The 72089-nt window shown below is 39.1% G+C and overlaps 2 protein-coding genes and 2 long non-coding RNA genes across 4 annotated transcripts in view; 3 read left to right on the top strand and 1 right to left on the bottom strand.

The window, feature by feature from the left end:
* Positions 1-21017: 21017 nt before the first annotated feature.
* Positions 21018-24175, bottom strand: LOC118480915. The gene is made up of 4 exons (XM_035975906.1): positions 23459-24175; positions 22560-23405; positions 21629-22462; positions 21018-21041 (listed from the first exon to the last, which is right to left on the bottom strand). The coding sequence occupies exons 1-4, from the start codon at positions 24173-24175 to the stop codon at positions 21018-21020; spliced, it is 2421 nt and encodes an 806-aa protein (XP_035831799.1).
* A 5444-nt stretch (positions 24176-29619) lies between these two features.
* Positions 29620-32308, top strand: LOC110872140 (S-adenosylmethionine decarboxylase proenzyme). Its single transcript, XM_022120917.2, has 5 exons — positions 29620-29777; positions 29859-29916; positions 30611-30762; positions 30864-30880; positions 31014-32308. The coding sequence occupies exons 3-5, from the start codon at positions 30628-30630 to the stop codon at positions 32098-32100; spliced, it is 1239 nt and encodes a 412-aa protein (XP_021976609.1). The 5' UTR covers positions 29620-29777; positions 29859-29916; positions 30611-30627; the 3' UTR covers positions 32101-32308.
* A 2877-nt stretch (positions 32309-35185) lies between these two features.
* LOC110872141 lies at positions 35186-36357 on the top strand. The gene is made up of 3 exons (XR_002554202.2): positions 35186-35419; positions 35520-35604; positions 36265-36357. It is a non-coding gene; the product is annotated as an uncharacterized LOC110872141 (long non-coding RNA).
* A 30770-nt stretch (positions 36358-67127) lies between these two features.
* The window catches only part of LOC110926978, a 9436-nt gene continuing 4474 nt past the window's right edge, over positions 67128-72089 (top strand). The window contains exon 1 of the long non-coding RNA XR_004864710.1: positions 67128-67263. This is a non-coding gene — a long non-coding RNA (uncharacterized LOC110926978). The remainder of the gene's footprint in view (positions 67264-72089) is intronic.

Genomic DNA, 72089 nt, shown 5'->3' on the forward strand with positions numbered 1-72089 from the left:
AGGATGTACCACAGATGTCTGATCCTCCGGATATAAAGTTAATCACTTGTGCGTTTGCCGGAGGTGCTGGAGCCTTTTCAGGGATCCTTTCAGGATCCTGGGTCCTTTGCTTTTTTCTCCCCAACAATTCTTTTAGATGCCCCTTGCTTAGCAGGTATCCAATTTCTTTTCTTAAGGCTATGCAATCTTCAGTTAGATGCCCGAAATCCTCATGGTATGCACACCATTTGGACTTGTCTTTAGTCCCGGATGGTTTATCATTCTTCCTGGGCCACCTAGCTTTTTCACCTAAATTCTGCATTGCAAGGATTAGTTCATGATTATCGACGGAAAAACAATATTCTGAGATTGGAGGATATTCTTCGTCATCCTCTTCTTGGTCAACAGCATGCACATTCTTGCTCTCGTTTCTATGGTAGGATTTGAACTTGTTGCTTTTGAAGGAGGATCCTTGCTTATCTTGTTTTGAGGACCCTACTTGCCTTTCCTGGATCCTCTTGTCATCCTCTAGCCGGATAAACCTGAGTGCTCGAGTTCTTACTTCATCTAAATTCCTGCATGGTGTCATAACAAGATCATCATAGAATAATGAATCCTTAAGCAGTCCCATTTTGAAGGCTTCAACAGCCGTAGCCATATCCAAGTTGGGAATGTCCAAGGATTCTTTACTAAATTTAGTTATATAATCCCTTAATGATTCATTATGATTTTGAGTTATCCTGTATAAATCGCTAGTTAATTTTTCAAATTTTCTACTACAAGAGAATTGGTTATTGAATAAATTAACTAAATTAGCAAATGAAGTAATAGAGTAGGGGGGAAGACTTAGCAGCCACTTAAGAGCTGATCCAGTTAGAGTGGATCCAAATCCTTTACATAGGCATGCTTCTTTCAACTTTTCTGGGATAGGATTGATTTCCATCCTTTCCCTGTATTGTGCTATATGCTCCTCTGGATCCGTTGTGCCATCATACAGCTTCATGGTAGGGATATGGAACCTTTTGGGTACCTCTGCATCACAAATTGGTGGTGCAAAGCGAGATACCTTGTGGCTTCCATCTGCAATCTCTGGGATAGGCTTGACTACCCCTGGAACACTTGAGATCATGTCCTTTAGTTTCTGTAATTCCCTGGCCATAGCGTGATTGGTACCTGTATCCTGCATGAATCCAAGGTTAGTGGTAGGATAATTATTTAAAGTGTTACCTCCCATTGGGTTCAAGTTAGAGAATCCATATTGCTGGGGTTCTGGAACAATGGAGGGGCCAGTGGAAGCAATGGTCTGCATTGGAATGAAGTCCCCTTGATGGACATCTAGGCTTCCTGTTTGCAAGCTTTTTAGGGATCCTAGCATCTGTAAGGATCCTGGTGTCTGGGACGATCCTGGAACGAAGGAGGATCCTTGAACCTGGGATGATCCTGGAACAAAGGAGGATCCTTGGCCCTGGAATGATCCTGGAACAAAGTAGGATCTTGAAACTGCTGTGCCCCCGGATAGGCTCCCGGATTCATGAAGGATCCCATGTATTGAGGATAGGATCCTATTGGCTGAAAATGTGAATCTGATGTCTGAGTCATTGCTGCCGAGTTGAGACGTGATCCTCTTGACTCCCCTATGATTTGCACGTCCGGGATCCCTGATGGCTGGGAAGTGATCATTGGAGTATCAAAGCTCAAGGATTTGGGCATCAGTGGAGAATGATCCTCTGCCGCTTTCTTTTGTCTTTTGAGATCTCCAATTTCCCTGAGGATCCTTTCGTTAGTTTCATCTTGCCGCTGCATACGATCCTTCATCTGCAAAATTAAAGCAAATACATCACTAGTACTGGAAATAGAAGAATTCATAGCAGAAGAAGATAGAGGTTTAGAGAAAGTGGGAGTTGATCTCTTCTCAGTATTTTTCTGAGATCCTGCCGGTGGAGGAGGCAAAGTGATCTGTGATGAGGTGACTGCAGACATCGCCGTGGACGTGTTCTTCAATGATGAAGCCATGTAACTCTTTCAAATGATTTCGAACAAAAGATTTTTCTTATGAATGAAGCACCAATTGCCCCACGGTGGGCGCCAAACTGTTTTGGTCAAAAATCACACAAGGATAATGTAACCAAACTTTATGTAAACGGGGTATGATGCTTGGTTAATTATGAAAGTAAAGGATCACTTCCGTGATAATAGATGCAAAGACACAATGATTTATACGAGGAAAAAGCCCTTGATCAATGTATGATCTCCGGCATAAAAAACCTCGGGTGATGGCAACTACCGATCACCAACTTCAATATAATAAAAATGTAGTTACAACTTCGGATAGTAATGAGCTGAGTACAAGGATCACTGAGTGTCTAAGTGTTCGAGAGTTGTGTCGTATGTTGTGTGTTCTTCCGAATGAGGAAGATGGGTATTTATACAAGTGTAGGTGACCTATTTTAAGTAAAATGACTAAATATCAGCTCATTACCCCTTTAGAAATAAAGATAATCTAGCCTAAATTGCTGCCCATAAATCAAGCCTAGTTTCCATATCCTGTGCAACGTCTTTCTTCGATTAAGCTCTTGCCATATTTGTGAAGACGCGTCCCTGGATCATGATGTCTAGAGCATATCCTGCTAGATGTTCCTGCAAAACAATATTGTATTAAGCGGAAGTGGCCGTTAGTATGAGGATCACCGTATTGTCCCATGATCCTGATCCTGAAGTTCTGCTAAGGATCACTGTCTGCCAAAGAAACAAGGATCACTGGTTAGGATCATATGTAAGGATCACCTATGATAAAAATCCAGCCCTAACAATGATCTTGTTATGACACCATGCAGGAATCTAGATGAAGTAAGAACTCGAGCACTCAGGTTCATCCGGCTAGAGGATGACAAGAGGATCCAGGAGAGACAAGTAGGATCCTCAAAACAGGAGAAGCAAGGATCCTCCTTCAAGAACAACAAATTCAAATCCTACCATAAAAATGAGAACAAGAATGTGCATGCTGTTGACCAAGAAGAGGATGAGGAAGAATATCCTCCAATCTCAGAATATTGTTTTTCCGTTGATAATCATGAACTAATCCTTGCAATGCAGAATCTAGGTGAAAAAGCTAGGTGGCCCAGGAAGAATGATAAACCATCCGGGACTAAAGACAAGTCAAAATGGTGTGCATACCATGAGGATTTCGGGCATCTAACTGAAGATTGCATAGCCTTAAGAAAAGAAATTGGATACCTGCTAAGCAAGGGGCATCTAAAAGAATTATTGGGAAGAAAAAAGCAAAGGACTCAGGATCCTGAAAGGATCCCCGAAAAAGCTCCAGCACCTCCGGCAAACGCACAAGTGATCAACTTTATATCCGGAGGATCAGACATCTGTGGTACATCCTTCTCGGCGGCCAAAAGACATGTAAAGGAATCAAAAATGGATAATGGTGAAAGGCCTATTAGAACATCAAGTGTCTCAGAAGGGAAGATGATAACATTTGATGAGGATGATCGCATTAACATTCAGGATCCTCACCATGATAGTTTAGTTATCACTCTCTTTATCTCTAACCATTTTGTCCGCAGGATCCTTATCGATGGAGGGAGCTCAGTGAACATTATCCAGCTTGATGTTCTGAAGAAAATGGGTATCCCAGAATCAGACATCACACCGAGATCCTCCGTGCTTGTAGGATTCAGTGGAGAAACGAAGAAAACTCTGGGGGACATCAAACTCCCAATCTACGTGGAAGGATTACATAATTATCAGAAATTTTGTGTTATTGACTGTTTATCCTGTTGCAACGTTATCCTTGGCAGGCCTTGGATACATGATATGAAAGCAGTCCCATCTACCTACCATCAATGTGTGAAGCTCCCTAGCCCATGGGGGATAATCAAGATCGACAGTGATCAGCAGGAGGCTAAGGATTGTTATACCTCATCTATGAAGCCAACCTCGAAGCCAAGGGAGCAATAGCAATTACAGTATCCTCCGAGGAATGTCTTGGAGGCAAGGGAACAAGATGTGGATGAAATCCTCTTGGATCCTAGTGATCCTGAATCAAAAATCTATATCGGATCAGGGATCCTTGGCAAGATGAAAGAAGACATGATATCCTTCCTCAAAAGAAGAAAATCTACCTTTGCTTGGAAACATGAAGATATGACAGGCATATCTAAGGATATTATTACTCACAAACTTGGCATTGACAGGTCTATCAAACCAATCCATCAAAAAAGGAGGAAGTTTGCACCAGAAAGGAATGCCATTATCCAAGAAGAAGTAGAGAGACTACTTCGAGCAGGTATGATCAGAGAAGTAAAGTATCCAAAATGGTTAGCCAATGTGGTTGTTGTCCAAAAGAAAAATGGAAAGTGGAGGGTATGTGTCGATTTCACTGATCTGAATAAGGCATGTCCCAAGGATCCTTTCCCATTACCCCACATTGACTCCATGGTGGATGCAACAGCGGGGCATGAACTGTTGACCTTTATGGATGCATCATCTGGATTCCAACAAATTCAGATGGAACCATCTGACCAAGAGGATACAGCCTTTATGACCCCAACAGGTTTGTATTGTTATATTGCCATGCCTTTTGGATTAAGAAATGCAGGTGTAACATATCAAAGGCTAGTGAATATGATGTTCAAAGATCAAATTGGACAAACTATGGAAGTATACATAGATGATATGGTAGTCAAATCAAAGAAAGCTGAGTATCATCTAAGGGATTTGGAAGAAGCATTTGATATCCTTGATAAATATAACATGAAGCTTAATCCTTCAAAGTGCCACTTTGGTGTTAAGGCAGGTAAATTCCTAGGATATATGGTAACTCAGAGAGGCATTGAAGCAAGTCCGGAGCAAATTAAAGCACTAGTAAACATCAAGTCCCCTGCCAATGCTAAGGATGTGCAAAGGCTGACAGGCAGGATAGCAGCTTTGAACAGGTTCATATCGAAATCCTCAGAAAAATGCAAAGAATTCTACGATATCCTAAGGAAGAATAAGAAGTTTGAATGGACTGAGAAGCATGAGAACGCTTTACAAGCCCTTAAAGAATATATGTCCTCAGCACCAGCATTAGCAAAACCGGAAAAAGGAGATGTGTTATCCTTATACCTGGCGGTATCCTCAACCGCTGTAAGTGCTGTCCTTGTCAAGGATCATGAAGGTACACAATATCCTATCTACTATGTAAGTAAAAGTCTACTTGATGCCGAATCCAGGAAACCGGAAATGTCAGGGAGAATGGCTAAGTGGGCAGTGAAGCTTAGTGCCCATGATATAAGATATGAACCAAGAATAGCCATTAAATCACAAGCCTTAGCCGACTTTGTGGCTGATTTCAGTAGTGATCTACAAAAAGAAGCAGAATTGGAGGTCCAGCAGCTGGATGAAACCAAGGATCCTTGGATACTACACACTGACGGATCCTCAAATGTCAAGGGCACAGGGCTCGGGATCCTACTAAAATCGCCACAGGGGGACATAATACCCCACTCCATAGCCTGTGAGTTCCAAGCAACTAACAATGAGGCTGAGTATGAAGCCTTGATTGCTGGCTTGCAAATTGCTAAGGATATGGAGGTAAAATATCTTAAAGTATATGTAGACTCATTATTGATCACCAATCACTTTAACGGATCCTATGCTGTTAAAGGTGAAAAACTAACCAAATATTTAGAGATAGTCAAAGAATTGGCACTCTCTTTTGTTTCTTTCAGCTTAACACAGGTACCAAGGGAGGATAACACGGAAGCTGATGCATTGGCCAACTTAGGATCATCCTTGAAAATTCCAGAAGACATAAGTATCCCTATCATCCATATCCTGGCTCCTGCTATTGAAAATCAAGTGGCCATGGAAATAGAAGAGGATACTGCAATAATCCCTAGTGAAGAAGCTCAATCTTATTCAGGATCATGGGTCTCACCAATCATGAAATACTTGCAAAACGGAGAGATTCCAATGGGAGAAAATCCTAGAGCTTTCCGGATCAAGGTATCTCAATTTACAATCTTAAATAATGTGCTATATAAACGATCCCTTGCAGGACCATACTTAAGATGTATTGAGGATCCCGAAATTGGAGAAGTGTTGAGAGACTTCCATGAAGGAGATTGTGGAAACCACACTGGGGGCAGGGCATTATTCTCAAGGATCCTTAGAACAGGATACTACTGGCCAACCATGAAAAGGGATGCTGTAGAATATGCTAGGAAATGTGATCCTTGTCAAAGACACAGCAATATCCTTCATCAACCAGCTGAATTACTACACCCCATACCATCCTCTTGGCCATTCATGAGATGGGGAATGGATATAGTTGGCAAGCTCCCTAAAGCACCTGGTGGAAAAGTATTTATGCTTGCCATGACTGACTATTTTTCTAAGTGGATAGAAGCTGAAGCCTTCGCCCAAGTCAGAGAAAAGGTAGTCATATCCTTCATCAAAAGAAACATTATAACTAGATTTGGCATTCCCTCTGAAATTGTATGTGATAATGGCTCCCAATTCATTGGAAGCAGAACTACTAACTTTTGTGACAGTTGGGGAATCAAGATGATCACATCAACACCAGTTCACCCGCAAGCCAATGGTCAAGCAGAATCATCCAACAAGATCATCATCAACAATCTGAAGAAGAAGCTAGGATCCAAGAAGGGGAAATGGGCAGAAGAGTTACCTTATGTGCTATGGGCTGATAGGACAACTCCCAAGAATGCCACTGGTCAAACACCTTTCTCTTTAGTATTTGGGGCAGAAGCAGTGATCCCAACAGAAATGGTGATCCCAACTGCTAGAACAAGTGCTCGTGATCCTGAAGAAAATGCTACAATCCTAGCTCAGGATTTGGATACTATTGAGGAAATCAGGGATCTAGCTAGGATAAGGATGGCAAGCTACCAACAAAGAATGGCTGGTGCCTACAACAAAAATGTCAGAATAAGGAAGTTCCAAGTCGGAGACATGGTGTTGAGAAAAGCATTTCAAAATACTATCAATCCTGCTGACGGGAAGTTAGCACCAAAATGGGAAGGCCCTTACTTAATTGAAGCTGAAGCAGGAAAGGGGGCATACAGATTGCTAACTATGGAAGGAAACTTGTTACCAAGAGCCTGGAATGCTGTTCACTTAAAGAGATACTTTATGTGAACATGATCCCTCAAGCATGTGATCCTCACACTGAAGTATCCTCGAAGGATCCCGATGATGTCAGTGATCCTTATTCTGGTAATATGCTTATCTTAAAACATTTACATTTCCTTACTTTTTACCAAAGGATAAGGATCCTGTATCCTTCATCCTCTACTCACGAAACATTTGAGTTATGATAGTTCAGGTATCTTCAGCATATCGTCAAAGATCTTCAAAAGCACCGCAGATCCTTGGGTCCAACCCCAGTTATCCTTGGGATTATCCCCAGTTTCCGCCAGCAGCGCACGATGATCCTGATATAGTTCACGTCTTTGGGACCAGTACCCACTTCCGGGGCTGACAACCTCATCGTACTGGCTATACCCAGGATCCTCCGTATAATGGTAGACGTACCATACATCCGTTCCTAAGGTTTCTAACGTTTTCACGTTAGCTAAGGTTTTGACATTTTCATGTCACTAAGTTTGGATAGTCGCCAGTAAGGGCCATACTCCAGTTTACATACGATCCTTTGGGCTTGTCCCCAGTGATCCTCCGGGATCATCCCCAGTTATCCTTTGGGCTTGTCCCCAGTGATCCTCCGGGATCATTCTCGGTTATCCTTTGGGCATATCCCCAGTTGCTAATTTATCTCTTACATTGGCTTAGTCCCAAGTTATGTTCCGTTTTTTCAGGTTTTCGAAGTTAAACAATTAAGGATCCTTAATCCTTAATATCCATTAAAAGTTTTACTTATGGTTATCCCGATTGAAGGCTAGGATCCTAACTTGGGTCCTCAGGTATGATCCTTGACTATTTTGATTATACTCATTATCCTAACCGACCCATATACTTTGACAACCAAACCTATGATCCTTGAACTAAAGTACTTTGAAAATTTTCAATATCAGGATATTTGATCTGGGATCATATCCTAAATTTGGATAACATATTTTCAACTCTTGCCACTTTAAACAAATATACTACAAAAAAGAAGATAATTAAAGGATAACAACATGAGATAAGCCAGAAAAGTTAAAGTTATATTATTAAACAAAAGGATCATTAACCCTTTCAAGAAAGTTGCCAAAATTGCCAACCCACATTTCTACCAGCAAAACGTGGCCCGTCCACATGGGTTGGCAAAGGGTGTCCATTGTCTATGCGGTCTTAGCATTGTGCAGGAAATTAAAAGCGGCAGGATCACAAAGGCTTCATCCCCCAAACAGAGGATCCCTCCACCTTTTGCAATCCTACCTATTGTTCTAAGGATCCAGGATCCTTAACCCTAAAAACTATTGTTCGAAGATTACAAACCATAATTGTCTCAAACCATCAACAACCACAAAAACCACTACCAATCCTAAAAAAATTGGGCTCCGGCCTAGTCTCGAAATATCCATCATCGCCCAATCATGCAGCCTACTCCTTCGCTGCTCCATCACCACCAGCATCTCCACCTTGATCCTTCTCAGCATCACCACCTTCCAGCATGGGGATCTCCTCAGCCTCATCCTCGTCCTCCAGGTCCGCCAGCCTTGCCTTCCAACCTTCAACGTCCCACGAGCTTTTGTCAAAGGTAGGATCCTGAGCCTCCTCGGCCATCTGAAGTTGTATCTTGTACATAGCAATTGCCGCGGAGACCTTAGCATCTTGGGTGATCTCCTGCTTCTCGTTATCCATATCGATCAACCTCTGAGCAGCCTCAGCCTTGGTAGCCCGGAGTTCTTTCTCAAGATCTGCTATCTTGAGATCCTTTAACACACCCATTTGCTGGAGGTCGGCAATTTGGCTCTCCTGGTCCTCAACATGGCCAAGATAGGTCTCGATCTCGGCAAGTTTCTGTAACAAGAGAAAAAAGACAAGCTTAGGATCAGGTGATCCTCAAAAGAGCAGGATACACAAGCAGGATATTCGTGACGGATAACCAACAGGGGCAATGATCCGTACCTCATTCACGTAGTCAAGGAATTGCTGACGGGGGAGGGGAAATCCCTGGAGATCATCTGAAGCCTTCCTCTTCTTCCCTTTGCCTCGGATAGGCGCTTTAGGAGCTGATGCTGAAGGACTGGCAGCAGGAGCCTTCTTCTTCGAAGACGTGACATTGGCAAGATCACTTATCCCAAATTTGGAGGCAGATTTAACAGACCTGGCAGATTTTCCAGCACCTACACAATTCAAAAACAAGATAAGTTCCCTTATTAAATTAAATACTCTTACATAAAACTTACTTTCTATGAGGATACTTACTTGACATTGTGGCAGATGCAGAGGATATCTCTTGAGAATCTTGGATAGTGACTTGGAAACTTCTAACTTCAGGATCAAGCTTTTTAAAAGCTAACACTCTTTCTCTTGCAGCAGGGGTCAACTTTAAGTGAGCAACGGAAATAGCTGCATAAAAGACAAAAAAAAAAAAAAAAAGACATTAGTGATCCTCATCATATGAGACAGGACTGATAGTGATCCTTCGAGGATCCTCTACCCTACCATGAGTGGCCCATTCCTTGGGCAGATCCTTCCCATCCGGGATGGAATCCCTTCTAACAAAGAAAAAACGACGCTTCCAGTTTGTATCATTCTTGGTGACCTTGAAGACAGGGTGATCCTCCCCGGCTTTCCGTTTCAGCAGATACCGGTAAGAACCAAAAGTGGTAAAATCGTAAAGCTCGGCCAACTCCGTCATCCCCAGATCAATCCCTTTCTGCTCAATGATCCTCTCGAAGGTATACAGAACCCTCCAGATCATCGGCATAGCTTGGATATAAGAGATGCCGGTTAAAGAAAAGAAGGATTGGGTGAAGGATGGAAAAGGATATGAATACCCTATGGTGAATGGAGTAGCAGGAAAAGCCACCCAGGTATCCGAAACAGAGTCACTCAGAGCGGTAGGTGTGAAGGACTTGAAAACAGCATTCGCCGGAAAGCAATGACGAATTCTGTCTATGTGAACATCAGTGAAGCAACACCTCTCCGCAGGAGAATCCTTGATAATCCCCTGGCTTTTTAAGGGACTATCCTTCTTGGAATCCTTGTGTGGAGAATTCCGGAGCAACATGTTTGTGACGAGACGGAAACAGAGTAGAAGCAGAAAACAGAGCAAAGAGATAAGAAAGAGAGAAAGAGAAGAATACCTGATCAATCTTCGGTGCAGAATATAAAGGGAGTGTATCTTGAATTTAAATGCAAAATGATCCTAACCCTATCTCCTATTTATAATCATGATTTGCAGGGATTGTCACATCTGTGACGTAATGATCACAACGGCTAGTCCGCTTATAACGGCTAGTTATCCGAATAATCCGTTGGAGATAAAGATCAGAGCAAAATATAATTCGTTTATTTACAATAAACTCTTTATATTTTGGGGGCAATTGTTAGGGCTGGATTTTTTATTATAGGTGATCCTTATACGTGATCCTAACCAGTGATCCTTGTTTCTTTGGCAGATAGTGATCCTCAGCAGGACTTCAGGATTAGGATCATGGGACATTATAGTGATCCTCATACTAACGGCCACTTCCGCTCAATACAATATTGTTTTGCAGGAACATCTAGCAGGATACGCTCTAGGCATCATGATCAAGGGACGCGTCTTCACAATTATGGCAAGAGCTTAATTGAAGATAGACGTTGCACAGGATATGGAAACTTGGCTTGATTTATGGGCGGCTATTTAGGCTAGATTGTATCTCATTTCTAAAGGGGTAATGAGCTGAATATTAGTTTAGCTACCTAAAATAGGTCACCTACACACGTATAAATACCACTCTTCCTCATTCGGAAGAACACACACGACATACAACGCAACTCTCACACACTTAGACACTCGAAACAATAGTGATCCTTGTACTCAGCTCATTATCATCCGAAGTTGTAATCATTTTGTTCTTATATTGAAGTTTGGTGATCGGTAGTTGCCATCACCCGAGGTTTTTTATGCCGGAGATCATATATTGATCAAGGGCTTTTTCCTCGTATAAATCGTTGTGTCTTTGCATCTTTATCACAGAAGTGATCCTTTACTTTCATAATTAACCAAGCATCATACCCCGTTTACATAAAGTTTGGTTACATTATCCTTGTGTGATTTTTGACCAAAACACCTACCACCCACCATCTCCGTCAGATCTGTTCACCTCCAGATAACCAACATCTTTTGGACCCACGGGAGATAAAGAAACCTTTAAAACTAAAGTAGTAAAATAACCCAAACGTCAGATACTATAATGACCTTTTTATTCTAAAAAAATGATAACTTTAATCATAAAATGATATTTTACTCTAAAAAATGATAATATTTTTAACAACAAAAATCTTCAGGTTGGATAAGGTGATGGAAGATACTAAACTACTGCTATGGATAAGCAATAAAGTGATAATAGGAAGCTTAGATTGATTTTGAATTTTGATGTTTCTAAGCCTTTCGGGCTTCTCTTATATTTATCATCTTGCTTGTTCTCTTGTTGTATATATTATCTTAACGCCGTTAAAGAAAACAGAATAATGTTGATAATGATATGGATGATGAAAGCGAGGATTACAAGAATAATAAGAAATTTATATACAACAACAACAACAAGAGCTCATGAAATGGTAGCTTATGGTCATGGTTACATGGTATAGGTAGGTAATTGAGTACATATATGCGTCTGCTCGGCCCACCTTCTCTTCTAGCCCATTTATGGGTTTACATTATCAGCCCAAAAGTCGCATGTTATTTGCTTTTAAAGTTGGCTATTAGGCTTTGGTATCTATCGCAATAGTTAGTTAGTTACCATTAATCATGGCTTGTTTTAACTTATTATTAACTTAAAACATCCTACCTGATTATTTTACAATAGATAGATTTTCGAATTAAAGGTCGGCCCATCCCTTACGACAAAAAATCACTAGTGTTAGTACTCTACTAATATAATAGTTACCATTAATCATGGCTATTAGGCTTTGGTATCTATCGCAATAGTTACCATTAATCATGGCTTGTTTTAACTAATATAATAAGTTATGTCAACACTATATACTCCTTGAGGAAATGTACCCCTCTCCCATCTGTCACAAAATAAAGATGGGACCTATCATTAAAAATAATTTCTCTCTCACATAAAGGGGTATGTTTAGTAGGGGATGTGGTGCATTTAGACACACCATTTTTTTATTAAATGATGGTTTTAGCTAAATTATACGGATAAATAGAATGAACCTAAATGCACCCCTTCCCCCTACTAAACATACCTCTCTAAGCGTATAATTTGACTAAAAACCTAAATGCATGTAACTTAGCTAAAAACCTAAATGAGCCTCAAACTCTTGAAGCATCCAATCTTTGAAGTGTTTTTTTTTTTTTTTTTCAATTTAGCAACAATCGACTTTATTTATTTCAAATTATAGCCAGAAACAATCTAAGATAAAAAATATATTATGTCTTTTAACACCAGGGTTAAATACACAGAGAAAATATAGTTTGTAAAACTCATTTGAGTTGAAAAAACTCATGAAAACCCTATCAGACAATCAATTTATTTTATCAATGTAATACACTTATTATAGTTAATACAATATATATACCAGACAATCATTTTTTTTATCAATGTAATACACTTATTATAGTTAATACAATATATATTACCAGACAATCAATTTTTTTATCAATATTTGTTTATTAGCACGACAATCAACCTTTAAATATGTCATAGATATTAAACTATAAGCCTAAATACATGTAAATAATAATCATTTTTTTGTAATATATTATATGTATATAAAAATAAAATATATTATAAGTAAAATAATTCGAGCTAAGCCGAGCCGAGCTACCAAGCGAGCCAAACCGAGCCAATTTGGCCCGTCACGAGCCGAGCCGAGCTAGGCTCATTTCTAACCGAGCCGAGACGGCTCGGCTCACTTTCAAACCGAGCCATATCGAGCGAGTTTTTTCCAAGCTAAATCTGAGCGAGCTCCGAGCCGCGAGCTTTTTGGACAGCCCTAGCTTAACCCACTATCCTACTACAACCCATTACCTTATCTTCTTCAGTTCTTCCGGGTAGTGGAACTCACGGAAGCCTTGGCTACTCGATCAAACTACCCAAGTTGGTTGCAGCGGTGTACGCGCACAATCCACACCAACTCGCATCAACCCAGCTCCTTCTGAGTTGTACGCCCCTTCCACCCTTAAGAGTCAAAATACTATGTCTATATGAAGCAAACCGAACCTAAAGTCGCTTCGTTTTATATGGCCAACATTTTATAAACCCAATGGCGTTCGTTTTGGCCCATTACGATGTATATATTTGGGCTTTAGTTGTAGCCATACGTGATAGTGATACATCAATATTGCATAGATTGTTATATTTAAGTGGGGTGTTGGGCCCTGATTGAGTTTTGGGCTTTAGTTGTAAGCAAGTCTGAAAGACTGTAACCATACATGATACATCTATCTTAAATCAAATTTAGATCAAAAGCTTCATTATATTATATGTAACACATATTAAAATTTTAAGTTTAACAGGTTAATTAACTAATAATTCTTTTAATGTACACATATTAAAATTTTTAACACGTTAATTAACTAATAATTCTTTAAAAATTAACTTTTGAAATATAATTACAATATTCAAGTTTCGTGTATGACTTGATAAACCAACACACATGAAGATGCACATTAAAGTGAAGAGGACAAAAGCAAAGCCTTGAATTCAGCCGATGGGCATCTTTTTTATTATTATTTATATAATATAATATTTAAAATGGGCCACATACAATTATTTCACCCTTTTCAATATCAGAATCTCATTTTTGTTCCTTTTAATCTCACCTTTTCTACTCATTCACCACAAATTCAGGGAACCTACCCAATAAAAAAATGCCTTTTACACAATTTTTATTTCCATGTATTATTTTCAGACCAAAAAACGTTTTGTTATCATCTTAAAAATGAAGTCCTTCCCATGAAGTTTCTTTATTTTGTTTTTTAGTTAAAGAGTCGTATGAAGATTTGAGTATGAATTGAATTTTCTTTTTATTTCATGAAAACGTTGATAACCGAAAAGATTGATCTGTTCACACCTCTTGAGGAAGATTATACGTGTATAATCTGAAGCGTGATTCTTTGTATTCATGTCCTGTATTGGGTCACTCTGAGGGGGTGTGTGGTGTGTGATCGTACAAGATGTCAAAATCTTTATAGCCTCTAACTTTAACACAAATACATATAAATAATGCTAAGGAGATAGCAAAGTCCCTATAGTGGCGCAAGAGACATGTAGAATAAAGCAAACCTAAGGATCATGTTCTAGCCTCATGTTATGTATATACGGTTTACATGGTTTATCATCCTCATATTGGTGATGGGGTTGATTGGTGGGAACCCCTTGGGGTGGGCTGCCAAAAATAGCTAGTCAATGAGATGAATATTGAATTATGAGTTAAATGTCTGGTTGGTCCTTGTGGTTTACAAAAATTGCAGACTTGATCTTAAGGGTTCACTAATTACACACTTGGTCCCAGTGGTTGCAATCTATAAACTCGGGTTGTCCTCAACACTAACCTTTGTTAAATTTTTCAGTTAAGCCTTTGTCAAATTACACACTTAAAAACATCTCGCATCTCATTCCCCCAAATTATATCCCTATTCAATTAATTAATAGTTCGTTATGCTTTTTTATTACCTTTTCTATTTCTACTGTCCACAACCACTAAACAAAATACGAGGAATAGATAACGAATAAATAGCGAGTCCCAAAATATGAGGAATAGGAAGTGAATCCCTAAACTTAATCCCTATTTTGGGGAATTAGATGTAAGGTCAAATTTGATTAAAACCTTACTTTTTTCTTAAATTATGAGGATGTGGTTGTTATACACAACGGCGAATGTAAACGCTCTAATACATTTTGGAAGATATGAATCAAAGAAATAAAGGTTGTGATGACACAAGTGACATATCACTAACTGTGCTAGAGTATGTAGAGGAATTAATAGCGTACCGTAAATTATTTACTGATTTACGTATTTTGAGTATTTGATTATGTAATATTGTAAATCAAATTGTATATTCACTTTCCTAGTTTATAGGTGTACATGTACTTTATATATTGTTTTTACCAATCAATACAAGTCAAGAGATTGAGCCCTCATATTTACATGGTATCAGCCTAAAGGCGATCCTTTTCCTTCTTCCTCTTTTCTTCGGCCTACCCTACTTCTCCTGTTTCCGTCGCCACTTCCCCATGGCTGACTCCTCGACCTCCCTCAATCTCCCAACCACCCTTCACTCTCTTCTTCATTTTATTCCCCACAAACTCACATCCTCTAACTACCTTGCATGGAGCCAACATGTTACCCTTGTTCTCTCCTCTCAACACTTGCTCGGTCATGTTGATGGCACTAAAAACCCTCCTGCCGAAACCATTACCACAGCCGACCCACCCGCCAAACCCTCCCATAACCCGGAATATGCGACTTGGACGGCAAACGATCAAACTGTTTGTTTGTTGCTTCAATCCTCTCTCTCTAAAGAGGCGATGTCGGAGGTTATTGGTCTCCACACTGCCAGACAAATCTGGCTTGCCTTAGAAACTGCATACAACCATCATTCCACTGACCGTATGCACACCCTTCGCGACAACCTTCGTCTTCTACAAAAAGGCTCTTCAACCGTCGCTGAATTTGGTCGCAAATTTAAGGCTATTTGCGATCAACTTGCCGTCATTGGTCATCCGGTTGATGAAAGTGACAAATGTCACTAGTTCCTTTGTGGACTTGGTCATACTTATGAGCACTTCTCCACTACCCATCGTGCACTCGGCACCTCCTCTTTCCACGAATTACTGGCCAAAACTGAAAACCAAGAGACTTTCATGCAATCTCTTCATGGTCACACGCCGCCCCCTGCGGTTGCCTTCACTGCAAACTCGCCTCGGTCCGGTAACTCTTCTCGCTCTAATTCAGGTTCCAATTCTTTTAATCATGGTAGGGGTAGAGGTCGTAATGCAGGTCGTGGTCGCGGTAGAAGACCGCTGCATTGTCAATTATGTCGAACCGATGGTCATTATGCCAACACCTGTCCCAATCTTGCAAGTTTTGCAAAACAGGCTCCTCCTATTGACACCAATCTAGCCCATGTTTTTCATGCTCAGTGCCATGTCACTGACAAGAACCATCCAGAGTGGACCGGTGATACAGGTGCGTCGGCCCATATGACTCCCTTTGTTAAGGACCTTGATGTCATTTTTGGTACCCCTACTAATGAGTTTGTTCGTTTCGGTAACGGTCATACGTTACCTGTTACAAATATGGGTACTAAATCCCTTTCTAAAAATCTAAGTCTTAAAAATGTTCTTGTTGTTCCACACCTTACTAAACATCTCCTCTCCATTAGTAAGCTTACCCACGATTCTCCCGTAGATGTGCTTTTCTCTAATAATTTTTTTCACATCCAGGATCGACACACAAAGGAGATCCTAGCCAAGGGAACATGTGAAAACGGGCTCTACATTCTTCGTGAAGGAAACCAAGCCTTCATCGCCTCCTATTCGGATCATCATCTTAAAGCATCTTTTGAAAAGTGGCATGATTTCCTTGGACACGCGTCTTTTGATATTATTTCTAGATTGCATAAACATGGTTCTTTGTTTGTTACTTCTCTTTTGCCAAAACCTAATATTTGTTCTTCATGTCAATTATCTAAGTCTCATCGATTGCCATTTGCTTTGAATGCTAAACGTTCTTTACATGCTCTAGATTTAATACATTGTGACTTGTGGGGCCCTGCGCCTGTTACATCTACAAATGGTAATCGTTTTTATGCCATATTTATTGATGACTATTCTCGTTTCACGTGGTTTTATGCTCTTAAACACAAATCAGGTTTTTATGAAGCCTTATTAGTGTTTGTCCCTTTTGTTCAAAACCAATTATCATGCACTATTAAAACATTTCAGAGAGAGTGATGGTGGAAGTGAATTTACAAATAATCGCGTACAAAATTTTTTCCATGAACATGGAATTCATCATAGACTTTCCTGTCCCCACACTCCTGAATAAAACGGACGTGCCGAACGCAAACACAGACACATAGCCGAAACCGGCCTTGCAATGCTCTTTAACTCTCATGCTCCTGCCACATTATGGACCGATGCCTTTGCCTCAGCTACTTTCATAGTTTCATCATAAACCGCTTACCTTCCTCTATACTTGATTTCAAATCTCCCTACGAAATCTTGTAGGACGCACTCCAACGTACTCAAATCTTCGTATTTTTGGTTGCCGTGTGTTTCCATATTTGCGAGATTATGCGAAACATAAATTGTCTCCGCGCAGTGCGGAGTGCATTTTCATTAGTTATGATGCAAAATATAAAGGCTACAAATGCTTAGACCCTCTCTCTCATCGCGTTTATGTCACGCGACATGCGCAATTTGATGAAGATACTTTTCCATTTAGCAATCAAGTCTCGCCTATTGATGAAGCCACCTTGGTCTTCTCAAACTTTGATGAAATCCTACCTGCCCCAACCATACCAAATCCACCCACTATTCCTACTGTTCCCAGCGGCCCTCCATCACCTATGTCCTACTCGACACCTTGTTCCTTGTGTTCTCATCCTTCACCACCCCAACCCAACAACCCATCTTCCTTCGTTCCACTCACATCGGCCCAACAAACCTCCTCCATCGGTCCATCTTTGACCGCTGACTCCTCATCGGCCCAAACCTCCCAGCCCAACCCAACTCATCAGCCCGACACCCAAACCTCCTAGACCGCCCCATCTTCCGTTAACCAGCCCAACTCGCATCCGCCTCCTGTTCAACCCAGCCCACAATCACCTGTTCCCCCACCCAAACCGCTCCTGGATCCTTTTCTTTGCCAGTACCATCACACCCCATGAGGACTCGATCAAAGAACGGAATCTACAAACCAAAATTTTATGCTAATCTTTCTTTGTTTTCAGGTACTTTACATCATGCTTTACTTGCAGCACAGGATCCTCGCGGTTACAAATCGGCAGCAAAGCACACTAAATGGGTAAAGGCTATGGAAGAGGAACTTCAGGCTTTACAGGCTAACCATACTTGGGTCCTCGTCCCACGACCCGCGGGTTCAAACGTTGTTGGTTCGAAGTGGATTTTCAGAACAAAGTATAAAGAAGTCGGATCAATCGACAGATACAAGGCTCATTTGGTTGCCCAGGGCTTCACCCAAGTCCCTGGCCTTGATTTCTCTCATACTTTTAGTCCGGTTGTCAAGGCTTCAACTGTTCGTGTAGTTCTTGCACTTGCTACTATTTATGGCTGGTCTCTTCATCAGTTGGATGTTTGGAATGCTTTTTTAAATGGCAATCTTACTGAAACTGTTTACATGGAGTAACCTACAGGATTTGTTGATCCTCAGTTTCCTCATCATGTATGTCGTCTCAAAAAGGCTCTCTACGGTCTCAAACAAGCAACTCGTGCTTGGTTTCAACGCCTGAGCAATTTTCTACTTGCAAGAGGATTTGTATGCAGCAAGGCCGATACCTTTCTCTTCATTTTCAAAAAAGGGACCGCTATCGTCTATCTTTTGGTCTACGTTGACGATATCATTATTACTGGTAGTGATACTTCTCTCATTCATTCTTTTATCACCAGCTTGCACAAGGAATTTTCGGTTAAAGATTTGGGGGCTCTTGGTTATTTCTTGGGTCTTGAGGTTACTTATTCTGATCGTGCCACCTTCCTCAGCCAAGCAAAATATGCTCATGACATTCTGGCTCGTGCCAGTTTATTGGATGCTAAGCCGGTTGACACGCCCTTAGCTAACACGGAGAGTTTTCTTCGCAACGATGATCTCTTTCACGATCCTACTCTCTACAGGTCATTAGTTGGAGCTCTTCAGTATCTTACTATTACACGTCCTGATCTCTCTTATGCTGTTAATCAAGCCAGTCAGCATTTGCAGTCGCCCACCGTTTCTCACTTTCAATCCGTCAAGCGTATACTTCGTTATGTAAAGGGCACTATTTCCTTTGGGTTGACTTTTTCTAAGCCAGATATGACTACTTTAGTTGGATACTCTGATGGTGACTGGGCACGCTGTATCGAAACGCGTAGATCCACCTATGGCTACTCGATTTATTTAGGTGGAAATCTTGTTTCGTGGAGTGCAAAGAAGCAGCCTATCGTGTCTCGCTCCAGCTGTGAATCTGAATATCGTGCAATGGCAAACACTGCAACTGAAATTATTTGGATCACCCATCTTCTGCGGGAGTTACATGCTCTCCCATCTGATCGTCCAACTCTCCTTTGCGACAATAAGAGTGCCATTTTCCTCAGTCAAAATCCCGTCGCTCACAAACGCGCCAAATATATTGATATTGATTATCATTTTGTTCGTGAATTAGTTTCATCCGGCAAACTATACACCAAATTCGTTCCGTCCAATCTCCAGGTTGCGGATATTTTTACCAAGAGTCTCCCCAAGCCTCTGTTTGAGAAATTTCGAAGCTTGCTCCGTGTTGGTCCCCCACCTGTTCGATTGAAGGGGGGTAATAGCGTACCGTAAATCATTTACTGATTTACGTATTTTGAGTATTTGATTGTGTAATATTGTAAATCAAATTGTATATTCACTTTCCTAGTTTATAGGTGTACATGTACTCTATATATTGTTTTTACCAATCAATACAAGTCAAGAGATTGAGCCCTCATATTTACAGGAATCATTTAGGACAAAATGCTATGTGTACATTGTTTATCAACTAATTATTTTACTCAATACTAGATTTAGTCTATATTAAGAGTATGCAACAAACAAATTCAGTAGTTCTGTAAACGAGACAAACGAGGCATGTTTGTAATAGTTCGTTTAACGCATGCGGTTGCTTCGTTTACATATATACATTCTCTTCATAATCATCAACAACAACAATAACATCATAACAACAATAACATCATGAAAATCATGTGTCTTTTCCATAATTGGAGTATATGCAACTGCTTGAATCTTTTATCATCCCAAGGGGGTTGATGGTTGGACATCTCTCAAGTTATGACCTAAAATCAGTTAAAGTTACATATACTGATATACACAAGTAGACATATGTATGACTTAGGTAGTGTTTGGTATGCAGGAATGAGAGGTGGAATGAAATGAGTGATTACGAGAGAATGAAGAAAAGAGTGTTTGGTTGGTCAATGGAATGGAATCACTCATTCCAAAAGGCATTCAATTCCCTCAAAATCATTCCTTCCACCCCCCATGTTTTTTTTCCATTCCATCCCCTCTTGCACCATTCATGAACAACACCACAACCCACGACCTTCGCCACAACCCACCACCATAACCACCCACCACCGACGCCATCGCCGCCTCCCGCCACCTCCCGCCACCACCTTACCCCGACAGCCACCGCCTCCCGCCACCTCCCGCCACCACCTTACCCACAGCTGCGACCAACCACCAACGCCACTCGCCGCCACCGCCCACCACCATCGTCGACGCCACCACCACCGCCACCACCAACCGCCGCCGCTGCCACCAACCGCCACCTTTGCTGCCACCCACCACCAACGGCCACTTTGTCGCCACCACCACTCGTCGTCACCGCCGCACCGCCACTCGCCGCCACCACCACCACCCATCGCCGCCGCCGACACCCACCACCGCCACCTATAACCACCCACAATCACTACCACCGACCACCACCACCACTCACCGCTAATTTTATTACTCCGTTTTTTTGCCTACCAAACAATACACAATAATAATTCATTCCATTCACATGGTAACCAAACAAGACATGGAATGGTAATGATCCATTGTATTCCCTCGTCCATTCCATTACCTCGTCCATTTCATTCCTTCGTCCATTTTATTACCACATACCAAACAGACCCTTAAAGTTTAAACTATGTATAGTAAATCAATTACATAATTGGTTCATTGCTAGTCTAAAGGAAATCAAAAAAAAAAAAAAAAAAAAAAAAAAAAAAAAAAGAGGTTTTAAGATACCTTGACTTTTTTGGGTTTTTTCTTTGTATTTAGGGAATTTATAATAACAAGATTTCCCCAAGGAGAATAACAACACTAAAGAACAACATAATTACTTTCATTTGTGACTATAACAAGTATTATTGAATTGCTTAACTCTTGTGATATCGAACTGACGTGGCTAAACGGTGATGATTTTTTTTTTTTTATAAAATTACATTAACGGGCCGATAAAACTTAAATGAATATATACGACCTAAACAAATGACCAAACATAAGCTAATGTTCACGCTCATACATGAGCGAGCGAGTCATGGGTTCATGTTTGTTTATTTAACTAAATGAATGTAAATAATTTTATTGATCGCTTGATTTTTATTGACCTATATCGATCAAACAACTTTTTTTTTAAACAAACTCAATACAATTACAAACTAATGGCAGGTAGACGAGCAACAAGCTGCGCCGCTACCCCTTTCTGAATAGCAAACCCTACCCTGCTAAACACAAAATTTTGCCCCTTAACATGTGTGGTGTTACTGCTTACCACCTGTTGAACCCGCTTTAGGAACCGCACCGCGTCAGAGGCGAGAGCGCCAAATGTATCGAAAGCGAACAGGACGAACACGTGCTGATTCTCGATGCAAGCTTTTTCGTGTTTAGCTACTTTTCCCGCATCTGCCTTGGTTATCGCCTGTTCCGCCACAAACCCGTGGTCCCTTAGCCCAACGAGAGGGGACACACCTGTCAAATCGACACACGCGTGTTTCCCTCCTTCCCATCCAAAAACAAGAATGTCAGCGGGTCGTAGCGTAGATTTCCCTTCTAATGGATCAGTCAAGAAGTTCACCGGAGCTTCCTTTTTTGCCGAGATCCCTGCTCGCTTAAGGACATCATACAACACATCTCGAACTAAATCATGTCGATATTTAAAGCCCGGTAATTCTTTGCAATGTACTGCATGCTCCCCAAAAGAATCCAAGCAACACTTCCGACATACAGGACACGGGTCATCAACCGGGAAAAGGGGTATCATTAAACGGTACTTGAGGATAGCCCGGTATTTCACAGCTGACATACATTGCCCTAAACCTTCGATGGGAACAACAGACAAGAAATCCTGAGCATGGGGGGCTCGCAAACACTCAAACACGGCTCGCTGGCGAGGGGGAAAGGCAAACTTCTCTTCGACTGTCTTGACGATTTCGCCATATAAGGCATTCGCCAGAATTTTCTGGGCTTTAATGGGGGCGGTGTCTTTAATGTAGAAACCGCCAAGATCAAGATCGGGGAGAAAACTATGCAGATTGTCCAACGCACCCTTGTAATCAGAGTCCAACAGCTCTCCCCCACATTCGCGAAGGATGTGGTCTTGAAGAACCTAAGATTGGGCCCTTGAAGCCACAAAAGTGTAGGAAGAGGCATCCTCAGCTGAGCAAATCCCAAGCCCCCCAAAACGTGTCGGGAGGGAAGCTAACCTCCATTGTAGGTCCCCGAAAAAGGCACCCCCCACAAACAACAATGTCCTCGATCGCATTCCGAAGCCCCTTGTCAAAAACAGAGACGGCTTCCCCGACATAAGAAGGCTGACACGTTCTAAGCCCAAACAGCAGTTTAGCAACCCCCATACACGAACGAAGCAGGAGGAGTTCGCTCTGAGGTTCCTTAAGGCGTTTGAGGCATCCCATCAGCTCAGCCGCACATTTGGCTCTTTTGAGGGCCAAACCACTAATAATCTGCCCATCTCTACTAACAGCACCACCCAAGAGTTTCACACCATGCACCAGCCTACCAATCTCCTGCGGAAATAAACCCTCCGGAGTCTTCACCCCGTCGCATGTAGGCCAAAAAACTTCAGTTTTTTTAATGTTGAGAAGGAGGCCCAAGGAGGGGCCCTCCACTCTAATGACGTCTAAAGCCTTGGCAACCTGAGTAGCATCTCCAATAATGGTCCCGTCATCCAGGTACCAGGCGTGAAAAAGAAGCTTACAACGATCTCTGATTCGGTGAACAAGAGGGTGTAAAACAAGGGCAAAAAGGAGAGGCCCTAAAGGACCCCCTTGCTGAACCCCCGTGGAAGACCAAATATAATCATTCCCCACATAAAGCCTAGCTGGTTGCCCGTATAAAAAATCAACCCAAGTAGAGATGGATGGACACATTTTCCTTACCTCATTTAAAAGAGCAGTTCTATCCACAAGGTTAAAGGCTTTTGAGAAATCGACGGTAAGCATAGCCAACGACCTGTCTCGGTGGTGCGCATTTAAGAGCCTGTTCGCACTATGAAGAACTGCCTCAGCCCCGTTTGGAACCCCGACCCCAAACTGAAAGTCGCCAAGATATTTGGCCATATCCTTCCCACCCCCTTTATCGCTACCTTGGAGACCACTCTCCTCCAGATCGAACCCACCGCAATAGGTCTAATCCCATTATCGGGCTTGAGAAGGGACGTAAGAGGAGCAGATGCAACAAACTCCGCCAAACTCCTCGGACACCCCCCTCGCAAAAATAGGTTAACCACAGCTGAAATCGCCCTGAGTAGGCTAACCGCAATCACAGACCCTTCACCACAAAGGGCGTCCAAAAGGTGTTGATCCCTCAAACCATCTCTCCCACATGACGTCCCTTTCGGGAAAGATTTGATACACCCAAGCACACTGACGGTCTCCGCTACAAGGTGAGGTTCTGACGGAAGGAAAGCGGGCATGGTCGGAGGGGGCATGCACGGGTGTTTATCCACGAGAGCCTTCATAGTTTTCTTATCATGTGGTGCGACCCCAGAAGAACAAAGGACCTTAACTGCAGCGGTAAAATGACCATCGGCAACCTTACGTAAACACTGCTTGACATTAGAACTCACATCCTCGCTTTTTTTTCCAGACATTTTCTTAAAACCCTCCGGACCCTCCTTCACAGGTTGAGCAAACAAAGACTGAATGAGAATGCCAAACCCCTCACGGTCACCCCATTGGGACAACGCCCGCTGTATACTGAGACATTGACCATTTTTCCTGTTGCCCGACCTCTTATCCTGGCGGCTAACCGGCGTAAATACACCAAGGTACACCGAGGTAATAGAAGAAGTCGAATCCATGCATCAACCGAATCAGGCATAGCCACCACATTATCCAAAGCTGTGGTTAAGACTTGGGCAAACGCCTTTCGGCAACTAAAGGGGATGCTCTTAACAGTTTTAATAGGAAGAGAGAAAACTCGGTCAAGTAGAACAACATCAACACATACCTCTCCAGATGGGGAAACCTCCGATACGTTACACGGTCTAGGGACACCCACAATAAAACATATTTCACCCACTTCCGTTGGCACAAACCGAACAACCCGATCTTCATGGTGACACCCCCGCCGGAAAGAATGAAGGCACATGCACTCCCAACATAACCATTGTTCAGACAACCTAAAGGCTTCACAAACAGAGGTAAAAAGATTAGGGTCTTCAGCAATAACAAGTTTAATGAGGAGGATATGAGAATATTGGAAATGATTTATGCTCAACTATGTATTAACTCTTTCCCTAATGAAGATATTGAACATCTTCATATTTCTATGGCTATTAAATATTTAGAGTGTATCTGATACAGTGTTAATGCATTAGTATTACCTAGTCGTCTGATTCTTTATTCACGGGGTAAAGCTTTTATACACTGAAGTTATCAAATTCTATATGTTTTATAATTTCAAAAGAATAGTTTATGACTAAGGAATGATATACATTAAATGTGATATAATATAAAGAAAATGGTTTTAAGGAAAAACATTTGATCGCTGACCAGACTATGTTAAGGCAGAATCAGGTAAAGTTGCTAAGCATGAAAATACTTGTGTTGAGAATCAACATGTCTTCAGTCCCTTTGTCTTTAATACTTTTGGTATCCTTGCTCCTCAAGTTGTCGAAGGTCGTGCACAACCAAAGTTTTGTTTTCGGTATAATTGAATTTGATATTTAAAAGGGCGTTGCGACGTAGCTTGTTATCCGTTTATGTGTCATTTTTATGTAACTTTTTTAAATATTTATGAATAGTGTTGATGTATTAGGATTTAAAAAAATAAATAAAAAAGAGGAAAGTGTAGAATGATATATTTGATGATTCCTTGAAAGTTTCGTATAAAAGAAAGAATACAATACCTTATTGTCATATTTTGTCCTCTAAAAATAATATCATTATTTAGTGGAGCGTGTAGTAATTGCATGCAGGCTCCAAAAATTAATGTAGTTAATTGCTATGAACATGATTCACTCAACATTAATGTTTATTTACTTAGGGGGTGTTTGGCGTAGCTTTTATTTTTTTGGCTTATGCTTATATTTTAAAATAGCTTATGCTTATTTTCTTTCATTTGATAAACTATTTTTAAATGTTTGGATTAGCTTATATTCTACAAGTTGATAATTAATAATTAATCTTTAGTTATTTGTTAAGTTATTTTGTATTATGGGAAGGGGTATAATATTATTGTGTGTAATGAGTAAAAAACCATCTTCTTCAAATAAGCTTATTCAAATAAGCTAAAAAACCATGTTCCCATAAGTTTCTTTGAATTAGCTTATATAAGCTAATAAGCATAAGCTTAAAAAGCTAAACCAAACACTCATTAGTGCTTATTTTGTAAAAATAAGCTAAAAAAGCTATAAGCTTAAATAAAAAAGCTAGGCCAAACACCCTCTTAATTTCTATAAATATATTGTGATAAATTACTTTTAATGTAGTTATACTCGAATTAATGAAAATACATTCACAACACCTTCACTCACCAACTCTCAACCAACTTATTGAAACACAACACCAGTCAGTATTTTAGCATCGACAATCATGTTTTTGAGACCGATAGAACAATATTGGTGTGATTATGTTGCATTACGTGCTTTACTAGTATTTTTAAAGAGCAGAATTTATATTTGTCCAACACATGTAAAATACATGACAACCCATTTGCTAGTGAGAATGATGTGTTGTCAAACGATTCTTAAAACATGTTCAAAATTTAAAATAAGGGTTAAATGATGATTTATTAGAATGCTTATAATAAATATTGGGTACATTTAATAATTTAACTACTCTGTAATGATATAAATATATATGATATTTTTAGTTTTGGGTGTGTATATATGAAAAGTGTATCAGGATATATATTAAATTAATCCTATTTTTTTAACAACGAATTTCTTTTAATCCTTATCGTGTGTGAGAATTGACCTTAAAACCTCCCATCTCAAACCCAAATGTTCAAAAACTTTGTCTTTGTCAATGAACCGTCACCCCCTTGGTATAAATATAGTTATATCATTTTATAGTAATTAGTACACAATTTACCATTTGTACATTTACCTTAATTTATATTTAAAACTTACTTATTCCTTGCATTATATTAGTCTATGAAAATATAAAAGAAATGATAATGTAAACCTAATTAGAGATAATATAATCTAATGAACCTAAATATTAAAAACTAATGATACCTATATTAATTCTAATTACGTGTCATTCATGAATTGATTTCAGTTATTTAACACCCTGATTAGACTGAACGTAATGGGCGTGGTTGCCCAACTTTTTCCCCGAAAAACGCCAAAACACACTGAGTCACTACCCCCTTGGGCGTGTTTGGCTTATTTTTTTTTAAGTGATCAATCACATTTAATCTTCCTTTTTTGGTCAATAGTTTTTTTTTTGTTGTTTTTTTTTATTTTTATTTAATTTTCTACAACCTTTTAACATAATGGCCACATTCCCACTACACACATTTTAGAAAAAAACACACAATAATACCCCTTGCTGATTGTACTGCCACATGGTGGAAAACGCCCAAGAGTAGAGTCATTATTCACCCTTACCACTTAGACTAAGGGGAGTGGAGCATCCTTTTGATGGGGCGTCTTGCGACACGTGGCGCCACGTCATATTAGAGGATTTTGACCAAAAAAGGGGGAGTGGGGCAACCTTGCTGGGTGGGGCGTCTTGCGACACGTGGATTGATTTATTTTGTCTTTTTTTATGTAAAAGATATAAAAAAAGTCATATTTTTTTATAAAAGTATTGATCAAAGTAAATAAAAACTAATACTTCAATAAAATAAAAAAATACATCAACTAAAAAAAAATACATCAACAAAAATAAAAAAATACAATCAACAAAGGTTATATTTTTCTCGAATTTCTTGCTTCATTTGTTCGGCTAAAGCGAGCTCGGCTCCAGTAAGGTTTGTTGTGTATTTTGGTTGAAAGGAGGGATGTTGTGGGGATACATTTTGATGAGTTGATAGAAGATTGGTATAAATTTTGATGAGTTGAGAGAAGATTGTGGTAAAAATGTGTTTGATATGTGGTATTATTTATAAAGGTGGGATGTATTTAAAAAAAATAAAATAAAAAACTTGGGCCAAACTATCCGTTGCCAACGGATATATGCATGGGAAATGAAAAAGTTGGGGCGATCTGCTGGAGACGGGCTGGAGGAGGACGCCACCAAGACGCCAAGGAGGGCGGTGTTCCAGGCGACTCCGGACGACACGGGTGGGGGAGTCGCCCCACTCCCTTCAGTCTTACCACTACCCATGATTTTACTCTTATCATTTATTCTATTATTAGCTTGTAAAAACTTTATCATTTTCCACAAAAGAACTAGTGCAGTTTACAACTTTTTTTAACAGATATAAAGAGACACCAAGTAACTGGAATAATTTTGAATCGAGCGTGTACTAAATTGTGCATTTCTCACGGATTTATATTGTTTACGCGTTTTAACCTAAATTACATAATTTATATTTTTATTTTAGTTTATCTTCAAGCTTCTTCGAGTCATTTCTATTTTTATTTTAGTTTAGTTTTTCTTCAAGCTTCTTCGAGTCCCAACACGTGAAATACTCTTGTTAGTAACATTACTGACATACTATTTAATATTTATGATACACGTATACCACACGAGAAAATAATCTATTTAATAGCATACTATATATATGAACATTTAGAATAAATAATATGTTGCCAATGAGCTAGTGGTGGAGCGGTAAGGAAGAGACCTTGTGTTTCAAGTGACCCAAGTTCAATTCTTGCCCCTAGCATTTAGTTTCTGCGGCACCTGGTGATGATGGGAGACTAGGCGAGTAGGCGGCGATCGCTAGTTCGATCCTTGAACTGAGCGGGTTTTACCTCACCGCACTGTCGTGCCTTCGGGCGAGTGTTCACGGGCTTCGGCCCTAGGTGAGGGTTTTCCCCGGTTCGGAAGGCGAGTGTATCCCGATGTGGAGAATTTCGCCAGTAGCCCATTTGGAGGATTCGTTGGCCGTTCAAAAAAAAAAGAATAAATAATATGTTATTCATGTATTAATGTTTCTTTATACCAAAAAATGTACTAATTAGAAAATAAAGACCACGGAGATATAATAAAACTTTATTAGTACTAAATATTACTTTATACAGGAAAAATATTTACAATGATAACCATGGTTCATACTAGTGAAATATTATTTTCATAAGTTTACAGTTCACACAGTAAAAAGATTTATAATGATAACAATGGTTCATACTAGATACTACCAAAATATTATTTTCATAAGTTTAAAGTTCACATTAAAAAGAAAAAATGTTAAAAAACTTATTTCTTTTTATAATAGTTGACAAAATTCACTCTCCTCAATTTCTCCAACTTTTTATTAATGCATATCATCCTCCCATCCATTAATAACACTCCATTTTTTTTCATAATTTTGGTAGCAACTACCAACCACCAAATCTATTTACTCTTAACATTAATTTGTTAAGAGTTAAATGTCATTTTAGTTCTTATGATTTGGGTCATTTTGGTAGTTTAGTTCAAAAGTGTTATTTTTCATCTGTGGGTCTAAAAATGTTTCACTGTTGCCACTTTAGTTCACTGGGTTAACTTCATCTATTTTTTCAATTAACAAGAAAGGTAATTCAGTCATTTTATATGGCCGAATTGCCCTTTAGTTAACATAATTACATATAAAATGATCGAATTGTCATTCTCGTTAACATAAAAAATGGATGAAGTTGACCCAGTGGACTATAATGGCAACGATGAAACTTTTTTGGATCAACAGACGAAAAATGAAAACTTTGAACTAAACTAGCAAAATGGACCAAACCATAGGGCCTAAAATGACATTTAACTCATTTTTTAAGATTACAATTACTTTGGTTTTGTTATCGTTTCGACTTATTTATTTGTCTTTCACAAAAATTTTAACTTTTTTTACATTTATTTTAGTTCGTTTGACAGTCTCGCAGCAACACGTGAGTCAAAAAAAAAAATTAAGTTGCCATTCAAAAAAAAAAAAAAAATATATATATTAATTAATTTTGTTAAAGACAATCTAAGATATGATTGATTCGAATATTAACTAAAATATAAAATCAAATCTCGTGATCAAACAATTAATAAGTTAAAATAACCCACTTATTATTTTTCTCCGAATAGCTGTCCTCTGAACAATATTCGCAACTCGTGGCTGTGACGCTACATACACACATCCACCCATCTGACCCCAATGGCACAACTCGTAATAAACCTAAACTCCAGTGGCTTATATTCACGCCCAACCTATATATACACCCTTCATTCCAGCCGTCTATAAAACATTGCGTTCACGTTAACCCTAAAAAGAACCCTCAATCTTCTTCGTTTCTTCAACATTTTCCGCCGTTATAATCCATAATCGTAAGTTTTGAATCTGAATTTCGCTTCAGATTTGTTAGTTTGTGTTCATTTGTTGATTTTTTGTTATTATTTTGTTTGCAGATCGGAGAGTTGAGTTGATTACTCGTTCAACGGACGTTATACATACAAAATTCATATCGTAAGTGTAAAATTCTTCGTTATTAGATTGTATTCGTTGGATCTGAAGTTTTTCTCTGTGAATGTATGTGTATAAGAACACATGTAACGTTTTGTGTACCTTGTGACTCACGTTCCAACCTAGGGTTTCTAATTTTCTGGATTTTATTCGATTTTGTGGATGTATGTTCCAATTTGATGAAATAATAGCGTTTAAATCTGATTTTGTGTTCGTATGTGGTGAATAATTTCATGTTTATCGATTTTAATTTTTAGTATACCAGAATTATATGGCGGTTGAAGCTGTGTTACTGTTACTTTTTATTACGCCTTTATGAAGTTATGATTGAAGCTTTTGTTGATTACATGATTCATTTCACTTTTCTGTAGCATCATTAGGTTGTTTATGTGGCTGATTTTGTTATGATTATATGTTTCTGAATTTAAATTTTTAAAATCATTATTGAATCATTGATTAGTTTACTTTTATGAAGCATCATTAGGTTCTTATGTGTATGATTTTGTGTTTTTTTTTGTGATAAAATTCATTTTCTATTTTTCTTTAGTTTTGATATTTTGTTTACCAGATTTATTATCATTTATATGGCTGCTTTTTTTTAAATGTCATTGAGCTACTGATTACATTGGCTGTTTTACCTTTTTGAAACATTATTAGGTTATATATGTGGCTGATTTTGTTATGATTTGATAATCAGGAAAACTGAATGATCTAATGGAGACTAAAGGTGGGAAAAAGTCTAGTAGTAGTAGTAGTAAATCGTTTTATGAAGCTCCCCTAGGATACAGCATTGAAGACGTTCGACCAAACGGAGGAATCAAGAAATTCAGATCGGCTGCTTACTCCAACGTAAGCTTTTCAAACAATATTGTTACAATTTTTATCATTTTTTTACATTAGTTTCGTTTTATGATCTGGACTAATGATGTGTTTTCATGTTCTTGATGCAGTGCGCTCGCAAACCATCCTGATATCCCTCAAATTAGGATTCCGTTCACGTCTTTTCGACGTGATTTATTTACTGCTTTCAAATTAGTTTAATAGTTATAATTAGGTCCCCTTTTTCCTCCTTTTCTTCGTTTCTCAGCCTCTTTCTTGTTTGCTTCCGTCAAAATGTCTGCTATTGGTTTTGAAGGTTACGAAAAACGGCTCGAAATTACGTTCTTCGAGCCCAGCATCTTTGCTGACCCGCAAGGTCAAGGTCTCCGGGCACTGTCAAAAGCCCAAATCGATGAGATTTTGAACCCTGCTGAATGCACAATTGTTTCCTCACTGTCGAATGAATATTTGGACTCATACGTTCTATCCGAGTCTAGTCTGTTTATTTTCCCGTATAAGATGGTTATCAAAACCTGTGGGACCACCAAGCTGCTTCTTTCAATCCCGCCTATTTTGAGGCTTGCGGAATCAATTTCTCTCACTGTCCGGTCAGTGAGATACACTCGTGGTAGTTTTATCTTTCCCAATGCTCAATCTTACCCACACCGCAGCTTCACCGAAGAAGTTTCTGTGCTCGATGCTCATTTTGAAAAGCTCGGTTTATCCAGCAAAGCATACGTGATGGGTGGGTTCGATAAACCACAAAAATGGTTCGTTTATTCTGCTTCCGCTGGACCTGTATCAGTTCGTGATCAAGTGTACACACTCGAGATGTGCATGACTAGTTTAGACAGAGAGAAAGCATCCGTTTTCTACAAAACCGAATCGAGCTCGGCTACAACCATGACTAACGAATCCGGCATTCGATCCATCCTACCGAAGTCCGAAATCTGCGATTTCGAGTTTGACCCGTGTGGGTATTCCATGAACTCTATTGAAGACGGTGCCATCTCTACCATCCACGTTACACCCGAAGACGGGTTCAGTTACGCTAGTTTTGAGGCAGTCGGTTATGATTTTAACGAGGTAAGCCTGGAACAGCTGGTGCAACGGGTGCTGGCTTGTTTTGAACCGGGTGAGTTTTCTATTGCTGTTGGTGCTGACGTGGCATCAAAGCGTTTGGAGGCAACATGCGCGATCGAAGTCGAGGGGTACAGTGTGGAAGAGAAGAGTTATGAAGAGCTTGGATGTGAAGGTTCAATTGTGTACCAGAAGTTTGTGAAGAAGGATGGGAGCTGCTGTGGGTCCCCAAGGTCTGTTTTGAAGTGTGGCAAGAACTGGAAAGAGAATGAAGAAAAGGAGTATTAGTTATATGTTTGTGTTGAAGAAGGGTTGTTTTTGTCTGTTTTGTTTAAGGATTTAAATAAAGCCATGGCTATGGCTGGTTTGGTTGTCTTGCTGTTTGACTTTATTATTGTTGGTGTTGAGTCTTTGTCTTATGTTGGATTAAGAGGTGGTTTAGCCTCATTTAGTATTATTATATTTGGTATTATGGTTATGATTGTTTTGCTCCAAATGTTTGATTTGTGCTTTGTGATGATGTTTGTTTCAGTTATAGTGCAATCTTTTTACTAAGATTTGAAAATGAAAGCAAATGTTTTGGACTTTAAGTTGGTCAAAGAAATGATCTTTCGGTGAAATGTTCAAGTAAAAGTTGGTGCTTTACAAGAACATCACTGTGTGTTTACTTAACAAATTACACATCTTATTTTGTTTTATGTTTTGAGTGGATGGTTGTTTATTAAAGTTGAAAGAGATGCGCTTTGAAGCAATGGGAAAGTGTTCTCGTGTGAGCGGGTTTGAGTTGTGAAAACATGGTATTTTAGAAATGAGGGATAATGATGCGTTCGATTTGAGATGCGGGTTTATGGAAACATGGTACTTTGGAAATGAAGGGTAATGACGTGTTTTTAGGTTCAAAGTTGCCTTCACAATCGTGGACCCTGTGCATGTGGGAGTCTTGTGTATCGGGTTGTCTTTTGTTTATTAAAGTCTTTATGTTATAAAAAGTTTAGTGGTAGAAACAATATTAATTTGAGAAGTGCATAAAATGTGTACACATTGATCATCATATTGGTGTTGACTAATTTATTCGGTAAATGTTGCATTTGCTCGATTCGTTTAATATCTCTAGCCATTAAGGAAGAAAAGGCATGAGATAAAATAGAATATTTCTATCAAGAATTATTCTATAGAAAACAATATAATATGACTAGTAGTACTAAAAATACAAAAATAAAATATAGATTATTTGATGAAAAGGACAAGTATGGGTGCAAGTTGTGTTTGAGAGAATAAATAATTGGATCCTTCCGATAAGAATGGGAAAATTGGAGAAAGGATATTGGTCTACAAGGCATGAATGTATAATGGACAACAAATCAAGTCAAATTTGGTTAACCCAACCAAATGTCTATTTGGAGATGAAATGGAACCCACATGGACTAAATTTTCAATAATTGGGTTGGTAAACTTTGGTGTCCTTTTACTTTTATAAATTTTGGTTCAAAAAAGCGGATTTTGCACGCCTCAGTCGACCTATGTGATAGAAAAATTGATTTATGTGGTTTGAATCGTAGCGATCACTTGAAGTGGTCGGAGGTGTGAACTTCGAATGCTTCCGGTATGTATCGGTGGGACACATTGATAGGGTTGAGAGAGTTGGAGCGATGATGAGAGCAAGGAACCACATACTTTTTTTCTTTCTTTGGTTTCGCTTCTAAACCATGCTAAGATAAATAAGAGAGTGAGACACATACACGGATGTGAGATGAGTTAGACGGGTATTTGTGAATATGTAAAAGTACTGAAAAAATACACATATTTTGTTTTTATGTTTTATTTTTCTTTTAACATCTAGTTTTCCCTAACTTATTTAGTTGAACATATAGCTTTAAAGCTAGATATAGAGAAATTATCTCATACATAGGATGTTTGGTTTATTTATATTAATAAGTTGAATGATGTTTTTTTTGTTAACTTATATTATTTGTTTGATGGTCACGGATTGAGTTTTTTTAGTTCATATATTTTGATTCATACTTGTCAAGTTACATCAAAACAGAGAGTAGACGAGCAACAAGCTGCGCCGCCACCCCTTTCTGAATTGCAAACCCTAATCTACCAAACACAAAACTTGGTCCCCTGGGGTTGAACAATTGTTGTGGATGACCCGTTGGACCCTGGTCAGGAATTGAATAGCTTTTGACGCTAGAGAACCAAATACGTCAAAGGCAAAAGGGACAAAAACATGCTGGTTCTCTGCACAAGCTTTAGCGTGCTTATCAACTTTCTTCGATTCTGCCTTTCTTGCTGCTTGTCCAGCTACAAACCCGTTTTTCCTTAAACCAACCAGAGGGGAAACCCCCGTGAGGTCCACACAAGCATGTTTCCCCATAGCCCAACCAAAGACGAGCAGATCCGCTGGTCGCAAAGTAGATCTCCCTTCCATAGGGTCCATGAGGAAATTCACAGAAGCCTCTTTCTTAGCCGAAATCCCAGCTCTTCTCAGGATGTCTCACAAAACATCTCGCACCCAGTCATGCCGATATTTGAACCCAGGGAGCTCTTTACAATGCGTGCTCTCCGTATTTATTCAATTATTCATACAAGCTTTACGTCATATCGGGCATTTTCATCTTCTGGGTAGATAAGGAGCATCAGACGGTATTTAATTAAAATATGATTATTTTATAAGTAGTTATGAAGCTAGCATTTTTCATCTTGTGCCTTGGATTTCCAAAGTCAAGATCGTCTCACGTCTTTTAAATCAAGATATAGATACATTGGTATTATATAGTATAATTTTTTAATTGTGATAACTAATGTTATATTATGTGTAGGTAAAAAGGTACTAAAGACAATTTGATGCCTACCAGACAAGAATCGAGTGGTGGGGTTGTATTTGCGGTTTTTGATGCAATATAATATTTGGTAGCTTTTGAAAACCATATCTTTTGTTTTTTTTTTTTCTATTTTTTAATATTTCGTGAAATGTTCATGAAAGTTTCTTGGAAATACAGGTAAAGTTTTGTAAACTGTTAAAAGTATAATTTTAAATGAAAATTTATGATATTATAAGACTTGAACAAAGTTGTGTAAAAAAAGTATCATTGTTATCACAAATTTTAAAAAGAGAATATTAAATTTTATTAGAAATAAAATATGATATAAGAAAGAATAAATTCCAAGTGGACATTGGGCTGGTTTCATGTCACTTTCACTACAGGACAATCGGCCCTAAATGCCATAGCTTCTTTCCGCCTCTTTTCCTCGTTTGTCTTCTACTGTATACTCTCTAGCCCGTACACTTATTTTTCCTACAAAAGGTCTAATTATATATTATATACTACTCTAATTATATATTATATACTACTCTAATTTTCAACATTTGTATGCAAAAAGAGTTGTACATTTAGCTTGAGTCATGTTTAAAGCTTATAAGTGTTGTAACTTATGTTGTTTTCTTTGTACTTTCTTTGGGTACTTATACAACGTCGCTTTCAAGAGACAGAAAGACATCCGAAAATCCACCGCCGCTCAACCTCTGCTCCACGGCTTCTCCTCCGGCCGGCGTCATCCTCATCGCCAGTATACTATAAGATTTAGCTTTTGATCTTCAAGAATGGTAACTTTTTTAGGGTTTTAGCAACGGTATTTGTTGGATAAACATGTGCTTTTTTTGCTTTTGATCTTCAAGATGGGTAATTTTTTTAGGGTTTTAACAGGGTATTTGTTGGATTACGTTGTATATATGTTCAGAATCTGCTTCGTGAGCGTTGGGAGCTAGCGTCTATTCTCAATTTTTTGCAGGTAATTTATGATTTTTGCGGTTTTTGATCTGAAATTTTAAGTTTGAGTTCTGTTTTAGTGCTCGATTTGTGTTGTTGGGTATGCATTTGTATGATGTTTATGTTTATGTTGGCATAGGCTACTTTTGGTTATGTTAAGATTGGGGAAATATAAGATTTTTTTTATGCAGATTGGTGTTAAGTTGTTAACTGATATTGGGAGATTTTTATAGACAAGTAGCATGGTGATAAAAGGGCTTTTATTATAGTTGTTGTTTTACGTTCAGTTGCTTAGGTCTCTAAGGAAATGTTTGATATTTTAGACACGCCTAAAGCAAAGGGCGCATGTTCCTTCTCTCATCTTCGTCAACTGTAACAACCATTTTGTTTGTTACTGTAATTGCTTTTCTGATCCAGATTATCTTGAAAATAAAGAGGATAAACAATCAAGAACTGCCTAAAGCGAACGGCATATGGCCTGTTATCGGACACCTACACCTTCTAGGTAGAGGTGTAAAAAAAAAAAACGGTTTTAGAACCGAAACCAGTTTTTTTTTAAACCGGTTTTAGAACCGAACCGAATCGAACCGCTGGTTGTATACCGGTTAGGGATATTTATCTTCGAAACCAGTTTTAAATATATTAAATAGCTTATGTATCTTGCTAATTTGAGTATGTTTAGGCGCAGGCCACCTCCATCTGCTCCACAAATATCTGATATATTCTCTCACAAGCTGCCTTTGTTCCAAACACCCTTGCATTGCATAAGGCTAGTTTCATTATTATTAAGGTTCTTTATTTCAAGAAATGTGGATTCATTTTCTTTTTGTTAATTCTACAGTGAAATCCCGTTGAGAAGACTAAATACAAACATCAATGCTGGTGAATTATAGCTAAAGAGTTCTATACGACAAATGACAAAATCTTTGTGGGTCGAACCAAGTCAACAACAGTAGAGATCATGGGGTATAACTACGCATTGGTCGGCCAGGCTCCATATGGCGAAAAGTGCACAAGATGCTCAAGCTCGAAGTCTTCTCTCAATGAAGAGTACAGATACTCGAACATGTTCAAGACGTCTTAAAAGGAAAGTTGAAAGAGCACAAGAAGGGTTCCACCGCCTTTCAACTAACCACATCTGTCGTTCCGCCCTCCGACCGGCTCGTCACACTACCAGCCGCCACCTCACTTTGGACACTGTCTCGAGACGTCACCTCCTTCGCTATCGACTGGCAACCTCCGACGGCCACTGCTGCACTAGCTAGTTTCGTTGGAAAACCGGGTTTCCGGTTTTTGGTTATTCCGATCACACCTATTACCCTGTTAGTTATCTGCTTTGCTTTCTTACTTTGTTAAAATTTGCTTACTAACAAATTTTTTTTCCAGTTTTCCGTTTAATGTTTTTAATATACGTTACGATAAGTTTCGATATTCACGTCAAGTACGTGGGTGTTAACGAAACATGAAGGGTGTATTGGGTTAAACTATCGGTGATCGTGATCCGCAGCGCATCGCGCGCGGGACTATATCTAGTTTATTTACATTTTAGAAGTAAAGCTTAATTTGCATCTATTTGATTTAGAGCATTCACCTATATATATATATATATATATATTTATTTATATTAATAAATGACTGATTTGAACAGTAAACTCTAATATAAAATATTATATAAAGTTTTCTTATAGTTTTATTATTTTAATACTATAATAATTGTTATCTTCTCCACTTTTTAAGTTTGATAAGCTTGGTATTAACCGGTACTTGTTTCAAAAATACTGGTTTGTTATCGGTACATGAAGGTAAAAACCAGCACCAGCCTGGTACATAAAACGCCAAAAGTTGGTACCGGATTGAGTTTGATAATCTTATAGTTCGAGAAATTTGGTACTGCTAGCCAGTACCATTTGCTCATCCCTGATCACGTGTACCGTACGAACAACAACGGTATCGTACAACTTTTTTTAGTTTCAGGGGTAGGGATGAGCTCGGTGCCAATTAATACCGAATCGGTAATGGTACCGAAAATACCAGTTACGGTATCGGTATATGAAGGTAAAAACCGGTAGCGAACCGGTACCAGGAACGCCAAAGTCAGTACCGAACTGGTACTTAGGATCTTTCGGTTTAGGAAATTCGGTACCAGTACCCATTACTATTTGTTCATCTCTGACTACGGGTTTCTACTGAACAACATCATTACCATACAACTTTTTTAGTTGATTTTCTTTCGGTTATTTTTTAGTGTGTTTTTCTACATTTTCTTTTTATTCTTGTCACCGATTCCGTAACACTGCTTTTTAAAAATAAGATATATAAAAAAATTAACTTGGTTGAAAAACGGTCAGCAATAGCAACCGAAATTATTTCCGTCGCAAACATACTTGCCAATTTAGGAAAATATTATAAAAAACAATATAAGTTAAAGTTGTCACAAAAACGGTCGCAAATATAGTTACTTTCGGTCATTCAGAGTCAATATCGATTAATAATGAGTAATTCATGTTATATTAGTCAATTACGTCTAACTAGTGTAGTTTGATCAATTAGGGGCAAATAGAGAAGATTAAGAGAAATTCGTCTTAGTTATGATCAATAAGAGACAACTAGGATCGATTAGATACAATGAGGTATTAATTAGTGTTGATGAAGGACAATATTGCTCAATGATAGTCGATAACAGTTAACGAAGGTGAACTAGGTACTATTAGGGTTAGTTAGGACCAATTACAAGGGGGATAATAGATCACGGGAAATTAGTGTTATCAGTTAGGGATCATTAGCTTCAACTAGTGAATAGGGGCCAATTTTAGTTACTCATGATCGATCATTGTCAATGAAGGCTATTAGTATGGGTCACTGATAGTCAATAAGGATCGATGATAGGTAATTAAGGCCAATTAGTGTCCATTAGGGTCAATAGGGCTAATTTAGGTTGACAATGATTAATAATCATGAACAAGGATACACTAGAAATAGTTATGGTCAATGGTAATACAATAATGACGTGATATAACACATTATGGTCTGTTAAACTTATGATGATTTAATATAACTTATTGCCATTTATCATTCAATATGTTTCATTAGGTCAACCATGGTCAATATTGGTCAACAACGATATTGCTTGGTATCTTGCAATTATGGGCAATTAGGGACAATTGTGGTCAATGAGGGTTAATAATGGTCATGGCCACCGGTTAGGATCAACGAGCGACAATGAGTGTTGCTATTAGTCAAGGGTGGTTAATGAGAGTCAATATTATTTAGTTAGAGGAAATCAAAGACACTTGGTTTCCATTGGGTCCAATTAGGGCCAATATCTGTTAGTGGTTACCAATTAAGGCCAATTTTAGTCATTTTAGGGAGAACTAACTTCAACTAAAACGACCTTTATTGATAATCAACTATCTTGGTTACTTAGGGGCAATTAGGGTCACTATCATTTGATTCAAAAGAACTTATCATTTAAAGAGAAACTTAAATCTACTCTAATCAACACAAACGTACCGTGTGTTGAAAATATGGGTGTAAAACGTATCGAATATCAAAATTATTTAGTTAGAGGAATGAGTGTTGCTATTAGTCAAGGGTGGTTAATGAGAGTCAATATTATTTAGTTAGAGGAAATCAAAGACACTTGGTTTCCATTGGGTCCAATTAGGGCCAATATCTGTTAGTGGTTACCAATTAAGGCCAATTTTAGTCATTTTAGGGAGAACTAACTTCAACTAAAACGACCTTTATTGATAATCAACTATCTTGGTTACTTAGGGGCAATTAGGGTCACTATCATTTGATTCAAAAGAACTTATCATTTAAAGAGAAACTTAAATCTACTCTAATCAACACAAACGTACCGTGTGTTGAAAATATGGGTGTAAAACGTATCGAATATCAAAATTTTGAATTAATTGAATTAAACTATTCAATTCAAAGTTTTCGTTTTTTCTTACATGGATTTGTATTCGGTGTGTTGAAAATATGGGTGTAAAACGTATCGAATATCCAATTTTTGAATTAATTGAATTAAACTATTCAATTCAAAGTTTTCATTTTTTCTTACATGGACTTGGATTCGATTTTGATTCTATATAGATTTGATTCAAATTTGAAATTCATGCCTAATTCAAATTTCGGTTCTATTCACATTTGAAACTCGAATTCGAATAAATTCGATTCGATTACAATTCACCCAAAATATACATTATTTTACTTTTATTTTCAAAACTATATGAAACTAATTAGTTTTTACATCATAAATACTAATTTACAAAACTGATAAACTATAATCGTGTTAAAAGACCAAAATTATAAATGTAACACCCAAAGACAAACTTAAAGTAGTCGCTTAGAAACTTATAATTTAGAAAGTAGTATGAGACTAGAGTGAACTAGTATAAAACAGTGGACTATTTGCCTTGGTGATGTTACAAACTTATGCCTTATGTATGTTATTTAGGTGGCTTAATTTATGCATATGATTTGAATTCGAATATCTAGGCGACTCGTATTGAAAATCACAAGTTCGTATACAATTTGAATTCGTTTACTGAACTCAAATTTGAATCAAATCGAATTCGAATTTTTGAAGACCCGATTCAAACCTTGATTATTGAATTCAAATTTTGGATTTTTTTTCGTTTCAATAGGAATATTAAACACCCCAAGTCGAAAAACCACTAATTTTGTTAAAATAGTGTGTAATAATCATCTTTAATGCAAGCCTACATGGGAGATCAAAGATACAATTCCTTTCCAACATTCGAGTCTTTTAATGCAACATTACATGTTTCACTTTATTTGCTTTTGATTTATGAAGTTTTAGTGTCCATGTTATGTTATATCAGAAATTTCATGTTTTCATGTGTTTGTAGTTTCGTACATATGGAATAAAAAGTTTGAAGTTATATCTATTGTATCATAATCCATTTGGCTATCCATACGTAGGGGTGCAAACGAGCTGAGCTACTCGCGAGCTACTTGAGCTCGGCTCAAAAGAAGTTGGAGCTGTGCTCAAGTAAAAAAAGCTCGTCTAGTAAACAAGGTTGAACAAAGCTTCGGCTATCAAGCACAAGGCAGCTCGCGAGCTTAAATGAGCCCACTATTTATATAGTTTTAATTAAATTAAATCTAACTTATAATAAATGATTCCGATAAATGTCATGTGGGTTTCTTTCCTTCAAAATAAAAAAATATTTATATTTTATTTTTATTTTTTCTATACTTAAAAATACATGAATTTCAACAATTGTAACTCTCTCTCTCTCTCTCTCTCTCTCTCTCGATGTGTATATACATTTACCGGATCAAGATCATGGGAAAACCCTTCTAAATTGTGAGAATTTAGAGAACTCGGCCTTCCCGTGCGAGTTTTGCCCCCATTTTTTTCACACCCCTAAATTAAAATGTTAGAATAGACTACCCCATTTTCTGTATAATTTGCCTGCAAATTTTAACTCAAAAGTATGTTTATTTCCATGTAATATGTGTTTCCTACCAAGACCCAATCAACTTGGTTTTAAAAAGCGCGAAGCACACAAAAACGACGAGGTCTAAACCGAGGCATAAAGCGCAAAAGCAGCAAGCTTTTCGTACGCGAGACGCAAAGCTATTATATAACTTTTTTTTTACATATTCTATAGCTTTCTAGGATCATTTACCCTATATTTAGACACAAATATGCTCAATGTATCGAGATCTAGAGAAAGTGCGAAAGTGAGTGTAACAATACGGAAACTGACTATCGAAAGATTAACAGGACCATTGTGACACCCTAGGCAATCCCACATCGGCCGTGGCCAGGAGAGATCCTCGGTTCTTAAGGAATGCCCTGCCTCTTAAATCACCAACGCGTTTTGGACTTAGTTGGCTGTGGAGCACATGAAAACTCCACAGTTAAGCGTGCTCATGTGGAAGTAGTACCAGGTGGGAAGTCTCCACAGGAGCAACCAAAAACAAATCCGTGAGTTCCTGGATGGGCAACCCATCGGGGGCAGAGCGGACAATATTGGTGATGAGAGGGATCGGATGTTACAAATGGTATCAGAGCCACTCCTGTGCCGTTCGGGATGATGGGGCAAACCTCATCGAGGACGATGAGTCCCTAAGGGGGGGGGGTGTCACACCACAACCGATGGCGGAAACATCGGGATGAGACGAAGTGTGTATAGATTGCTAGAGACGTCATAACACTATGTGACAATATTTAATTAAATTCAAATTTCATTGCAATACTAAATTGTCATACAAGATTCAAATAGAAATAACAACATAGTTTCAAATTGTAACATAACAACAAAGATAGATTAATCTAGGTGTGTATCTAGTCCACCCTAAATCTCGTTTCGTCTTGAATATCATCTCAACAATTAACCTGCAACATGTATTAAAATAGAGTTCAATGCAAAAGCAAAGGCGAGTATACAAGTTTGGTTACATAGCATAATAGAATAAAAACTCATATCCAACATGTTACTAAGTGAATAAATTTACTAGCAATGCAATTTTGGCGTACAATATGATCAAACCCATGAATACAACGCATAAAAATAGCCTAATCCCAATCGTTCAGCGGGGTGGTAATGTTTAACTTAACAATACCCAATTAGAATAGCGGGCGGGGCGTTAATCCTATAGCGCTATAATTGTTAAGGTGGGCTAGCAAAGTTAATGAGCATATAACGTTCCAAATCGTTCATAGAGCATACAAGCATAGCAAATATTCATAATAGTTTCATGTCACGTTCATAGATAGAGTATGTTTTGTTTAAGCATAAAAGTTGTTTTGAATAGGTATACATGTTGCATCCCAAAGTGTAAAGGGGAAAAAGGGATCGAGTATACTCACGGTTTACAAGTCTTGACTTGGAAGATCCGAGAGTAAGTTTGGTGGAGGATTTAGCTTGGAGCACCTAGTCCTTCTACACGAGGAAACGTAGGTGTGTGAGTTTGGCGTTTACGGAAGATTAAGAATATGGAAATAACTTAGTATAACGAAAGTATATGTGTATGTGAAAATAATCATCTTTTAGACTTTTTAACCATCATATGACGCTAGGTAACCAATATGGTTATTTAATGTTTTTCATGGGTAGTGAACCCATTAGAATCATATTAAGGTTTAGGTCTTGGATGATATTCTACTTCTTTAACATGTAAACACAAGTTTAACATCAAAGGTTCGAATGAGTATATGCTTATACTTAGGCTAAATATTACATATTATTTAGGTCCAATATTTCAAGTAGGAGGTAGAAGATTAAATCTCCATTTAGGCACCTCTTAGTTACAAGGATGTCATGTATGGGGTAGGAAGACTAAGCATTCCATTTAGGCACCCCTTTGAAGTTCACCACTTCTCTTGATGTAAAGACAACCAAGGAGGGTCACGAACTAAGGTTTATACGAGTATGTAAGATAAGCTAACTAATAGAAATCATCAAATCATGTGAGGATTGTATGTTTGGACAACCCAAGTTGTTCCATAATCACTCATGTATCAAAGTCTAAGTTTGACATGACTTGTGGGTTAAAACCCTAATCAAAACACCAAGTTTATGAGGTTTAATCCTCTGATTTTAAGTGTCTCAACCATGTTTTTAAGCTTACCCAACCATAAGAGAGGTTGTAAGCATTAGGACATTGGTGTGAGATGTGTTAGACACAAGTTGGATAAGAAATAACAAGTTGTTGAATAATAATAAACAAAACAGAAAGTTTTAGTCCATTTTAGGGCAAATCCAAGCATGATTCTTCCAAGGAAAAACCAAGGATTCAAACCCAAGGACATAACAAAACAATAGGAAGAAGAACCAAGTGATTTGGTTGAGAAATGAGCAAGTTACACTCACTTTTGTAAGTCTTTACGAATCTGTCCAAAACTCAGATTCTCAGCTGATTAGAGAGTAGTTTAGTGAAGATTTAGGAGTTGTGAAAGTGTCAAATGGGTTGGAGAAGGTGGGTATTTATAATGGAAGAGTTAGAAGGTGACTGGAGGTGATTAGAGGTGGATTAAAGGTGATTGGGTGGTTTAGGTTAATGGGATTTCGTGCACAACAGCTCAAGAAACACATTCTGCCGAAACAAGGGGGTCGCGTGACGCCAAGCCCCCTCGCGTCGCGCGGCGGGTGTGGTTGTCTGACTTTTGTTTTTGTTACACTTTAGTCCCTGAAGTTTGTAATTGATCCCTTTAGGTGCATTTTTGATAGTTTAGGGACTTGTTTTGATATAAAAGCATAGTATAAGGTATAGTTAGGCATGATGATCATAACCAAAGTATGTTTAAGCGTATAAATGTCATAACCAAGTATCGTTCTCGTTCAAAACACGTTCAATGCATAAGTTTAGATTAATTACAAGTTTCGCACATAGTTTTCAAGAATAACGATTAAACATCGATTGATTCACCAAATCGAACATACGAGCATACATAGAATGCGTATAACATAAATGTAACAAAATTCAAGCTTCATTAATGATCCAAGTCTCGGTTTGATAAAGATTACAATGAAAGGAACGATTACAAGAATACAAGGTTTCCAAAAATAGAAATACGAACAAAACTTTCTATAAATGGAAGGTACAAAAGAGCCGGGCGTTACAGTCTCCCCTCCTTTAGGAAATTTCGTCCCGAAATTTAGGAAGACGTAGGGAAAAGATGAGGATACTTTGACTTCATATCCTTTTTGAGTTCCCAAGTAAATTCGGCGCCACGTTTTCCTTCCCATCTAACCTTGACGATAGGAATCTTACTACGCCTTAGTAACTTGACTTGCTGGTCCACGATTTCTACAGGTTTCTCCACGAAATGCATAGTATCGTTGATTTGAAGATCTTCGAGAGGAACTTGAAGTCCTTCACCAGCGAGACATTTCTTTAGGTTAGAGACGTGGAACGTTGGATGAACATTGCTGAGCTCTTGAGGTAAGTCAAGTCGATAAGCCACCTTACCAATCCTTTCGAGTATCTTGAAAGGACCAACATAGCGAGGGGCAAGTTTTCCCTTTTTACCGAAACGAACCACTCCTTTCCAAGGAGACACCTTGAGTAGGACATGGTCCCCAACGTCGAATTCCATAGGTTTGCGTCCCTTGTTTGCGTAGCTCTTTTGACGATTTCGAGCCTTGAGTAGATTGTCACGGATTTGGAGAATCTTATCCGTTGCTTCTTGTATGATCTCAGGGCCAGTAAAATGTTTGTCACCAATCTCGTGCCAGCTTAAAGGAGATCGGCATTTGCGACCATACAATGCCTCGAAAGGAGCCATTTGAATACTGGAGTGGTAGCTATTGTTATACGAGAACTCGATCAAAGGTAAATGCACATCCCAACTACCACCAAAGTCGATGACACAAGAACGGAGCATGTCCTCTAGGGTTTGGATAGTACGTTCAGTCTGTCCATCCGTTTGAGGATGAAAAGCCGTACTAAGATTCAAATGAGTACCCATAGCGGACTGAAAAGTTTGCCAGAGACGCGAAGTGAATCGACCATCACGATCAGAAATGATGTCGAGAGGAACACCATGATGGCGTATGACTTCATTGGTATAGACACGAGCAAGTCGTTCAACCTTGAAATCCTCGCGAATGGGAATGAAATGTGCGGACTTAGTCAAACGATCAATGACTACCCAAATGTTATCGTAACCAGAAGGCGTACGTGGGAGTTTAGTTATGAAGTCCATCGCAATGCTATCCCATTTCCAAACGGGAATTTCGGGTTGTTCGAGTAGGCCAGAAGGTCGTCGGTGCTCGGCTTTGACTTTCGAACAGGTAAGACACTTGGAAACGTACACAGCAATGTCTCTCTTCATACCAGGCCACCAATAGGATGCACGTAGATTATGGTACATCTTGTCAGCGCCAGGGTGAATTGAGTACCTAGATTAGTGTGCTTCGTTCATGATAAGGTCACGAAGATTGTCACGATTTGGTATCCAAACGCGATCGCAACAATAGAGGAGACCATCAGGTTTTGAAACGAGTTGACTTTCAGATGCTCCACGTATTTCTACAGCTGACGTGAGTAAAATGCAACATATAAATCACATCAATTAAGGCATAAAACTAACCCTTTTTAAGTACTAATGTTGGAAAAAGAGTGTTTTTGTCTTTCTTTTGTATTTTCAGGATGAAATGAGCTCAAATTCACAAAAGAAGCAAAAAGACAACTAATTCTAGCATAAATACAAGAAAAGGAATAAAAGTAGACTGCCCGGACCCTCAACGGCATCCTCCAAGGCAAAGAAGAGAAAGCAGAAGACTGAACACGCCCCGTGTCCAGCGGACACGGGGCCGTGCCCAAGAAGCAGCATAAAAGACAAACCTATAGAAGCTTCCATTGCCCACCACGGGGCCGTGTCCAGCGGGCACGGGGGCGTGGTGAAAGTACAGCAGGCGCATTAATTGTAATTGCGAATTACAATTAATGAGGAGAGAGAGTGTCAGACGGGCACGGGGGCGTGTCCAGCAGACACGGGGCCGTGCCCAGCCTTCTGTTCAGCCTATAAATAGGAGTGCTTGGTTTCATTCCATCCCATCCCTTGGCACACCACCTCTCTCACACTTCATCCACCACCCACCACCACCATAACACCATCATCCACCACCATCATCCATTGTCCATCATAGAGTGTGTGAGTCGTCTCGGGATCCAAGATTGATCGTAAGAGTTCTTGACAATCAAGGCCATGTTTGCCTAAGTCTCTTACATCACTTGGTGAAGACAAGTGTTTAGTATAATACTTTTTATTTTTAATCTTTTGCACTTTTTATTTGGTTTTGTATTAATGACTTTAATAACTAGTTACTTATGTTGAAGGTGATCTTTCCTTATCGTTTGTCCGTGGTGTCTTGGCGTTATTTTACTGTCTATATAAAATAAAAGATTTTCACCATTCATATCTCCACGGTCTATATGGAGGTATGTTGGCTACCTGGTCGGGGGTTAAGGGAACGGTTTGGTAAGGGTCTTGCCCTTGTTCAGCGTTTAGGGGTCCTGCTTGGGACCTGGGTCAAATTTAGTAGGATCTCCTTCAATGCCCATAGGTATTGGATGGCGAGGATCCAAACTCTTTGACCCCCTCATAAGTTAACTACTATTAATACTATAACCCGGCTATTTAGGACTGTATCCCTGCTGACTCAGACTACTTAGCCGAGGGTAACGTCACCGCCGAAAGCGGGGCCTACCACAATTTGCATTAATAACTTAATTCATTATCTTTCAATAATCCGACCCTTTAGGATTGTATCCTTGCTGACTCAAACTACTGGGTTGAGGGTAACGTCGCCTTCAAAAGAGGGGCCTACTACAATAACTAAGATAATCTCTTAAACAAGTGCAAAAGTGCGAAAATAATCAAAGGTTATACTAATACACGTGTCGGATCCAAGTGATTCATCTTGTCTATCTGTTTTTATTTTATTTTATTTTTCAGCATTTAGTTAGTTTTTATTTTCTTAGATTAAAACATTTTTTCTCACTTTTTGATTTGATTAGACGTTGAGGATAAACCGGTATTAAAAGCTCTTGTGTCCTTGGACGACCTCGGTATCTTACCAACACTATACTACGTCCACGATGGGTGCACTTGCCCATATGTGTGTTTAGTGGTAGTGAATATCGTGTTTTATAAATTTAAAACTTGGCTAAAAGTGTAAAAAGGGGCTTAAATATACATCAAAAATATATTACACTACACGCACATCAAGTTTTTGGCGCCGTTGCCGGGGACACAAGGATTTTAAGAAAGCTTAAAATCGACTGCCTAATCAGTTTTTCAAAACCTTTTCAAAACGCGCGCACATTTTTCTGCATTTTAGTTTAGTTTGCATTTACAGTAGCCTGAACACGGGGCCGGGCTCGCTGAACACGCCCCCGTGCTGCATATTTTTAGAGTAGATACCCAGATACAAAGTCTGAACACGGGGCCGTGCTCACTGAACACGCCCCCGTGCTCAACGTGACCAGTAACTTTAATTAAAACGCCCAGATACAGACCCTGACCACGGGGCCGTGTTCACCAGACACGGGGCCGTGTCCAGCTTCTGTTTCCGTCTTTATTTTTGTTTTCTGGTCCCGAGACTCAGTTGTGATCTGTTGAGTGATTCTTATGGATCAATACTCAAGAGGTTACAACTACACCTATGATGAGGATGATTATAGGGGTAATTATTGCACTAATTGTCGTAACGCACGCTCGGTTCAATATAATAACTCATATCAACCATCCAATTCATACAACTACTATGAGGAGCCCAGGTACGAGCCATCAACTTCATACACATCCTATGAAGACCAAAGGTATGAACCTCCTCCCTCATACTCATATTTTGAGGAACCAAGGTATGAGCCTTCATACTCATACTTTGAAGATTCAAGATATGAGCCACCACCTTCATACTCTTATTATGAGGAACCATGGCGTGAACAACCCACCTCATATGAGTACTATGAAGAACAAAGTTTCGACCCTTATCCATCATACACTTACAATGAAGAACAATGGTGTGAACCATCTACTTCATATGAGTATTATGAGGAGCCAAGGATCGAACAACCGGATTCAAGCTTTGAGGATCCAAATTCTTTTTCTCTCACCGAAGTGACCAATAGGATATTAGAACACATTAAAACTATCGAACGTTACATGAAAGAATCTCGCGCAAGGGAAGAGGAATCCCGCGCAAGAGAAGAATTAAATTGTAATAATAACGTAGAGATAGTTGAAAATGTAAAAATGGAAGAACAAGAAAGTGAAAAACCGACACATGAGTTAAACAATGAAAAAGGTGAGTCCGATAATGTTAAAATTCATGAAGAGTCTAATTTTGAAGAAATTAATCTCTTGTCACCTACTTTCGAAAATCATTGTTTAGTAACCCCTCATGCTAAGTTTTTAAAAGAGTTAAACTCTAGTGCTAAAATCAAAGAAATGGTAAGTGTTAAGTTAACGAATGATCAAACTTCGCTAATAAAAGAAGACCCTTTTGAAATTAACATTACACCGGTTCCATGTTTCTTTCAAAATTCATTTATTAGTAACATCACCATTGATAAGGATCTTTGTGTTAACATAATGCCTAACTACATTTTTGAAAAATTAAGTATTAGTGACTTTACTCCACTTCAAATTCCCATTTTTCTATCCGATCGGAAAGTTATAAAATCAATCGGTGTAGTTGAGGATGTCTTGGTTCAAACAAATCAATTGGTAATCCCAACCGACTTTGTCATCCTTGATGACGCCCCTCTAGTCTTGGGAAAACCTTTTGTACAAACTCATAAAGCTTTGAAAAACCGGAAATTCAACAATCTACCTCTTCAGTTAGGGGCATTCAAAAGGAGCATAGATCTTGAGCGTTCAATGAAATATCCTTTTGGCAATAATGACCCCCTAATTGAAGATGAAGCTGAACCACCCGATACAACTAATGAAGAAGACCACTTTGTCGAAGAAGAGATAGCCATAGAACAAACCTTTAAGGTTCTTAATCTAGATGAGCCACAAAATAAGGTGTCTTCTAAAGACCCACCCATTGAGCTCAAAGAATTCCCTAAAGGTTTGGAATATGCTTTTCTAGGTAAAGATGGTAGTTTACCTGTAATTATTTCATCTAAATTAAGTAACGTAGAAAAAGAGAAATTAATTAATCTACTTAAAAAACAGAAAAACGCGATCGCTTGGAATAAGCCCTTCCATGTGCACGCACAAAATTTTAATGAATGATGACTACAAAACGGTAATTCAACCACAACGAAGAGTGAACCCCAATGTTCAAGAAGTGGTTAAAAATGAAGGTCATCAAGCTGCTTGACGCCGGACTAATCTACCCTATCTCCGATAGCCCGTGGGTAAGTCCAGTTCAAGTAGTCCCGAAAAAAGGAGGTATGACGGTAATAACTAATGAGAAAAATGAACTAATACCAACAAGAACCGTCACAGGATGGAGAGTTTGTATAGATTATAGGCGATTAAATGAAGCAACAAGGAAAGACCACTTTCCTTTACCCTTCATTGATCAAATGTTAGAACGACTATCCGGTCATAAATTTTATTGTTTTTTAGATGGTTTTTCAGGTTACTTTCAAATACCGATAGCACCAGAAGACCAAGAGAAAACAACTTTCACATGTCCCTACGGAACTTTCGCATATCGACGCATGCCATTCGGTCTATGTAATGCGCCTGCAACATTCCAACGTTGTATGGTGGCCATTTTCCATGATATGATAGTAAAGACAATGGAAGTCTTCATGGACGACTTTTCCATCTTTGGAGACTCATATGACCAATGCCTCGATAATCTTGAACGAATGCTATCCCGATGTGAGGAAACTAACCTCGCCCTTAACTGGGAAAAATGCCATTTCATGGTAACAGAGGGAATAGTACTCGGTCACAAAATCTCAAGCGAAGGAATGGAAGTTGATCGAGCAAAAATAGAAACTATTTCTCGATTACCTCCTCCATCCTCCGTAAGAGCAATCAGAAGTTTCCTAGGGCATGCCGGATTTTATAGAAGGTTTATCAAGGACTTTTCAAAAATTTCAAGGACTCTAACAAAATTACTTGAAAAGGATGCACCCTTCATCTTTGACAAGGAATGCAATCAAGCATTTCTAACCCTCAAGGAAATGCTAGTCAATGCACCTATCATGATAGCGCCGGATTGGAAATTTCCTTTCGAAATCATGTGTGATGCAAGTGACTTTGCTGTTGGAGCAGTCTTGGGACAAAGAAAAGAAAAGCATTTCCACCCAATCTATTATGCTAGTAAAACTCTTAATGATGCACAAGAAAATTATACAACTACAGAAAAAGAATTACTAGCAGTGGTGTTTGCTTTTGATAAATTTCGTTCTTATCTTGTTCTTTCTAAAACTGTAGTTTATACAGACCATGCAGCTATCAGGTACCTCTTCAAGAAGCAAGACGCAAAACCCCGTTTGATCAGATGGATTCTACTCCTCCAAGAATTCGACATCGAAATCAAGGACAAAAGAGGAGCAGAAAACACTGCTGCAGATCATCTCTCACGCTTAGAAGACCCAGCTTTGGAAACGACCAGAGACGAGCAAATCAACGAGAAATTTCCCACAGAATCCTTGGAAATGATGGAGAGTAGACAAGAGCCATGGTATGCCGACTACGCTAATTTCCTAGCTAGCGGTATAGTCACCAAGGGATGGCCACATCATCAAAGAAAGAAATTCTTTGCTGATGTAAAGCATTACTTTTGGGAAGACCCCTATCTTTTCAAAATATGTGCCGACCAGCTCATCCGAAGGTGCGTCCATGGTAATGAAGCACGAAGAATTCTCCGTCATTGTCATGAAGGTCCATACGGAGGGCATCATGATGCCGCAAGTACCGCACGAAAGGTATTTGACTCAGGATTTTACTGGCCAACCATTTACAAGGATGCACAAAACCTTGTAAAGACATGTGATGCCTGCCAGAGATCAGGTAATATTTCTTCCAAACACGAAATGCCTCAAAATGGCATTCTCGTTTGTGAAATCTTTGATGTGTGGGGACTCGATTTCATGGGACCTTTCCCACCTTCAAAGGGAAACAAATATATACTTGTGGCAGTCGATTACTTGTCTAAATGGGTGGAGGCCGAAGCTCTTCCAACAAATGATGGAAGAGTAGTGGTAAAATTTCTGAAAAAACTGTTTTCTCGCTTCGGGACACCAAAGGCTTTAATAAGTGATAGAGGTACCCATTTTTGCAATCATCAACTCGAAAAAATATTAACAAGGTATGGGGTCTATCACCGGGTCTCAACAGCATATCACCCTCAAACAAATGGGCAAGCCGAAGTGACTAATCGAGGTTTAAAACGAATACTTGAAAAAACCGTAGGAATAAATAAGAAAGAATGGGCCGACAAATTAGACGATGCTTTATGGGCTTTTCGAACTGCTTATAAAACCACTATAGGCACAACCCCATATAAGCTGGTCTATGGAAAAAGTTGTCACTTGCCAGTAGAAATAGCTCACAAAGCCTACTGGGCAATAAAAAACGTAAACTTAGATTTAGAAACTGCCGGTAAAAATCGATTTTGTCAAATAAATGAATTAGATGAGCTAAGGAATTATGCATATTCTAACTCCGAAATTTATAAAGAAAGAAAGAAAAATTTACATGATAAATATATTAAATCTAATGAATTTCGGGTAGGAGATCAGGTTCTATTGTTTAATTCGCGACTTCGATTATTTCCTGGTAAGCTAAAATCTAGGTGGTCAGGACCTTTTTCCGTCACTCATGTTTTTCCGCACGGTGCAGTAGAAATTAAAACTCGAAATGGGATACCATTTAAAGTCAATGACCAACGGCTAAAACTCTACCGAGGGTCCATTGAGGATGAGGAAGAGGAGATCTCACTTCAAACGGTTAACGAATAAACTCATACCTGAAATGTTACGAACAGGTAAGTGTACGTTTAAAAACCGGTAAGTCTTCTAGCCATTTTCGGAAATAAGGGGGCATGCACACGAGCACATAAAAAAAATTTAAAAAAAAAAAAAACTTTGCTCGGCACGGGGCCGTGTCCGCTGGACACGGGGCCGTGTCGAGGCAACTGTCGGGATAAAACCCTCTTTTCATAACAGTTACCTCATTCCACACGCGCCGAAAACGCTCTGGTTCCAGGCGATTTTCCGCAGATTTCCGACGTCACTACCGAGTTTAACAACATCAAGGTATGATTCTATCATCTTTAGTAGTTAGATTAGTTACTTGCATGTAGTTAAAACATCAAAAATTGGGGAAAAATCTAGGGTTCTTCATGTTCATCCGGATCGAACTTCAAATTTTTGATGAAATCTGTTAGTAGTAGTTTAGATTAGTGTAGTAGGAAGTAAATAAACATGTATTGTTGATAGATTCGTTCGATTTCCCACTAAAACCCCAAACCCTTGTTTTTGAACCGAAAAACACGAAATTGAAAGGGTAAACGGTTTGTTTTGGGAAAAACGACACTTAGGGTTTCATTTTCGGGGGAAACCGCTACTATTGGCTAAAAAGTTTCAGATTTTCGAAACCGGGACGAAAAATGAACTTTTTGGGTTACAGACGCCTGGACACGGGGCCGTGTCCGCTGAACACGGGGCCGTGTCCGCTGAACACGGGGTCGTGTCCAGCCCACTGTTTGCAGTTTCACTCCAAATATCCTTGTTTCGTACTAACTTTTGATGTATTCTTTCAGATGTCAAAATTCACGAGGTTCAACGCAAGCGAACTTGACGCTAGGGCGCGGTATGAGATACTACAAACAAGACCGGAGGAGTACCCTAGGCGGGCATGTACCGACTTGTTGACCATGGTGAATCAACTTGACCGATTCAACAACATCGTGAGAGGTCCACTGGCAGTTGCATTGAACACCCGGCTCCGGTCGGTGCATCAATGCACAATGGAGTTTTACAGTACTTTCGTTTTCAACTCAAGGTGTGACCCATTTGACAATGAGGGGGTCACATTTCGATGTGGAGGGACAACGTACTCAATCTCCATGGCACAGTTTGGATCTATCATAGGGCTGTATGGTGAAGAGGAATCGGGAAATGAAGAGAATACTGGGGGGCTACGAGACTTGGATGAAACCGAACGCCAAGCCGCATGGGCTCAAATAGGTGAAGGAATCTACAACCCTAGCAGCACCAAAAGCACCAAGCTGAGGGACCCGCTATACCGCTACATTCACAGGCTCCTCACTTACTCGCTGAACCAGCGTCACGACAGTAGTGGCGTTGTGGGGTTGAAAGATTTGGTTGTCCTTCACTGCATCCACAACCAAAAGCCTCTCGATGTTCCATATCTCCTACTGCGAAACATGCATCTCAATCGCCTTGCTAGAGCTCCAACACCTATCTTCTTTGGGGGATGGGTGTACCGTCTTTTCAAGCACTTCACGAATATTCCAAGGTCCTTTCAAAGAAGTCCATGGTCGGGACGAGTCGATTACCACATTTGCCGAGCCATGAACTTGCTTTATGAGGCGGAAGACGGGACAGTAAGCTTTCAAAGGACACAAGGCTATGCATGGAACCCGCAGGAGGCTCTATTTCTTCATGCACCACCTCCCCACTATCAGTACCAACCCCATGGCGATCCGGGTCAATCCTCCTCACAAGGAGGCGGTTTTCCTAACTTTCAAAGTTTACATGATCTTTTGCAGGAAAACCTCATGTGTACCAGGAACACCTACAACCTCGCCAACAACACGTACCACCGGGTTGGAGCTATTGAGCGCAACATCAACGATATACAAGATGATATTGGTAGCATCCGGGAGTACATGGCGGGACATGGGGGTGGAGATGGAGGTAGCGATGAAGACATGGAGTAGGAGGTTTGAAGGAACAAGGGGCAGGATGGTGATGAGCCCACAGGTTTAAGTACCCTTCTCTATCAAACAATTTACGGCCTGCGTGCCGCTTGTTGAACAATTTACTTTCTTTAACTGTTTTTTATTTTCGTTTTATTTTCACTTTATGCTTGGAGACAATTAACGTTGGTAAATTAGGATGGTTTATGTTTGTTTGGTGTGGTATTGAGTGATTAAACAGGTATAATGCAAAGGTTAGAGTGCTAAACATTAGCACTTGCAGCCCCAAAATGGAAAAACCGGGAGACAAAACCTGTTTTTCAGGCTCACAGACTGTCCACACGGGGACGTGTCCAGCCGACACACCCTCGTGTTCATCTCCCAGACCTGCTGTTTGGTTACTGACCTGCAATTATTTGCCAGACACGAGGCCGTGTCCAACCGACACGCCCCCGTGTCCATCTTCTGTAAGTTTTCATTACTGGCAGTTCGCCACGGGGCCGTGTCCACTGGACACGGGGCCGTGTCCAGACTGCCAGTAACATAAATCTTTGCTTTTTAACCCACTTTTACACATTCTAATCAACTGAAAATATTATTTTTGGGACACATTGAGGACAATGTGTAATTTAAGTGTGGGGGGGATGCTAAAACCTTGAATTTTGCAAATCCTAAATACAAGCCTTACACAAAACTCTATTGGAACCGCTAAACACCCCAAATTTTTTTCAAAAACTTTTCGTTTTTTTTTTATTTGCTTGTCTTGGTTTAATTTGGGAATAACAAGTTCTAAAAAGGTTATATTTTTACAAATTTACAACCGATAGCGTCGTGATAACAAAGAACCAACATAAGAAAATTACGAAACGGCATAACAAGTCTAGTTAAAAATTCGATTATATATACTTGATCACATTAAAAACCCATTCCCACAAAAGTGAGTTTTGAGCCTTTATTGAGCATACAAATATACATCTTTAGACTAAATGCTCATTTTTCGTTTCTTGTGTGAATAGCCGCTTGGTTCTTACAACTCTAGAACTTGCCACGACGATACATTCCCGGTCCTTACCAACTTAAACCCAAGTAAGTAAGTGATGGAGGCATTAGGACTAACCATATTTTTCTTTCTACACCATTATTTTTCATTTTTTTACCACCTACCCAAAAATCCCCCTAGTTAGCCCCTTTTAGCCTAAACCTTTCATTTCATTACCCTAAAACCTTTTCACCCACCAAAAACCTTTTTATTTTTCACCCTTTATTTTAGTAACAAGCTCGGTTTTTCGTAAGCTCGCTATTTTATGTGACTCTATAAAAAAAATTTTTTTTGATGAAGTCAAAAACAAACAAAAGCCATATAAAAGCTTGTTTGTAGAAATACTTCAAAATAAAAAGTCACTAAAAACAAGGTGTGTCACGAAAACCGACGTTTTTTACGATTTTCGCCCTTTTACTAACCACTAACCCAACCACCCACCTTTAACCCAAGCCTAACCCTTCACCCAAAAAGTCCTCTTGATATTTACAAAGGTAAAAAGTTAAAATGGAGGAGGATTGATTGCTTGGCAAGCCTATGGAAGGCGTAAGTTCCATGCCGCTCTCGAGTGATTCACTAAAAAAATTTTTTTTTTTCGGCCGAGTGTTGAGTGATCTCCCGTGAGGTATGTGAACTTGTATATAAATGGAATTTTAATAAGGCATGCTATGCCCGAATAAATAATTTATCTTATGAAACGTTCTAAATAAATCATAACGAATAGGATTGTAAATAAATAAAAATAAAACTTACAAAGATCTTGGATTCCTGACACTCTAGGACAAGCTAAAAACTTTCTCTTCTACCCATTCCATTTGGGAGTGTAAGCCACATTTAAAGAGTTTTGCTTGAGGACAAGCAAAAGTTCAAGTGTGGGGGTATTTGATGTGTGTAAAATGCAACATATAAATCACATCAATTAAGGCATAAAACTAACCCTTTTTAAGTACTAATGTTGGAAAAAGAGTGTTTTTGTCTTTCTTTTATATTTTCAGGATGAAATGAGCTCAAATTCACAAAAGAAGCAAAAAGACAACTAATTCTAGCATAAATACAAGAAAAGGAATAAAAGTAGACTGCCCGGACCCTCAACGGCATCCTCCAAGGCAAAGAAGAGAAAGCAGAAGACTGAACACGCCCCTTGTCCAGCGGACACGGGGCCGTGCCCAAGAAGCAGCATAAAAGACAAACCTATAGAAGCTTCTATTGCCCACCACGGGGCCGTGTCCAGCGGGCACGGGGGCGTGGTGAAAGTACAGCAGGCGCATTAATTGTAATTGCGAATTACAATTAATGAGGAGAGAGAGTGTCAGACGGGCACGGGGGCGTGTCCAGCAGACACGGGGCCGTGCCCAGCCTTCTGTTCAGCCTATAAATAGGAGTGCTTGGTTTCATTCCATCCCATCCCTTGGCACACCACCTCTCTCACACTTCATCCACCACCCACCACCACCATAACACCATCATCCACCACCATCATCCATTGTCCATCATAGAGTGTGTGAGTCGTCTCGGGATCCAAGATTGATCGTAAGAGTTCTTGACAATCAAGGCCATGTTTGCCTAAGTCTCTTACATCACTTGGTGAAGACAAGTGTTTAGTATAATACTTTTTATTTTTAATCTTTTGCACTTTTTATTTGGTTTTGTATTAATGACTTTAATAACTATTACTTATGTTGAAGGTGATCTTTCCTTATCGTTTGTCCGTGGTGTCTTGGCGTTATTTTACTGTCTATATAAAATAAAAGATTTTCACCATTCATATCTCCACGGTCTATATGGAGGTATGTTGGCTACCTGGTCGGGGGTTAAGGGAACGGTTTGGTAAGGGTCTTGCCCTTGTTCAGCGTTTTGAGGTCCTGCTTGGGACCTGGGTCAAATTTAGTAGGATCTCCTTCAATGCCCATAGGTATTGGATGGCGAGGATCCAAACTCTTTGACCCCCTCATAAGTTAACTACTATTAATACTATAACCCGGCTATTTAGGACTGTATCCCTGCTGACTCAGACTACTTAGCCGAGGGTAACGTCACCGCCGAAAGCGGGGCCTACCACAATTTGCATTAATAACTTAATTCATTATCTTTCAATAATCCGACCCTTTAGGATTGTATCCTTGCTGACTCAAACTACTGGGTTGAGGGTAACGTCGCCTTCAAAAGAGGGGCCTACTACAATAACTAAGATAATCTCTTAAACAAGTGCAAAAGTGCGAAAATAATCAAAGGTTATACTAATACACGTGTCGGATCCAAGTGATTCATCTTGTCTATCTGTTTTTATTTTATTTTATTTTTCAGCATTTAGTTAGTTTTTATTTTCTTAGATTAAAACATTTTTTCTCACTTTTTGATTTGATTAGACGTTGAGGATAAACCGGTATTAAAAGCTCTTTTGTCCTTGGACGACCTCGGTATCTTACCAACACTATACTACGTCCACGATGGGTGCACTTGCCCATATGTGTGTTTAGTGTTAGTGAGTATCGTGTTTTATAAATTTAAAACTTGGCTAAAAGTGTAAAAAGGGGCTTAAATATACATCAAAAATATATTACACTACACGCACATCAACAGCCATGGAACCTTCATTGATAGAGGAGTACTGCGCTTCACGAAGGCGATTGTGAAGATCGCTCGAGACATGAAAACAACGAATGACATCTACATGAGCCTTACGACTAAGTGCATCGGCCACGACATTCGCCTTACCAGGGTGGTAGCGAATCTCGCAGTCGTAGTCGTTGAGCAACTCCACCCAACGTCACTGTCGCATTTTGAGTTCTTTTTGGTCAAAGATGTGTTGTAGGCTCTTATGGTCAGTGAAAACCACACACTTAGTACCATATAGGTAGTGTCGCCAAATCTTTAACGCAAAAACAACTGCGCCAAGCTCGAGGTCGTGGGTAGTATATTTTTTCTCATGTATTTTGAGTTGGCGAGAGGCGTAAGCGATGACTTTGTCTCGTTGCATGAGCACACAACCAAGACCACGATTCGATGCATCACAATACACCACGAAATCATCATTCCCATCAGGGAGAGCGAGGATAGGAGCGTTGCAAAGCAAGTCCTTGAGAGTTTGAAAAGATTCCTCTTGCTCAGGACCCCAAGCAAAAGGTTTCTTTTTTTGAGTCAACGAAGTGAGAGGAACGGCGATCTTTGAAAAGTTCGAGATGAATTGACGGTAATAACCCGCCAATCCTAAGAAGGAACGACTTTCAGAAGGAGATTTAGGCGCGGTCCAGTTCTTCACGGCTTCGATTTTTGAAGGGTCGACATGGATTCCTTTTTCACTAACAACGTGCCCAAGGAATTGAACTTCTTTGATCCAAAACTCGCATTTAGAAAACTTAGCATATAAACGTTCAACACGTAAAAGTTCAAGTATAAGGCGAAGATGACGCTCGTGATCGGCTCGAGATTTAGAATAAATGAGAATATCATCAATGAAGACGATCACGAAGCGATCCAAATAAGGCTTACAAATACGATTCATGAGATCCATGAACACATCGGGTGCGTTGGTCAAGCCAAAGGGCATAACCACGAACTCGTAATGTCCATAGCGAGTGCGAAAAGCGGTTTTGGGAACGTCCTCTTCGAGGACTCGAAGTTGATGATAACCAGAACGAAGATCGATTTTGGAGAAACAGGTAGCGCCTTGAAGTTGATCAAAGAGGTCGTCGATACGCGGAAGGGGATAACGATTCTTAACGGTGAGTTTGTTAAGCTCACGATAGTCGATACACATGCGGAAAGAACCATCTTTCTTTTTAACGAAGAGCACAGGAGCACCCCAAGGAGAGGTACTTGGACGAATGAAACCCTTATCGAGGAGTTCTTGAAGCTGAGAAGACAATTCTTGCATCTCGGAAGGTGCAAGACGATAAGGAGCCTTGGCAACAGGAGTCGTACCAGGTACGAGGTCAATACGAAAATCAACAGATCGAGGAGGAGGAGGGCCGGGTAGATCTTCAGGAAACACGTCAGGGAAATCGCGCACCACTGGAATATCACTTAAACTTTTTCCCTTGCCCTTTTCTTCCACAACGTGGGCTAAAAAGGCAAAGTACTGTTTGCGTAAGTACTTGTTCGCTTGTGTGCAGGGCATCAACTTTAGTCCCCTTGAAGGTCGGTCTCCATAAACGTGTAAAACGTCACCGGATGGAAAAGGTAAGCGAACGAATTTCTCGTGACAAGCGATTTCAGCATGATTCTTTTGAAGCCAATCCATGCCTATGATGACGTCGAAACTACCCAATTGCATGGGTATGAGATCAATAGAGAAAGCATGCTCGTTAAGAGTAAGACGACAATCGAGGAGAATGGAATCGACTAAGATGGACTTGCCATTGGAGACTTCAACGGAAAACGACTTAGGTAGCTTAGAGCGTGTGCAATTTAACAATGATTCGAATTCTAAGGACACAAAGCTTTTGTCCGCACCAGTATCAAATAGTATCGAAGCATAAAGATGGTTAACAAGAAACGTACCATTAAGGACATCATTGTCGTTGCGTGCTTGATTCGCGTTTAGGTTGAAGGCGCGTCCACGAGGAGGTTGCTGCTGCTCTTGGATCCATTGAGGGCATTGGGGACGAAGATGATTAACATCCCCACATTTGAAACATGCCCTAGGTGGTCTTGCGTTCTGAGGAGCAGGTGGAGCTTGTGGCGCTTGCTGAGCTTGTGGTGCTTGTTGTTGTTGGTATCGACAAAAGGCGGTGTCGTGTCCATAACGGTTACAAATGCCACAACGGCGACACCTAGCATTGACGGGATGATGATAGTTACAAGTGGCACACTTGGGGTGAATCCCAGTGTACGACCTTTGGGCGTTATCAGGAGCAACAGGGTTTGGGTTTACAGGTGGCACAATCGCGTTACAAACGGGGTTGGATTGCTTTCGCTTCTTTCCCCTATTGTTATTCGATTGTTGGGTGATTTGATTGGCTGGCTTCGAAGGAACGGGGTTCGCGGCTTGCTTATCGCGAACACGGTTGTTGTTCAAGGACGCGGCCAAACGGTAAATGTCTTCGATGCTATCGAGTTTGGCTGCCTCGATTGTGTCACGCATACTAGGGGGTAAACCATTGATATACTTGCTTTTCTTGCGATCGGGGGTCGAGACAAGGTGAGGGACAATGAAACAGGGTTGTTTGAAACGGGTGGTGTAGGCTAGGTTGTCATCACCAATCTGCTTTAATACCCAAAATTCTTCCTCCAACTTTCGTTGCTCATGCGGAGGACAAAACTCATCCATCATTAGGGCCTTAGTCTCTTCCCATGTCAAAGCATAAGCCAGCTCGTTCGAACGTATGTTTCTTTCATTCGTCCACCACTCGAGAGCTCGGGCTTGGAATACCCCAGTCGCGCTGCGCGTCTTGAGCTCATCGGGGCACTCGCTATTGATGAATGTGACCTCTATGCTGTCAAACCACTCAAGCATGGCGGTCACCCCATCATTGCCAGTGAATGGCTTTGGATTGCACGATGAAAAGTGCTTGAAATTGAACGAGACGGGCTTGCGTGCTTCGACTTTAGAGTCGACGGAAGAGTGAGGAGTTTCAGAGGCTCGGATCTCGGAAATGACCTTTGGAACGACGCGAGCAAATTGATCGGCCATGAAAGCCATCATCTTCTTGGTGGAGCGAGACTTTGACTTCCTAGACGCGTTGGAGTGACGAGAAGACATCTAAGATTCAAAAGGACGAATAGGTGAGACTTGGTCATAATGTTTGTTTAAGAAAACGAAATTGATCACATAGCATAAAGGTTCACATAGCATAAAAGGTTCAACTTGATTTACATAGCATAAAAGTTTAAACGTTTCATATAGCATAGTCATGAATTCCACATAGCATAACATGAATAAACGAAAGCATTGTAAATTTAGTTTGTTCACGAGGGATTATTATTGTTTGTGATTGCGATAACGTGCGAAATGATTAAAACGACATTTGGAAATGAATGAACGTTCAAGTATAAAATCACATGTAAATTGAGATACATAAAAAAGAGGCTCAATAAAACATTGGATTGTTTCGGGTAGAGAAACGTCGACTATTCCAAAGTGGGTCGAAAGTTCTTTCGATTTAGAGATATTGTGCTTTGGCCTATAAGTAAGATACTCTTGTCGAGAAGCGATTAACGGTATCTTACCCTTCCGGTTACTACACATCTCTATATGATTGAAACATTCGGGACTTTGGCGAGAATAAAAATCGAGGAATGGGACTTAATCGACGAGATGCGGGTTTCACCCCTAACTTGACGATTTCGTACCCAAAATTTTGTTGGTACTCGTCGATCAAAATAAAATTTTGACACCTTGACGAGGGTCCACTAGAGTTGAAATGGAAATTACCATTAAGTTGTGGATGTCACTCCTAGCTTAATGGTGAAATTTCGTGCAAAATAGATTAAAGGTAGAATGAGAGTCGTTTACCAAATTGTGGGTTTCACGCCTATTTTGGTAAATTCTTCTCGTTGGTGTTACAAGAGTATAAAAATAGCATAAGTGTATTAGTGTTAGCCTTAGGAAAGGCACAAAATTTTAATAGAAAGTATAGCTAGGAAGCATGCATGGTAGAGCACAAAAGTTTTAAACAACAAATGAGAGGCAAAATTTCCTAGAACTATAGATTAGGGCAAAAGCATGGCAATTTTTCCTAATTCCCTATAGTTATGGCTCTGATACCAATCTGTCACACCTCAACCGATGGCGGAAACATCGGGATGAGACGAAGTGTGTATAGATTGCTAGAGACGTCATAACACTATGTGACAATATTTAATTAAATTCAAATTTCATTGCAATACTAAATTGTCATACAAGATTCAAATAGAAATAACAACATAGTTTCAAATTGTAACATAACAACAAAGATAGATTAATCTAGGTGTGTATCTAGTCCACCCTAAGTCTCGTTTCGTCTTGAATATCATCTCAACAATTAACCTGCAACATGTATTAAAATAGAGTTCAATGCAAAAGCAAAGGCGAGTATACAAGTTTGGTTACATAGCATAATAGAATAAAAACTCATATCCAACATGTTACTAAGTGAATAAATTTACTAGCAATGCAATTTTGGCGTACAATATGATCAAACCCATGAATACAACGCATAAAAATAGCCTAATCCCAATCGTTCAGCGGGGTGGTAATGTTTAACTTAACAATACCCAATTAGAATAGCGGGCGGGGCGTTAATCCTATAGCGCTATAATTGTTAAGGTGGGCTAGCAAAGTTAATGAGCATATAACGTTCCAAATCGTTCATAGAGCATACAAGCATAGCAAATATTCATAATAGTTTCATGTCACGTTCATAGATAGAGTATGTTTTGTTTAAGCATAAAAGTTGTTTTGAATAGGTATACATGTTGCATCCCAAAGTGTAAAGGGGAAAAAGGGATCGAGTATACTCACGGTTTACAAGTCTTGACTTGGAAGATCCGAGAGTAAGTTTGGTGGAGGATTTAGCTTGGAGCACCTAGTCCTTCTACACGAGGAAACGTAGGTGTGTGAGTTTGGCGTTTACGGAAGATTAAGAATATGGAAATAACTTAGTATAACGAAAGTATATGTGTATGTGAAAATAATCATCTTTTAGACTTTTTAACCATCATATGACGCTAGGTAACCAATATGGTTATTTAATGTTTTTCATGGGTAGTGAACCCATTAGAATCATATTAAGGTTTAGGTCTTGGATGATATTCTACTTCTTTAACATGTAAACACAAGTTTAACATCAAAGGTTCGAATGAGTATATGCTTATACTTAGGCTAAATATTACATATTATTTAGGTCCAATATTTCAAGTAGGAGGTAGAAGATTAAATCTCCATTTAGGCACCTCTTAGTTACAAGGATGTCATGTATGGGGTAGGAAGACTAAGCATTCCATTTAGGCACCCCTTTGAAGTTCACCACTTCTCTTGATGTAAAGACAACCAAGGAGGGTCACGAACTAAGGTTTATACGAGTATGTAAGATAAGCTAACTAATAGAAATCATCAAATCATGTGAGGATTGTATGTTTGGACAACCCAAGTTGTTCCATAATCACTCATGTATCAAAGTCTAAGTTTGACATGACTTGTGGGTTAAAACCCTAATCAAAACACCAAGTTTATGAGGTTTAATCCTCTGATTTTAAGTGTCTCAACCATGTTTTTAAGCTTACCCAACCATAAGAGAGGTTGTAAGCATTAGGACATTGGTGTGAGATGTGTTAGACACAAGTTGGATAAGAAATAACAAGTTGTTGAATAATAATAAACAAAACAGAAAGTTTTAGTCCATTTTAGGGCAAATCCAAGCATGATTCTTCCAAGGAAAAACCAAGGATTCAAACCCAAGGACATAACAAAACAATAGGAAGAAGAACCAAGTGATTTGGTTGAGAAATGAGCAAGTTACACTCACTTTTGTAAGTCTTTACGAATCTGTCCAAAACTCAGATTCTCAGCTGATTAGAGAGTAGTTTAGTGAAGATTTAGGAGTTGTGAAAGTGTCAAATGGGTTGGAGAAGGTGGGTATTTATAATGGAAGAGTTAGAAGGTGACTGGAGGTGATTAGAGGTGGATTAAAGGTGATTGGGTGGTTTAGGTTAATGGGATTTCGTGCACAACAGCTCAAGAAACACATTCTGCCGAAACAAGGGGGTCGCGTGACGCCAAGCCCCCTCGCGTCGCGCGGTGGGTGTGGTTGTCTGACTTTTGTTTTTGTTACACTTTAGTCCCTGAAGTTTGTAATTGATCCCTTTAGGTGCATTTTTGATAGTTTAGGGACTTGTTTTGATATAAAAGCATAGTATAAGGTATAGTTAGGCATGATGATCATAACCAAAGTATGTTTAAGCGTATAAATGTCATAACCAAGTATCGTTCTCGTTCAAAACACGTTCAATGCATAAGTTTAGATTAATTACAAGTTTCGCACATAGTTTTCAAGAATAACGATTAAACATCGATTGATTCACCAAATCGAACATACGAGCATACATAGAATGCGTATAACATAAATGTAACAAAATTCAAGCTTCATTAATGATCCAAGTCTCGGTTTGATAAAGATTACATTGAAAGGAACGATTACAAGAATACAAGGTTTCCAAAAATAGAAATACGAACAAAACTTTCTATAAATGGAAGGTACAAAAGAGCCGGGCGTTACAGGGGGGGGGGTGATTGTAACAATACGGACAGGGCCGTCTCCGAAAAAGATAAAAAACTTTTGGGCCCCGTGCGAGACAAAAACTTTGGGCCCCTTTCCTATAATATAAACTCATTAATCATATATAAAAAACCACAATACGATGATAATTATTGTAAAATAAACAAAACAAAAGTAGTGTAGCAAAATGAACAAAATTACTTACTTAAGCGAATCATGAGCCTTTTTTAGCATTTTGAAAGTAAAGTTCTAGATCAAGTATTTATAATTCATGCCATTTCTTCTCTATATTTCAATGTACCATAATTATCCATGTTCATAGAGTGAATGCTAGCATCGATTAAAAACAATAAATCCTAGTTTTATGTTACAAATAAATTAATACACATAACATTAGTTTCAACACTCTCCGGATAAGCAAAAATAACTAACACTTGAATCCTTTACGCAAAAAGAACTGTAATATGTGTAAACATATCCAAACTAATTTGGCAACACGAATCTTTTCATACAGAAAAAAAGATAAATCGAGCAAGATATTGAGTTCTTCTAAGTTTATATTGTAGATGGTTAAATAAGAAATTAGAAACCTACAAATTTAAACAAGAAAACATGTAAAGTTTATTATGTAAATGGTTAAATGAGAAGGAAAAAAATTGAAGAAGTTTACAAATTTATTGAGGCCCAAATTTAAATATGGCTATATGGGGCCTTTCCCCTTGTTTTATAATCAACCCTTAAGGCCAAAGAAAAACATAACATTACGTAAAGAAAATAAGAATACAAAAGTGACAAGCGTGGGATTCGAACCCGGGATTGCCCATTCAATAGAAAGTAACCGCATCCACTGAACCACATGGTGAATTTGTTTATACTTTCTACACTAATTATATATCTATATATATATATATATTAAACAATTTTGGGCCTCTAGATATTTTGGGCCCTGTGCGGTGGCACTTCCCGCACAGGCCCAAAACCGGCCCTGAATACGGATACTGACTATCGAAAGATTAACAGTACCATTTTGACACCCTAGCAATCCCACATCGGCCGTGGCCAGGAGAGATCCTCGGTTCTTAAGGAATGCCCTGCCTCTTAAATCACCAACGCGTTTTGGGCTTAGTTGGCTTTGGAGCACATGAAAACTCCACAGTTAAGCGTGCTCATGTGGAAGTAGTACCAGGATGGGTGACCTCCTGGGAATTCTCCACAGGAGCAACCAAAAACAAATCCGTGAGTTCCTGGATGGGCAACCCATCGGGGGCAGAGCGGACAATATTGGTGATGAGAGGGGCCGGATGCTACAATTCTTTTACCAATAAATAAATATATAAAAGCCATAGGTATAAGACAACCGACAAAAGATCAAATACAAATACCCTTATCATACAAAACGTACGAATATGGTGAAAATGTAAAAAAAGGCGATGACATTTTCGTAATTATTTCCTCGTATAGTAATTATCAAAATTACTCTACAAATGATCTTGTAGGGTAATTTTGATCTTGTAGAGTAATTTTGTAAAATGTTCTTATAGGGTAATTTTGTAGAGTATCATAATTACTCTAGAAATGATCTTGTATGGTAATTTTGATCTTGTAAGGTAATTTTGTAAAGTGTCATAATTACTTTACAAATGATTTTGTAGAGTAATTTTGAATTGTATGTTTTTTGATAAACTTGTAGAGTAATTTTGATATATTTGTAGAGTAATTTTGATAATTATCATACAAGATCAAAATTACTCTACAAGATACACTTGTAAAGTAATTTTGATAATCACCCTACAAAATCAAAATTACCCTACAAGATCATTTTTAGAGTAATTTTGATAATTACTTACGAGCAAATAATTACGAAAATGTTACCGCGTTTTTTTTTGGCTTTTTCATGCCTTTCGAACGATAAGGCACTTTGTACGTAAACTTAACCCTAAGATAACCTCACAAAAATAATGAGTTTTTGTCATATACAATATCTGGGAAAAACTTCAAACAATAGTAATCAAGTTTCTTAAGTGTTTCATTATAATCTCTCAAAGATTTTTTTGTTGTTCTTCTAAAGTCACTCAACTTTTGGCAAGTGTTCAATCTTTTTTTTTTTTAAATTTAGATCACTTCCTGACCATTAAAGTATCATCGTGTCACCAGCGGAACCATCCGATCATATCCAGCTCAACTAGGCAATAATACATATACACAAATTCATGAAGAAACCCAATAAATCCTAGAAAAACCCGCTTATCGGAATCGAACACAGGACCTAATGGTCACAAGGCCTTATCCCACCCCAAGATGCCACTAGGATAATCATGGTTGTAAAAATCTCGATTAGGCACCGATTAATCCCCGATTAATCATCAATTAATTTCCGATTAATTAAAATTAATCCCGGTTATATCCGATTAATCCCCTGTTAATCCCGTTAATCGCTGGTTTTCACCCCGGCCGACTAGCGATTTCTACAACCATGACTATAATATCATAGGGAACAGGTGTTCAATGTTGCGAAGTAGTTGTATAGTGCTAATTTTCTAATTTAAACAAAAAATTACCTAAATGGAACATGTGCATATAAATGAAAAGAACCCCTTAGGTGCGTAGAAAGTAACAATGTAGAGGTCGAAAAAGTTCACACATGGACATTTAAGAACCACAAATCTAACAAATTTACTTATGAGGACACATGTTGTAACACCCCAAAAATGGGTTTGGTAATTTAAATCCGGTTAATAAAAAGGAACGGGTAAAAATACCGTTAGGGGTAAAAGTGAACCCGTAAATAAATATTAACTAGGGATAATTAACCTAGTTGAATATTAGTATCGTTGGTATTAAACGAAGGGTTGTAGCCTTGTTTAATTAAAACGAAACATGAGGGACCAAAGTGAACAACTTGATAGTTGTTGGGTTAAAAGAAAACAACACACACACATACACACACATCGTGTGTGTGTGTTCATGAACGAGCAGGGAAGGCTCCCATGGAGCCAAAACCCTAAACTTCATCAAATTCTCCAAATTGAAAGGCTAAACGAAGCCCAAATTCACAACCGAACATGAATTAACGATCACCTTCACAAGGGGATCATAAGGTATGTCTTAAAACTTAGATTTGGTGATCTTGTTTGAAGTGGGTTATGATCAATCCATGAAATTGTATGAAATTAAGCATGTAGAGGTGTTAGAAACACCAAATAGAACTTGTGTTATGAATAATTTCAAGTAATTGGGTGATTTAGAATGAAACCCATTGCATGAGTGTGAAGATGATGATCATGATGAACTTGTAGATGTTATAGTGTAATCTTGTGTTGTATAAGGTGTTGTATGATAGACTAAGATAGATAAACTTGAAGTGAAATTTGTGATTATGAGATTTTGCTTGAATGTGATGGTTCATAAGATGAAATAAGGAAGAACATGCTTAAAGCACTTGTACATTATGCTTAGAAAGTGATATGCGCACCAGGTGTTTGATGAAATGCTTAGGAGAACATAATAAGTGAGATTGTATGCTATTAATGAATAAATGTAGGTAGAATGTGATGATTGATGTGTGTTGGTGTATATATAATTTAGATGTATAATTAAGCCCTTTTTACACCTTTAGCCAAGTTTTAAATTTATAAAAACACGATATTCACTAACACTAAACACACATATGGGCAAGTGCACCCATCGTGGACGTAGTATAGTGTTGGTAAGATACCGAGGTCGTCCAAGGACACAAGAGCTTTTAATACCGGTTTATCCTCAACGTCTAATCAAATCAAAAAGTGATAAAAATGTTTTTAAACTAAGAAAATAAAAACTAACTAAATGCTAAAAAATAAAATAAAAATAAAAACAGATAGACAAGATGAATCACTTGGATCCGACTCGTGTATTAGTATAACCTTTGATTATTTTCGCACTTTTGCACTTGTTTAAGAGATTATCTTAGTTATTGTAGTAGGCCCCTCTTTTGAAGGCGATGTTACCCTCAACCCAGTAGTTTGAGTCAGCAAGGATACAATCCTAAAGGGTCGGATTATTGGAAGATAATGAATTAAGTTATTAATGCAAATTATGGTAGGCCCCGCTTTTGGCGGTGACGTTACCCTCGACTAAGTAGTCTGAGTCAGCAGGGATACAGTCCTAAATAGCCGGGTTATAGTATTAATAGTAGTTAACTTATGAGGGGGTCAAAGAGTTTGGATCCCCGCCATCCAATACCTATGGGCATTGAAGGAGATCCTACAAAATTTGACCCAGGTCCCTTGCAGGACCTCTAAACGCTGAACAAGGGCAAGACCCTTACCAAACCGTTCCCTTAACCCCCGACCAGGTAGCCAACATACCTCCATATAGACCGTGGAGATATGAATGGTGAAAATCTTTTATTTTATATAGACAGTAAAATAATGCCAAGACACCACGGACAAACGATAAGGAAAGATCACCTTCAACATAAGCAACTAGTTATTAAAGTCATTAATACAAAACCAAATAAAAAGTGCAAAAGATTAAAAATAAAAAGTATTATACTAAACACTTGTCTTCACCAAGTGATGTAAGAGACTTAGGCAAACATGGCCTTGATTGTCAAGAACTCTTACGATCAATCTTGGATCCCGAGACAACTCACACACTCTACGATGGACAATGGATGATGGTGGTAGATGATGGTGTTATGGTGGTGGTGGGTGGTGGATGAAGTGTGAGAGAGGTGGTGTGCCAAGGGATGAGATGGAATGAAACCAAGCACCCCTATTTATAGGCTGAACAGAAGGCTGGGCACGGCCCCGTGTCCGCTGGACACGCCCTCGTGCCCGTCTGACACTCTCTCTCCTCATTAATTGTAATTCGCAATTACAATTAATGCGCCTGCTGTACTTTCACCACGCCCCCGTGCTCACTGGACACGGCCCCGTGGTGGGCAATGGAAGCTTCTACCAGTTTGTCTTTTATGCTGCTTCTTGGGCACGGCCCCGTGCTGGCTGAGCACGGGGCGTGTTCAGGCTTCTGTTTTCTCTTTTTTGCTTTGGAGGATGCCGTTGAGGGTCCGGGCAGTCTTCTTTTATTCCTTTCCTTGTATTTATGCAAGAATTAGTTGTCTTTTTGCTTCTTTTGTGAATTTGAGCTCATTTCATCCTGAAAATACAAAAGGAAGACAAAAACACTCTTTTTCCAACATTAGTACTTAAAAAGGGTTAGTTTTATGCCTTAATTGATGTGATTTATATGTTGCATTTTACACACATCAAATACCCCCACACTTGAATTTTTGCTTGTCCTCAAGCAAAACTCTTTAAAATGTGGCTTATACTCCCAAATGGAATAGGTAGAAGAGAAAGTTTTTGGCTTGTCATAGAGTGTCGGGAATCCAAGATCTTTTTAGGTTTTATTTTTATTTATTCACAATTTTATTCGTTATGATTTATTGAGAACGTCTCATAGGATAAATTACTTATTTGGGCATAACATGCCTTTTTTTAAAATTCTATTTATATACAAGCTCACATACCTCACGGGATAAATCACTCAACACTCGGCCGTAGGTGTATTTTTAGTGAATCACTCGAGAGCGGCATGGAACTCACACCTTCCATAGGCTTGCCAAGCAATCAATCCTCCTCCTTTTTAACTTTTTACCTTTGTAAATATCAAGAGGACTTTTTGGGTGAAGGGTTAGGCTTGGGCTAAAGGTGGGTGGTTGGGTTAGTGGTTAGTAAAAGGGCGAAAAGCGTAAAAAGCGTCGGTTTTCGAAAAAAAAAAATTTTAGTGACTTTTTATTTTGAAGTATTCCTCCAAACAAGCTTTTGTTTGTATAGCTTTGTTTGTTTTTAACTTCATCCTCATATATATATATATATTTTTAGTCACATAAAAGAACGAGCTTGCGAAAAACCGAGCTTTGTTACTAAAATAAGAGGTGAAAAATAAAAAGGTTTTTGGTGGGTAAAAAGGTTTTTAGGGTAATGAAATGAAAGGTTTAGGCTCAAAGGGGTTAACTAGGGGGATTTTGGGTAGGTGGTAAAAAAAATTGAAAAATAATGGTGTAGAAAGAAAAATGGTTAGTCCTAATGCCTCCATCATTTACTTACTTGGGTTTAAGTTGGTAAGGACCGGGAATGAATCGTCGTGGCAAGTTCTAGAGTTGTAAAAACCAAGCGGCTATTCACACAAGAAACGAAAAATGAGCATTTAGTCTAAAGATGTAAATTTGTATGCTCAATAAAGGCTCAAAACTCACTTTTGTGGGAATGGGTTTTTAATGTGATCATGTATATATAATTAAATTTTAACTAGACTTGTTATGCCGTTTCGTAATTTTCTTATGTTGGTTCTTGTATCACGACGCTTTCGGTTGTAAATTTTATAAAAATATAACCTTATTGATCTTGTGATTCCTAACTTAAACTTTAGACAAGTAAAAATGAAAGGATTTTTGAAAAAAATTTGGGTGTTTAGCGGTTCCAATAGAGTTTTGTGTAAGGCTTGTTGTTAGGACTTGCAAAATTTCAAAGTGTTAGCTTCCCCCCCACACTTAAATTACACATTGTCCTCAATGTGTCCCAAAAATAAATTTTTAGGTTGATTGGATGTGTGGTGTGGTGTTAAAAAGCAAATATTTATGTTACTGGCAGCCTGGACACGGCCCCGTGGTGACCGGGCACGGCCCCGTGGTCAGGTGCCAGTAACAGAAATTAAAGAAATGAGACAGAAGCCTGGACACGGGGGCGTGTCCGTTGAACACGGCCCGTGTCCAGTTACCTGAACTGGGCGTTTTTCTGCAGATGGTTCAGCACGGGGCCGTGTTGGTTGGGCACGACCCGTGTTGAGCCTTCTGTGATGGAGATTTGTGTCGGGTTGCTTTGTTCTTTGTGCATGGGGCCATTTTTCTCATTCCCTTTTTCATCCATTACCACCATGAGTGTGTTTTATTCCTGCAAATTAAAACTAAAAGATTAAACTAAACTAAGGATAGTTCCGCGGAATGCCTCCGTGGTGCGCCATGTTTATAAGGGTCCTTGGCTAGACCCAATGCGAGGTTATATGTTTTCTGAGTGGGATGCTTGGCGTCCCATGTTACACCGTCAGAGAGCAGCATCCAAGCTCGAATCAATAACCTTCATGTAGTTGACCGGGTCGTCGTCCTCTATTCTTTTCCCGACTCCGAATTTTACTTCATCATCCCCATATCTCAAAGTGAGTGTTCCGTCATTCATATCTACCACCGCTTGGGCGGTGGCAAGAAAGGGTCTTCCTAGTATGAGGGGAACCTCGGTGTCTTCTTCCATATCTAGTATGACAAAGTCGGCTGGATAGACGAATCTGCTTACCTTTACCAAAACGTTTTCGATGACACCCTATGGGAATTTGACGGAGCGATCAGCGAGTTGTATGCTCATTTTTGTGGGACTCGTGGTTCCCAAGCCGAGTCTTTTAAACATAGATGAGGGCATGAGGTTAATGCTAGCCCCAAGGTCGGCTAGAGCATTACGAACGGGGGATTCCCCTATTGAACAGGGAATCGTGAAGCTTCCGGGGTCGATTTTCTTTTGGGGAAGTTTATTGAGTATGAGTGCAGAGCATTCTTCGCCTAAATTGACGAACTGCAAATTTTCAATTTTCTTTTTATGCGTAAGGAAGTCCCTCATGAATTTAGAGTATTTGGGCATTTGTGTTAGGACCTCGATAAAAGGAATATTGACATGCAATTGTTTTAACAGACTTTCGAACTTTGCGAATTGCTCATTGGTCTTTTGACGAATTAACCTACCGGGGTATGGAACTCGAGGAGCCTTGGTAGGCTCTGGTGACGAAGGGGAGTTCTTCTCTTGCAGAGGTGTGGGTATTGTTTCTTCAGTTGGCGGTGGCGCTTCTGCAGGCCCTACGGTGCGGTTTCGTAGCGTGATGAGGTGAACTTGCGCTT

The sequence above is a fragment of the Helianthus annuus genome, chromosome 8, assembly GCF_002127325.2.
Source record: "Helianthus annuus cultivar XRQ/B chromosome 8, HanXRQr2.0-SUNRISE, whole genome shotgun sequence".
NCBI classification, from domain to species: Eukaryota; Viridiplantae; Streptophyta; class Magnoliopsida; order Asterales; family Asteraceae; genus Helianthus; species Helianthus annuus.

Coding starts and splice junctions, on each gene's coding strand:
- LOC118480915 (XM_035975906.1), bottom strand. CDS start 24,175: ATGGATTCGACTTCTTCTATTACCTCGGTGTACCTTGGTGTATTTACG. Junction 23,406..23,458: donor GGAGGAGAGTGGTCTCCAAG/GTAGCGATAAAG, acceptor GGCGACTTTCAG/TTTGGGGTCGGGGTTCCAAA. Junction 22,463..22,559: donor TTCGGGGACCTACAATGGAG/GTTAGCTTCCCT, acceptor GCCCAATCTTAG/GTTCTTCAAGACCACATCCT.
- LOC110872140 (XM_022120917.2), top strand. CDS start 30,628: ATGGAGACTAAAGGTGGGAAAAAGTCTAGTAGTAGTAGTAGTAAATCG.